Below are 72,089 nucleotides of genomic sequence, written 5' to 3' on the forward strand. Positions count from 1 at the left end.
CATTTCTATCTCCTTCTGATAAGTAGTATGTTACTAGGAATTCCACTTCTTCCTTCCACTTTACTAACTTCCTTATTATTATTCTTTTCTTTCCAAACCTGTTTATGGAGATTCATCACAAGTTTTTTAGGGTTACTAGGGCAAGCCTTGGCCCAGTGACCAGCTTTTTTACAAGAAAAGAACACAAAGGGGAGGGACTCAAACTCTATTATTTGTTCCTATAAACCAAGTTTGGAACTAATATCAATAGAACTAGGAAGATCCATCTTCTGCAAAATATTGACACAAATGCACGCATAAACCAGCCTCTTTCAAGTTGCAATCATTGGATCTATCGCAACAAGCTCCCCAAAGGAGTTTGTAATTCCTAAGAAAACATCCTCAACCTAGAATTCCAGCGGCAAGCCAGGCAGCCTTACCCAGATGGGAGTAGATTCAAAGAAAGAGTCATTTAGTTCCACATTACGAGACCATTTTCTCATAGATAGGGAAGATTTACCAAACATCCAAGGACCACCACTTAATGTTGCTTCCATATCTTCCCCACAAGAGAAGGAAAAAATGAAAAAACCTCTGGACAGGGTAGAAACATCAACCTGACCTTTCATCCTCCATTTTCTCTTAACAAAAGACCTAACATCCTCAATATTGGGTCGTGGTCCAACAAACTTCCCCACCAAAGAGAATGTCATTAAAGAAATGCTATGATTGATAACCAAATCTGGAACTGCAATAGCAAGTTTACCCCTTTTTCTATTAGAGATGTCTTCCACAAAGGGAAAAGATGATTTTCTAGTAGGTTTTCCAGTTGGTTTATTTGCAAAAAGACTACTCCAGGGTTTGAGGGCTTTCACCTCTGTGGTCTTTTCTGAGTCAACTTTCATAGCCTCGGGATGCAATTTTGGAGAATCTATCATCTTTTTGCAGTTGGGAGGAGGGTCCCATTGCCATGGGTCCCCATCTGGTCTCCCATCCTCATCATCCATCACTTGTCCTTGATCTGCAGAGGCAGCAAAACTAGGGGACCCAGCCTCATGGTTCCCTCCATTTCTAGGATTCAAATTTCCCCCCTCTACTTGCGTTGTTCCCTCCATTTTGAAAAATTTGAGGTAAATAATGGTTTAAAGGGGGAGATTGTTGGCATTTTCATGAAGATTGCATTAACGATATGTTATGTCATTGATGTCAATTAACTAGTAATGATATTGTTGTAATGATGTTTTGTAACTGGTAGGAAGAATTTGTGGAGTGATTTGGTATTGATATGTATTGTAGAGTTGAACTGGTAAGCACTAATCAATTAAGTCTGGTGGATTGGCTGTATTGGTTTATGATGTGATGATGAGTGGTAACGATTATGACATGTATGATTATTGTATGAAGAGAGTTTCAAAGCAATTTTGGCATGTTGATGAAACATTTTTTGTCTAGGGAATGAGCAAATATATTGCATGTAATGCAAAGCACATGATGAGTTACTGAGTTTCATGAAGTGGTGATCAAGGAGCGGTCGAGGTTTTCTTGATTGATGTGCAGAGATTGCTATGTAATCCAATGGTCATAATTAAACCGACATGTTTGTAATCTCTATGAGAGAATTAGGTTTTTGTTGTGTTACCGACCTAATTTATTTGTTTATAAGGTCAATGAGTTGTTTAGTTTCAGAGTTGGCAAAGTTTTAGTTGAGTGTGTGGTTGTCGAACTGGATGATGTATCTACAGTTTGAGTAAAGGCTGATAGAAGCATGAAAACGATCTGAACAAGAAAGTGTAGTGCTATTCAAACATATCAGCAAACTGTTGTTGTTTTCTAACAATTGTAGTAGATTGAAATCCTCTAACTGGATAAGCTCTAATAAGCTTGGTTCTATTCAAATCCTCTAACCAGGTGATCCATTAGCTTGGATTTCAAATCCTCTACCGAGGTTACTCCTTAAAATGTATTGCTTCTAACAAGGCATTATAGTCAATCCCTTAACCGGGTGGCCCCTAACAGGATTTGTTCTTAACAAGGGTTTTTTTAAAGCTTCAACAGGCTAGGCTCCTAACAGGGTAAATTTTAGAAGAGTTCAAATAGTTATCTTGTGAGTCTCATCTCACTGTGGTTTTTCCCATTTGGGTTTTCACATCAAAATTATTATGTCAAGTGGTGAATTTTTTTGTGGTTATGTTCTTATGGTTTATTTTCTTAACTACTTAATCCACTTTGATAAATCATGATAACCAGAAGCATTGTGAAATAAATTTTTACTTATGTCAGTAAAAGCATTTGGATGTTTATAAGTTTGAAGTTGTTTGTTGTTAGTTTGTTGTAACAGTCAACCGGTGTATCTTGAGGGTTTTTATCTTGACAGTGATATTGCATTGATAGTTCTAAGTTTAATTTAAGAGATTGATTTTGAGATTGGTGAAGTTTGTATCAGTTTTTCTATCTACTAATTCACCTCTCCCTCTCAGTAATTGATCAGATTCTTATTATTTCATCATACCATCATCTTTCACCGGCTAGAGATCTTGTTTTGGTTGGTCCACATAGTTCCGTATGCACCGGTTCAAGTGACCTTGAAGTATTATGTTCTTTATTATTGAAACTTACCTTAGTCTTCTTTCCTCTTTCACATTCATCACAAAATGTGCTTACTGGCTTGATGATGGGTGGTATATTTCTCATAGAGCCCATTTTGGTTACTATTACTAGATTATCAAAATTTATGTGGCCTAATCTCCTATGCCAAAGCAAACTCTCATCCACTTGTCCCATCATGCATTGGGACTCAAAGCTTTCCTTTAGATTGTACACATTTCCATATGTTCTTTTACCTTCTGCAACAATCTGAGTGGTACTCTCTTTCCTTATCTGGCAACTGGTAGAGTCAAAAGTGTTAAGTTTGGATCAGCAATGAAGTATAACTGATTTGTTGTAGGTATATACTTTGATTCTTATCTATCAACTATAGTCATCTATTATTAGAGTTATCCAATGTTGTGCGATCGATCTGTAATCAATACATATAATTTGCTGATGTTGAAATACGATCTGGTTGCCTCCATCTACTATATTTATATTTTCGATAAGTCATAGATTTGATATTGATCACTATATATTCTATTCATTCCTTATCAGTTGAATTCAGTCAGATGTGCTATTATCTTAATCTCTGATGCAGGTATAACAATTAGTATGCATCAATGGGTGACGTTGTCAAGAGTCATCGCTCTTTGGAGAGATATGACGGTCACAAGATATCGCACCCATTCACTAAGCATGGCGAACAAGACATTAGTAATAATTATTATTATCAAATCAATTTAACAATAATAATAATAATAAATAACATAATGATATATATTATTAAATGTTGAAGGCCTTAAGGCCAATTTAACATTTAATTTTATCCGACTGAAGCTATAAATCATCAGCACTCCCTCTTAGTTAGGGAGGATAAAAGATATTGGGAGCAATATTCATAAATCATATGATGCTTATCTTGGGACCATAGTTTCAAGATGTGAATTGCCTCTGTCGATGATTCTATTCACAAATTCTTGAGTGGATTGCCTCTATCGGTGATTCTATCCATAAGCTCTTGTGTGGATTGCCTCAGTCGAAGATTCTATCCATGAGCTCTTGTGTGGATTGCCTCTATCAAGGATTCTATCCACAAGCTCTTGTGTGGATTGCCTCAGTCGGTGATTCTATCCATGAGCTCTTGTGTTGATTGCCTCTGTCGGTGATTCTATCCACAAGCTCTTATGTGGATTGCCTTAGTCGATAATTCTATCCATGAGCTCTTGTGTGGATTGCCTCTATTGGCGATTCTATCCACAAGTTGCTGTGTGGATTGCCTCAATCGGCAATTCTATCCACAATCTTGAGTTATTGTAAGATTGCCACCTTCCAATAACCTCAGAAAATACAAGTGGAAATCATTTGGAAGTCGTCACTTCCTTATGATTTACATAGGGCCCATAAAAAAATTATTAGTATTAATAATAATAATCAATATTTACAATTTTACCTCAAAAGTGGTCAATCTTTATTAGTAAGCTCCCTCTCAATCACAAGGTATCTTGAGTTTCTTCTAGAGAACATATTTTTCTAAATATACGTCTGAATTTCTAACTTTAGCAAGGGACACTTGTAGTTTCCATGAATCATAGTTTGAGACACCTTCAAGTCTGTCTTCGAATCTGATTCCATTCATCATTTTAAAATACAAACTTTCAAGGAGATATCATTCTGATCTTAATCGGATCTTCCTTCAGGTGGTTAGGCTTTATAGAAGGAAACTTGGCTCTGATACCATGTTAAGTTTGGATCAGCAATGAATTATAACCGATCTATTGTAGGTATATACTTTGATTCTTATCTATCAACTATTGTCATCTATTATTAGAGTTATCTAATGTTGTGTGATCGATCTGTAATCAATACATATAATTTGTTGATGTTGAAATACGATCTGGTTGCCTCCATCTGTTGTATTTATATTTTTGATAAGTCATAGATCTAATATTGCTCACCGTATATTCTATTCATTCCTTATTAGTTGAATTCAGTCAGATGTGCTATTATCTTAATCTCCGATGCAGGTATAACAATTAGTATGCATCGATGGGTGACATTGTCAAGAGTCATCGCTCTTTGGAGAGATATGACAGTCACAAGATATCACACCCATTCACTAAGCATGGCAAACAAGACATTAGTAATAATTATTATTATCAAATCAATTTAACAATAATAATAATAAATAACATAATGATATATATTATTAAATGTTGAAGGCCTTAAGGCCAATTTAACATTTAATTTTATCCGGCTGAAGCTATCAATCATCAACAAAAAGTGAATTTGTAACCTTTATCACACATTTGACTCACACTTAGTAAATTGTTCTTTAAACCTTCCACATAATATACATCATGGGCCTTCAATTTTCCATCTATATTCGAAGTACCTTTTCCTTTTATCTTGATGGAGGAGTTGTCTCCAAATCTTACTGAGCCTCCATTCCAATCTTCAAGCTTAATGAATTTCTTTTTGCCACCATTCATGGGATTGGAACATCCACTATCTACAATCCATAGGTTCCTTCTCTCTGTATGCAGGGCAGTCTACACAATTAGACTTGATTCTTCCTTATTCTTGTCTTTTTCAACCCAAACCAGTTTTTCTTCCTTCTTCTTGTCTACTGCAATTTCATGTTCTGGTTTAACTACTGGTCGTGATCCGGTACTAACTTCTTTGGCTTGGTTGTCTCAAGTTTGCAATGTTTTTCAATGTGCCCAAACTTCTGACCATTATAACACTTTATATTGATATTAAATGATGAATCTTTAAAACTATTGTAGGACACTGGTTGACTTCTCCTACATTCAAAACTCCTATGACCAAATACTTTACATTGATAACAAACAACATCCATTACCCAAAGAGTAGAAAATGAGTTTCTACTTTCAAAATTAACAGGGGGCTTATTTTTCAGTCTACAATCAGTAATTCTATGTCCAAACTTATTACACAGGTAGCAATAGCCATGAAATTTGGGTACATACCAATCTTGTTGCTTTGGACCAATAAACCTTTGTCTCACTGGATGTATTCCTCTCATATTGTTGATTCTAGTGAATCCTTCACTATCCACCATGGGCTTGCCTTTATGATTTGCATACCAGTAAGGTGTGTGACGCTTCTAGTTCTGAGCATTCTGGTTCACAGGCTGATTTTTTGTAGCCTCAGCATAGGTCTTCTTACCAATATCTTTTCTTCTCTTTACTTTCACTTGAGGAAGAAAATTGTATCTCCTTACCAGATGTGTCTTGGCTATTTGAACATTGTCCTTCTTCAAATTCTAAACCACTAGTGTCTTTTGAATGCTTCTGTTTTCTCAACATCTTGTTTAGAGCTTCAGTGTTGCCCTCATACTTGCTCCTCATCTTCAATTCATCCTTGCTCTTTTCTCACTCCTTTCTTGGCCTTACAATTTCTTCTTCCACATTCTTCTACTCCTTTTCCTTCTTTATCAATTCAAAGGATGTAACTTCACATATCCTCTTAGCTTCCTACAACTAGAGTTGTAGATCAAAAATTATCTTCTTGGATTCCTCTGGAGATTCCTCCAGCTATTCTTATTCCTCTACAACAACATGCTTAACCTTCTTGAGTTATGTTCTAGTTTTCTTTAAATCCTCAAGTGCACTTATGATCTTACCTTCTAAATCCACTTCAGCTTCAATATCTTCATCTTCATCTTCTTCATCAACTAGTTCATCTAGTGCCATAAAGAGATTAACTTCTCTTTCATCCTCATGAAAGTCATCTTCTAATGCAGTTTCTTCATCTATGACATCATCTTCTAAGGTATATAGACTATTCTACTTCTGGTAGCCTCTTCCTTCTTGATGGTAGATCTTCTTCTCTTTATCTTTATTGGAAGACCTGCTAGATCTTCTTTGCTCATCTCCATCAGTTTCACCACAGGGACATTTTGTAGCAAAGTGTCCTATTTTATGACTATTAAAGCATTTCAGAGGCAGTTTTCCTTTATACTTACTGAATCCTCTTTTAAGCTTTCTTACAAAGTTTGCAACTTCAGTATCAAAGTCTCCACTAGATTCTCTATGAGCACTTACTTCCTTATCCTTTTTGGTGGAGTTGAAAGCAACTTCTTTCTTGGAAATTCCTTCACTGGTTGTCCTCAACTCATAAGCAGTTAGAGAGCCAAATAACTCATCCATTGAAAAGATTTTCAGATCCTTGGCTTCCTCTATAGCAAAGACCTTAGTATCATACTTAGATGTGAGTGATCTAAGCACCTTTTTGACAATAAATTCATTAGCAATTTCCTCTCCAATTCCTCTGATGGTGTTCACGATCTCATCTACTCTCTGAAGATAATCTCCAATCTTTTCTTCATCTTTCATCTTCAAGCCTTCAAGCTGACCTCTTAGTGTTTGTAGTTTGGCTTCGTTGACCTTGACATCTCCTTCAAATAATATTTGTAGTTTATCCCAAGTCTCCTTGGCGGATATGCAGTGCATTACCTTAACAAACTCAATATTAGACAGCCCACTAAGAATAGCATGTTTAGCTTTTGCATTGTTTTCATACTCCTTCTTAGCATCCAGATCTATAGGAGTAACACTAGGGATAGTATATCGATTCTTAACTAACATCCAAACATTAAAACCTAGGGAGGACATATAGGTTTCCATTCTTCTTCTCTAGAAGGCATAATTGGTTCCATCAAACATGGGGGCTTTAGAGGAGGAGGACTCATTTTTTTCCATTGTGTTCTTAGACCAAAATCTACCCAAGGTAGAGAAATCTTTGACAAATCGGGAACCTAAGGCTCTGATACCAATTGTAGAACACAATATGTCACTGAGAGGGGGGGTGAATCAGTGATTTCAAACTATTTTCAACTAAATGTGTGCAACCAGTAAAGTAATGAAAACACTAGTAATCAAACACACACAAGGGATGCATCACACAACACTGGATATATGAGGAAAAACCAATGTGGGAAAAACCATGGTGAGAAATGTTGTTGGAGTCTACTGCTCCAATCCAGCCAAACAATAAAACACAATATTACAAAGATTTAGGGCACCAACCCTAGGAGAACCACCCCCTAATTTTATGGGCACCAACCCAAAGGAGCACCAACCCCTACACCGAGCACCAACTCAATGATATACAATGAAATACAAACTTATTACAATGAAAACACCTTGTTACAAATGAGTTTTGTAACACCTATTCAACTTCTCTCTACCAATTACAACTTTTCTCTATTTCACCAGTTCTTTCACTACTAGTCATCAATTTACTCTCTATGATCCCTTACCGGTCAATCTTTTCCTTTGTTGACTTCCTCTGATACTAAACCTTCACTCTATCACTCTCGGATGCCTTCCTGTCGGTTTACCTCAGCTCTGTTATCTACTGGTTCAACCTCTGCTAAAACCCCCTTACCAGTTACACCTTTGCTACTAGTTCTCCTTCAGATACTTGGTTGCAATACTCTTCTTAGTCTGATCTGCACTCTGTTCGCTCAAGCACATTCCTGTCTAGCAATTGGAATCATATTTTTACCTTCAATCTGCATATTTATATATTTGCTTTCCCACCAAAACATAGATTCAAAGATGGCACACTTAGGGTTTTTTCCACCGACCCAATCCCTATCAGGTCATATCAAATCTCATCTCAAAGATTGATAGCCTACAACAATGACACACCACATGCCAAATCCTTCCTTAAAATGCATATTTTCTATACTTGGAAAACACGATTCAGCTTTCTATCCATCATAATAAATGTAAACAGTAGTTTCCTTATGTAGATCAATTGGTCGATCAAATATCTTGCATCGATCATGAAGATAAAGGATCAAATCTCTGATCCTCGGTTTGCATCAATTTGCATTTCTCTATACTCCTCCCATGATTTCAGAAGTCGACATTAATGTTGACCAATCACCAACTACCTCACTAACTCATACTTCACTGACCACGACACATTTGACACCTGGAGTCCATGTGTCTTCTTTGTCGGCATCCACCTTAGCTCACCATGTCCATTAAGGATTAGTCACTAACCACAAACATCCTACCGGTATTGGTCTTATACTATCGATCTTCTACTTGTTCATACATACTCACCGGTGGACCTGTTTACCAGTTGGCACTCCACCTTTCTACATATTGGTTGACATAACCAGTCTTATCTTTAGTTATCTCGTTGCTTTCTTATGTTTGCTTATCGATGAACATCCATATTGGTAACATTTCCTTCTTGCATCTTGCATACACCTTGCATACTGGTAACCATCCATACCAGTGACATGCTATACTTACTAGTTGACATCAATGACAACACAATGCCAACAACATGTTTATGAGGGATGGCTCTAACAATTTTATTAGATAATGGACTTGCTACATCAAATATGGGCACATTATACCTGGATTGATTCATAAAAGCTTTTTGTTTTTCATTGTTGCTGCTAGGATATGTTGTTTTCATTAATGTCAACATATTCCTCTGAGTTATTCTGGTGTGTTTGAGAAGAGTTTTTTATCTGGTTTGTAGTTTGGTTTGGTTGATCACTGTTTTGCGAAATCCGGTATTTCCTCTGGTATATTCTGGTGTGATCAAATCTTGTCCTGAGACTTTGTATTATTGTTTGGGATGATCTTGTGTATCTTTATTTCATATGATTTGGTTCTCTATGTGTTATCTTTCCTCATGACAGTTGTTGATTGGTTGTGTTCTTGAGCTTTGAGATGTTGACCAATGAAGATTTGAAAAGAGGTGTTGGTGCAACTATTCTGGATGATTCTAACATTCTTTTTGGTGTTTCCTAGTCATGTTCTATTTGTTTTGGTGATCCACATTGATTTTTGCATTATTTTTTTGTTCTTTCTATCAATTGGTAATGATTTGCATGTTATGCGGTATTTTTGGTGGTGTAGCGCATTGCGGTTGACCTTGGCAGGATTTCCAGTTAATGTAATCATTTGGGAATTTGAATTAGGTCCATGCTATGTAATTTAAATCATAATATTGGTTTGGTGGTCGATCTTTGTATCATGCAATGTAATTTTTGTAATTGTAAGTTGAGGGTTGAGGGTTTAGCCAACCTTGTTGTCAAGGTTGATGATTTGTAATTTTTGTAATTTAGATCTCAGTATTGTGTTTGCATTGTGAATGTGTGAATAAGGATATATCATTCAGCAAAGTGTTGAGGTGTGTTTGATGTTACAGAGCAAACAATTGTGCTTAACCAGAACTGTCAGTAGGCATTTGTAGATGCTATCATTGCATTTCATTCCTTTCAGACTGTAGTTCGAATAATATTGTAAGACTATGAGACTTCCCTGAGGGTTGTAGCCTTCTGAGCATATATCTTTTGAGCAGTGAGCTCTAGGTAGTGTTCTTGAATGCATGTGCATTCCTCATTGTAATATTTTCACATACTAGTGTAGAGTATCATCTTACTATGGGTAGATTACCACCGTGATTTTTCCCTTAACCGGGTTTTCCATGTTAAAATCTTAGTGTTGTGTATTGTGCTACTAATTTGCTTATCCATTTGTTGCTATAGTTTATCAGTTTATATTTTGGAGTTTGATTTGTTTTTAATTTAGTGAAGACTAATTCACCCCCTTCCCCCTCTCAGTCTTCCTTCTTGATTGCTACTAACAATTGGTATCAAAGCTAGATCCTCTGATAGAAGCTTAATCACTTGAGGAGATCTGGGTTGGAAGCTCAAGGTGTTCTTTTCAAGAAGGACAATCTAAGGTTTCATGGAAGTAACTATACTATGTGGAAGAGATGGATGGAGGTACATTTGAAATGTCTTGGAGAAGATTATTGGAAGATTACTAAGAATGCCTATGTTGTTCCTCAGAATGGACCATCCACTCTTGATGAGGTTAAGGAAGTTGAATATAACATCAAAGAGAAGGAAGCATTTCTCAGTGCCATGACTAATTTTGAAATCACAAATGTTATGGAACTTTAGACCACACATGAGATCTGGGTGAATCTTGAAATCCTCTATGAAGGTGATAGTCAAGTGAAAGTTGCTAAGTTGCAGAGTTTAAAAGGAAATTATGAGACATTGAAGATGGGAGATGATGAGAACATACATTCATACATGGCTAAGGTGAATGAGCTTGTCCTTGGTATCCGATCTACTAGTGGAAAGATTGAAGAAGATGAGATTGTTGCTAAGGTGCTGAGATCTTTGCCTCCTGCTAATAAACATAAGGTTGACATTATTAATAAAATTCAGAGTGTAACTATAGTAACAAGAGATGTGTTGGTTGGAAAACTTGCTACATTTGAGCTGAGAGAATTTGGAGAGTCACAAGGAAAGTCTGAGACAACATTCAAAGCATAAAAATCTATGTTCGATAAGCAGAAATATGATCTCGATGAGTGCAAGATATCTAGATATGAAAGAGAAAGAAGAGAGATAGCAGAGAAAGAAAGAGAGCTTGATGAAATTGAAGTACTGATTGCCTAGAGATTGCCTAAATGTGCCAGTAAGTATGATGGAAAGTTTCCCTTGAAATGTTTTTCTTGTAATAAGATAGGACATTTTGCTTCTAGATTCCTAGAGAGAATGGCTAAGTATAATAGACATGATAAGTTTGATAAGCATGAAAAGTATGATAAGCCTTATAAGTTTAATTAGAATTTTAGGAACCAAAAGAATTGTTATTATGTTGTAGATGAAGGTGTTACAAATGATGATTAAGAAGAAAATGAAGTTGTATTTATTGCCATTAAAGAGGATAGACTTGTGCATATTGATTCCACTAGTTGTTCATTTGAGGAGAAAGCTTTGGCTGCTAAGGTAGAAGAAAAGAGTAAATGGGTGATTGACAGTGGTTGTTCACATCATATGACCAGTGATAGAAGCAAAAATTTTAAGCATGGAAAGGTATGATGGTGGAATAGTTAGATTAGGAGATGACAAGGCCTATGTAATTCATGGGAGAGGTTCTATTTCTTTTGATGTAAAGCATAACACTGATGATGTTTTGTATGTTGAAGGTGTTGGACAATTCAAATAACCAAAAGACAAGTAAAAGGGAGGGGGGTGAATCAGTTGTCACAGATTACAAGAACCATTAGCAAATTAAACTTTAATACCAAAACCCAAAACATTAATACTAGAATAGAAGATAAACCAATTAAGCATATACAATAATCATAGAATAAAAGCCATCCACATAACACCAATATTTGTAAGTGGAAAACTCGGTAAAGGGAAAAACCATGGTGGGAAGCCTACTCACAATCAGATAATACTTCTACAGTAAGTATGTGAATTACAATTGAGGGGCTTGCAATTGCAGGAAGGCCAACAGCCTAGAGCGCACTTCTCATGACAAAAGGAGCCTCACTGACTACATAGTAATCAATACTACAATCCAGAGAAGTGTTAAGCAAAAGATAGCATCTCCTATGCCTGAATACAGTTTTGGTTAAGCTCAATACTGGATGACTAAATCCTCTTACATAAACCCAATTCGATCTCCAATGATTGACCAACTCCTCTACCTAAACAATATTACATTGTTCGCACATTACATTCCTTGACCATGACCTCTAATATTAACCATGATAATCGACAATGTGATCTTACATCTATATAGACAAACCCTCGACCATAAAGAATCAGGTCGGCCACCAGACAATAAACCAAATACATAATTACAAACCATGTCGGCCTTAGACTAAACAACACATAAGAAATCTTGGAAATACATTAATAGGTCCAATCCACACGTTACTTTAAAGTTGGTCCATAACCTAGATCAACCAGGACCAATTATAGGTCCATACGCTTCAGCAATGATCTCCATCATCCAAGTCTCAAACATGATCACCAATAGCATCCTGAAACTCCATCAAATGTTGCACCAACACCACTTATGCAATTCATCAAAGATCTCCTTCAAAAGCTCTGCCGGTGAAACCCTCTTCGAAACCAAAAACCAATCTCCTAAGCAAGCAAGAAATTAACCGATCTCCAGACCAAAACCAACTGACCAAATATGAGTATAAGTATCATGAACAAGTTGATTCCATCACCAGACTATATCGGATCATGTTGAATCTAAGTTAACCAGAAACCACTTAACCTACTGGGACTAGAAGGGTGCCGATAAAGAATCCAAACATCTAGTGTGTGCATCAATGACAAAACATCAATGCAACACATAATTAATTCCACCAAATGGCCAACAATCTCTCCCTTTGGCATTGATGGCAGCACTAGATGTGAAAAACATCTAAGTACCAAGAAATTCCAAACAAGTCTCCCCCTATGGAAGACAACCAACAACCTCCCACATATAGCTCTTTGAATTTTTTCTTTATCAATATCTCTCCCCCTTTCTTTTTCTTTTTCTTTTTCACATAAATATCACTCCCCTTTGACATCAATTCTGACAGAAATATCAAAGCAAAAACATAAGCCTCTAAATCACAAAGCTAACTACTCCCCCGAAGTAGTAGCATCCCACATTAGTGCCATAATGAATAGTATCTCTGATAATGCATGTCAGACTAATTCCAAACCACATCAATCAAGTCTCTACCGAAGGGTAGAAACTCCCAATTTGTCTCTCAGGTACTCAAATGATTCCTTAGACAAAGGTTTAGTGAAGATATCTGTAATTTGTTCTTTAGTGCTCACATAAACCAGTCTAACTTCATTTGCTTCCACCTTCTCCTTCAAAAAGTTATACTGCATAGATATGTGCTTTGTTTTAGAATGAAATATTGAATTCTTTGATATATCAATAGCAGTAGAGTTATCATAGTGAATAACTACCAGTGCATCACAATCCACCTTTATATCCTTCAAAATTTATTTCATCCATAAACTTGTGTATAGTTAGTAGCAGCAACAACATACTCAGCTTCAGTAGTAGATAAAGAAGTACATGACTGCTTCTTGCTGATCCATAAAACCAGCTTCTTTCCAAGAAATAAAGCTCCATCAGAAGTACTTTTTCAGTCATCAACATCTCTAGCCCAATCAACATCTGTATATGCATATAGAGTAAAGTTATCATCCTTAGGGTACCACAAACCATATTCTAATGTACCTTTCAAGTATCTAGAAATAATTTTCACCACCATCTCATGATTTTCTCTAGGATCACTCTGAAATCTTGAAATAATACAAACAACATTCATAATGTCAGGCCTAGTATGAGTCAAATAAAGCAGACCTCCAATCATAGATTTGTATCTTGTCAGATTTACTGGTGCAGAAACATCTTTTCTTGTCAATTTCTCACTTGTAAACATAGAAGTACTTATCGGTTTAGAATCTCCCATACCAAATTTCTTCAATAATTCCTTAGCATATTTAGTTTCACAGATGAAAATACCTTTGTCAGTTTGTATAATCTGCAAACCTAAGAAAAATTTCATCTCACCAATCATAGACATCTCAAATTCTTTCTCCATATTCTTAGAAAATTGTATGCATAATTTATCTTCACCTCCAAAAATAATATCATCAACAACTACTTCAATAGTCAGTATATCATCATCAGTGATTTTATTATATAAATTACTATCAGCACTGCCCTTAGTAAAACCAAGCTTCAAAAGATATTTATCCAACCTTGCATACTAGGCTCTAGGTGCTTGTTTCAATCAATATAAAGCTTTCCTTAACCTGCAAACCATATCTGTATCATCTGATAGTGAAAAAGAATCAATTTTCTCAATATAAACTTCCTCATCAAGATCCCCATTCAAAAATGCACATTTAACATCCATCTAATAAACTTTGTAGTTTTAATAAGCAGCATAGGCAAGAAATAATCTTACAGCTTCAATCCTAGCTATAGGTGCAAAATTTTCTCCATAATCAATTCCGTCCTTCTGAGAATATCCTTTACAAACCAATCTAGCCTTATTCCTTATAACTTGACCATCCTCATTCAATTTATTCCTAAAAACCCATTGAGTTCCAATAAAAAAATTATTTTTTAGGTCACGGAACCAAGGTCCATGTGTTATTTTTCTCAATCTATCTAATTCTTCTTCCATAGCTTTCAACCAATGTTCATCTTTACATGCCTCAATTACTGATATCGGTTCAACTTGTGAAATTAAGCATACCTCATTAGTTGCCACTCTTCTTCTTGTCATCACTCCATTTCTCTTATCCCCAATGATTTGATCTTCAATATGATTCAATCTCACATACCTAGGAGTATCTTGACTTTCTTCTCCTCTTCCCTATTCTTTAGTTACTGTAGAATTCTCTAATGTTGCCGAAGTAACTGGTTCAACTCTCTATTCTGATAAAGGTACTACCGATTCAAATATAATCATTTCCACTGCCGGTTCCTTCTCATAAACTCTGATTTGACTTTTGTTCATCTCATCTACTTTGACATTAGCACTCTCCACAATTCTCCACAATCTCTTGTTATAACATCTGTAGACACCTAAAAATGGTCAACGCTTGCGGAGTCATACTTTAACATTTGCGCATTGCCTCATTTTAGGTTTTTTGCGTCGCATTAACATTTCTCCTATGATTCGCACTTGGTCTTTATCATTTGTGAGCATCGAGTCATTCTTCTACATTCTTCATTCGTCTCGCTCTCAAATTTGGTCTTGTCGACAACAATCTTCAATCATGATTTTGGTCGATCTTTGTCCTTGTCAATCTTGTCATATTGCGATCGATTCGTCATCGATCCTTGTCCTTTTCAATCATGTCAATTTGGTCAATTTGTCATTGATTTTTGTCAACCAATCTCAATCAAATCATTTATCAACACTGATCATTTATCAATTCAAAATCATGATCGAATCGACATCAAACCAATTTTACATCAAGACCTAATTGTCATCCTTGCATTTCTAATTTATCTTCTATGGTTTTATGATTTATTCATTTAACCTTGTTTGTCATTTTCTCTCCATTTTCTTCCTCTAGGTTAAATAATTTATTTATTTATCCTAGGTCTTCGTGTCACAATTAAATGTTTAATTTAATTGGTTAACTAATTATTCCTCTTTTTGTGAATTAATTAATAAATGACAAATTATTAATTAATTTACCTAATTTCCTAAAATTCCCTCTTTGTGAATTATTAATAAATGAGAAATTATTCATTAATTCAATAAATTCCTAATTTCATCATTTCTAATTCTTAATTTCCTAATTTATAATTTTCTAAATTTCCTAATTCCTAATTTCCAGCTATTTTCTAATTTCCTAATTTTAATTTCCACCTAATTAACTTGTCTTTAGTGCTCCCTATTTTTGTGCTTCATGCGTCATACAACAACAATCTTCAATCATGATTTTGGTCGATCTTTGTCCTTGTCAATCTTGTCATATTGCGATCTATTCGTCATCGATCCTTGTCCTTTTCAATCATGTCAATTTGGTCAATTTGTCATTGATTTTTGTCAACCAATCTCAATCAAATCATTTATCAACACTGATCATTTATCAATTCAAAATCATGATCGAATCGACATCAAGCCAATTTTACATCAAGACCTAATTGTCATCCTTGCATTTCTAATTTATCTTTTATGGTTTTATGATTTATTCATTTAACCTTGTTTGTCATTTTCTCTCCATTTTCTTCCTCTAGGTTAAATAATTTATTTATTTATCCTAGGTCTTCGTGTCACAATTAAATGTTTAATTTAATTGGTTAACTAATTATTCCTCTTTTTGTGAATTAATTAATAAATGACAAATTATTAATTAATTTACCTAATTTCCTAAAATTCCCTCTTTGTGAATTATTAATAAATGAGAAATTATTAATTAATTCAATAAATTCCTAATTTCATCATTTCTAATTCTTAATTTCCTAATTTATAATTTTCTAAATTTCCTAATTCCTAATTTCCACCTATTTTCTAATTTCCTAATTTTAATTTCCACCTAATTAACTTGTCTTTAGTGCTCCCTATTTTTGTGCTTCATGCGTCATACAACAACAATCTTCAATCATGATTTTGGTCGATCTTTGTCCTTGTCAATCTTGTCATATTGCGATCGATTCGTCATCGATCCTTGTCCTTTTCAATCATGTCAATTTGGTCAATTTGTCATTGATTTTTGTCAACCAATGTCAATCAAATCATTTATCAACACTGATCATTTATCAATTCAAAATCATGATCGAATCGACATCAAGCCAATTTTACATCAAGACCTAATTGTCATCCTTGCATTTCTAATTTATCTTCTATGGTTTTATGATTTATTCATTTAACCTTGTTTGTCATTTTCTCTCCATTTTCTTCCTCTAGGTTAAATAATTTATTTATTTATCCTAGGTCTTCGTGTCACAATTAAATGTTTAATTTAATTGGTTAACTAATTATTCCTCTTTTTGTGAATTAATTAATAAATGACAAATTATTAATTAATTTACCTAATTTCCTAAAATTCCCTCTTTGTGAATTATTAATAAATGAGAAATTATTAATTAATTCAATAAATTCCTAATTTCATCATTTCTAATTCTTAATTTCCTAATTTCTAATTTTCTAAATTTCCTAATTCCTAATTTCCACCTATTTTCTAATTTCCTAATTTTAATTTCCACCTAATTAACTTGTCTTTAGTGCTCCCTATTTTTGTGCTTCATGCGTCATACAACAACAAACTTCAATCATGATTTTGGTCGATCTTTGTCCTTGTCAATCTTGTCATATTGCGATCGATTCATCATCGATCCTTGTCCTTTTCAATCATGTCAATTTGGTCAATTTGTCATTGATTTTTGTCAACCAGTCTCAATCAAATCATTTATCAACACTGATCATTTATCAATTCAAAATCATGATCGAATCGACATCAAGCCAATTTTACATCAAGACCTAATTGTCATCCTTGCATTTCTAATTTATCTTCTATGGTTTTATGATTTATTCATTTAACCTTGTTTGTCATTTTCTCTCCATTTTCTTCCTCTAGGTTAAATAATTTATTTATTTATCCTAGGTCTTCGTGTCACAATTAAATGTTTAATTTAATTGGTTAACTAATTATTCCTCTTTTTGTGAATTAATTAATAAATGACAAATTATTAATTAATTTACCTAATTTCCTAAAATTCCCTCTTTGTGAATTATTAATAAATGAGAAATTATTAATTAATTCAATAAATTCCTAATTTCATCATTTCTAATTCTTAATTTCCTAATTTATAATTTTCTAAATTTCCTAATTCCTAATTTCCACCTATTTTCTAATTTCCTAATTTTAATTTCCACCTAATTAACTTGTCTTTAGTGCTCCCTATTTTTGTGCTTCATGCATCATACAACAACAATCTTCAATCATGATTTTGGTCGATCTTTGTCCTTGTCAATCTTGTCATATTGCGATCGATTCGTCATCGATCCTTGTCCTTTTCAATCATGTCAATTTGGTCAATTTGTCATTGATTTTTGTCAACCAGTCTCAATCAAATCATTTATCAACACTGATCATTTATCAATTCAAAATCATGATCGAATCGACATCAAGCCAATTTTACATCAAGACCTAATTGTCATCCTTGCATTTCTAATTTATCTTTTATGGTTTTATGATTTATTCATTTAACCTTGTTTGTCATTTTCTCTCCATTTTCTTCCTCTAGGTTAAATAATTTATTTATTTATCCTAGGTCTTCGTGTCACAATTAAATGTTTAATTTAATTGGTTAACTAATTATTCCTCTTTTTGTGAATTAATTAATAAATGACAAATTATTAATTAATTTACCTAATTTCCTAAAATTCCCTCTTTGTGAATTATTAATAAATGAGAAATTATTAATTAATTCAATAAATTCCTAATTTCATCATTTCTAATTCTTAATTTCCTAATTTATAATTTTCTAAATTTCCTAATTCCTAATTTCCACCTATTTTCTAATTTCCTAATTTTAATTTCCACCTAATTAACTTGTCTTTAGTGCTCCCTATTTTTGTGGTTCATGCGTCATACAACAACAATCTTCAATCATGATTTTGGTTGATCTTTGTCCTTGTCAATCTTGTCATATTGCGATCGATTCGTCATCGATCCTTGTCCTTTTCAATCATGTCAATTTGGTCAATTTGTCATTGATTTTTGTCAACCAATCTCAATCAAATCATTTATCAACACTGATCATTTATCAATTCAAAATCATGATCGAATCGACATCAAGCCAATTTTACATCAAGACCTAATTGTCATCCTTGCATTTCTAATTTATCTTTTATTGTTTTATGATTTATTCATTTAACCTTGTTTGTCATTTTCTCTCCATTTTCTTCCTCTAGGTTAAATAATTTATTTATTTATCCTAGGTCTTCGTGTCACAATTAAATGTTTAATTTAATTGGTTAACTAATTATTCCTCTTTTTGTGAATTAATTAATAAATGACAAATTATTAATTAATTTACCTTATTTCCTAAAATTCCCTCTTTGTGAATTATTAATAAATGAGAAATTATTAATTAATTCAATAAATTCCTAATTTCATCATTTCTAATTCTTAATTTCCTAATTTCTAATTTTCTAAATTTCCTAATTCCTAATTTCCACCTATTTTCTAATTTCCTAATTTTAATTTCCACCTAATTAACTTGTCTTTAGTGCTCCCTATTTTTGTGCTTCATGCGTCATACAACAACAATCTTCAATCATGATTTTGGTCGATCTTTGTCCTTGTCAATCTTGTCATATTGCGATCGATTCATCATCGATCCTTGTCCTTTTCAATCATGTCAATTTGGTCAATTTGTCATTGATTTTTGTCAACCAGTCTCAATCAAATCATTTATCAACACTGATCATTTATCAATTCAAAATCATGATCGAATCGACATCAAGCCAATTTTACATCAAGACCTAATTGTCATCCTTGCATTTCTAATTTATCTTCTATGGTTTTATGATTTATTCATTTAACCTTGTTTGTCATTTTCTCTCCATTTTCTTCCTCTAGGTTAAATAATTTATTTATTTATCCTAGGTCTTCGTGTCACAATTAAATGTTTAATTTAATTGGTTAACTAATTATTCCTCTTTTTGTGAATTAATTAATAAATGACAAATTATTAATTAATTTACCTAATTTCCTAAAATTCCCTCTTTGTGAATTATTAATAAATGAGAAATTATTAATTAATTCAATAAATTCCTAATTTCATCATTTCTAATTCTTAATTTCCTAATTTCTAATTTTCTAAATTTCCTAATTCCTAATTTCCACCTATTTTCTAATTTCCTAATTTTAATTTCCACCTAATTAACTTGTCTTTAGTGCTCCCTATTTTTGTGCTTCATGCGTCATACAACAACAATCTTCAATCATGATTTTGGTCGATCTTTGTCCTTGTCAATCTTGTCATATTGCGATCGATTCATCATCGATCCTTGTCCTTTTGAATCATGTCAATTTGGTCAATTTGTCATTGATTTTTGTCAACCAGTCTCAATCAAATCATTTATCAACACTGATCATTTATCAATTCAAAATCATGATCGAATCGACATCAAGCCAATTTTACATCAAGACCTAATTGTCATCCTTGCATTTCTAATTTATCTTCTATGGTTTTATGATTTATTCATTTAACCTTGTTTGTCATTTTCTCTCCATTTTCTTCCTCTAGGTTAAATAATTTATTTATTTATCCTAGGTCTTCGTGTCACAATTAAATGTTTAATTTAATTGGTTAACTAATTATTCCTCTTTTTGTGAATTAATTAATAAATGACAAATTATTAATTAATTTACCTAATTTCCTAAAATTCCCTCTTTGTGAATTATTAATAAATGAGAAATTATTAATTAATTCAATAAATTCCTAATTTCATCATTTCTAATTCTTAATTTCCTAATTTATAATTTTCTAAATTTCCTTATTCCTAATTTCCACCTATTTTCTAATTTCCTAATTTTAATTTCCACCGAATTAACTTGGCTTTAGTGCTCCCTATTTTTGTGCTTCATGCGTCATACAACAACAATCTTCAATCATGATTTTGGTCGATCTTTGTCCTTGTCAATCTTGTCATATTGCGATCAATTCGTCATCGATCCTTGTCCTTTTCAATCATGTCAATTTGGTCAATTTGTCATTGATTTTTGTCAACCAGTCTCAATCAAATCATTTATCAACACTTATCATTTATCAATTCAAAATCATGATCGAATCGACATCAAGCCAATTTTACATCAAGACCTAATTGTCATCCTTGCATTTCTAATTTATCTTCTATGGTTTTATGATTTATTCATTTAACCTTGTTTGTCATTTTCTCTCCATTTTCTTCCTCTAGGTTAAATAATTTATTTATTTATCCTAGGTCTTCGTGTCACAATTAAATGTTTAATTTAATTGGTTAACTAATTATTCCTCTTTTTGTGAATTAATTAATAAATGACAAATTATTAATTAATTTACCTAATTTCCTAAAATTCCCTCTTTGTGAATTATTAATAAATGAGAAATTATTAATTAATTCAATAAATTCCTAATTTCATCATTTCTAATTCTTAATTTCCTAATTTATAATTTTCTAAATTTCCTAATTCCTAATTTCCACCTATTTTCTAATTTCCTAATTTTAATTTCCACCTAATTAACTTGTCTTTAGTGCTCCCTATTTTTGTGCTTCATGCGTCATACTCTTGGCATAGCAAGATGTCATAAGGTTCTAGTCCTCTAAGCTTTGCATTGGCAATATGTCATAATTCATGACATAGAAGGTGTCATAACCTTCTTGTTTTCACTCATTTTTCCCATTTTGAAATCAATTTCTTCTAATATCCATTTCATGCTAAATTTGATCCTATCTCCAATTTATCTATAAATTGGATGAATTTCTTCAATCAAATCCCAATTGATCGCATTTTGAATCCCTAATCAGATTATCGAATTTCTAATCAATCACATTTCGAGTACTCTTGATCAATAATCTTGTCTACTTGCTTTCAATTATGTGTGTGCACTTGTAGGTGAGATCCACAACCAAACTATTTGAAGAGGAAAGAAGAACAATGGAGCCGCATGAAGGAAGCATTCAGATCTGCATATGGTTTGCACAGTATTTACTTTTGAATGTTTTATCTTTATGTCTTTATTGGATGTAATTAGGATAGATCATTGCATTTGAGTTTTTGTCATTGGGCTAGATTAGTATGTTTATCTTTCTTGTGATGATTTCCTATTTCCTATGCTACAACATCTATATGCTTTTCTTTCATTAGAATAACCAAGAAATATGCCTTCCTCACATCTAGGATCAAATTTCCCAATAATATCATCTCTCCTGATATAACATTTACTACTAAAAAATTCTAAAATACTTAAATGTAGGTGTATTGCTAAACCATAATTCATAAGATGTCTTACTAGTTTCTCCTTTGATATGTACTCTGTTGAATGTATAAACCGCTATGCTCATTGCTTCTCTCTAGTAGATATGAGGTAGACTAGCTTCCATCATCATTATTCTAGCAACATCCAAGATAGTTTTGTTCTTCCTTTCCACAACTCCATTCTGCTAAGGTGTCCAGGGACCAAAAAATTGACTTCTTATACCATGCTTGTCACAAAAGTTATTAATTAAACTCACTAGATGTGAATTCTCCACCATGATCTAATCTCAAACATTTAATCTTCAATCCTATCTTAGTTTCTACTTTAGCCTTAAATATTTTAAACTTTTCAAATGCTTCAGATTTTTCTCTCAAAAAAGTAACCCACGTCATTATAGAATAATCATCAATGATTAGCATGGAATATCTATCACCTTGAAAACTTTTAATTCTAGCAGGGCCACACAAATTAGTACATATGAATAAGATCAAGAACATCATTTGATTTATCTTGTATACTTTTATAAGAGAATCTAACCTATTTACCCATTTGACATTCTTTACATACCAGATTATAGGGCTTCATAATCTTATATGTATCCCTTACTGCCCTTGTTGAACTGATCTTCACAATGCAATCAAAATTCACATGGCATAGCCTTTTATGCCATAGCCAACTCTCATCAATCTATGTAATCAAACATGTCTTCTCACTGGAGTTCAAATGAAATATATTACCTTTTTTCTGTGTACCTGTTGCAATCTCCAAACCAGATCTATTAATGATTTCACATTTTCCATCAATTGAAATCCCTTGTCTACAAATTGTCCTACACTCAAAACATTGTGCCTCAAACCTTCAACATAATAAACATTGTTAGTATTGTTCTTACCATCCAATGATATAGTTCCTTTTCCTTTGATCATACATGCTTTGTCATCTCCAAATCTAACTAGACCACCATCAAATTCTTGTAAAGACATAAACTTCTCTTTATCTCCTCTTAGATGATATGAACAACCACTGTCAATTACCCATTCATCCTTGTCTTTAATTTTAGCAGCAAGTTCCTTCTCTTCGGGTACATTCTCTTCTAGTGCTGGATCATCTTCCTTGATAGCTAGGAGTACCCATTACTTCCCATTGTTGGATCCACTAGTAAAGTCTTCTTCTGGTTCATCATCAGAATCAGTAATACCTTCCTCATATACTATGTAGCATGATTTGTCTCTATTTTTCTTGTACTTATACTTGTTCTAATATCTAGGGTTAGGCTTAAATGATCTTCTAACTCTTTCTTAAAATCTTAAATTTCTTTCAGGGCATCTAGATGCAAAATACCAATCTTATTACTTACAAAACATTTAAAAGGTGCTTTTCCTTCATACTTACTTCCTACCGGTCCTTTCAGTACTCTTCTACCAAATAGTGCTTCAAGTTACTCAAACTCATCATCTTCTCTTTTCATATCTTTCAACTCCTTTGCATATAAAGTTTTCCAGTCTTTCTTACTGATTATAGATGTAGATGCATGAAAAGAAGGTTCAAATTCTTCAAGCTCAAAAGAAGATAGTTTCCTAACCAAAGTATCTTTGTTGACAGATGTATTAGCCATTGTTCTCAACTCATTGATAGTAGTAGCCTTCATTTTGTAAGCCGGTGGTAGGCCTCTCAGGATTTTAGAAATAATTTCATCTTCACTCAGAGTTCCACCACAACATTGAATTCCCATAACAATCTCATTTACCCTTTCAATGAATGCAGTAATCCTTTCATCTTCTTCCATCTCTAGGTTTTCATATCTCACCCAGTAACCATCAAGTTTATCAATCTTCACTGTAGGTTCACCTTCATTAAGAGTCACCAACTTATCCCATATAGACTTTCCAGATGATTTGTCGGTTAATCCCATTATTTGCTAATCAGAAAGTGCACACAAGAGGGCTTCTCTTTCTCTAAAGACATTCCCAAGCTCCTTGTCTAGGTTTTTCGGAGGAGGATTTCCAGATCCTGGATTATAGGGTGTGACACCATTCAGTGTGATCTCCCAAATCTCCTTGCCAAGACATCTCAGATGAGTCTCCATCTGAATCTTCCATACTATGTAATTTGTTCCATCAAGCCTCGTTATATCCCTTCAAAAGATAGCTCCAAAAGAACTGGATGAACCTGAACTGTTAGTCACCATGGGATCTTCCTCAAGCGGTTAAGATTTTTGTAGAGAGGACCAAAGCTCTGATACCAATTGTTAGACAGTTCAATAACTGGAAAACAACTGAGAGGGGGGGATGAATCAGTTGTCATAGATTACAAGAACCATTAGCAATTTAAACTTTAATACTGGAACCCAAAACATTGATACTAGAATAGTAGATAAACCAATTAAGCATAAATAATAATCACAAAATAAAATCCATCCACATAACACCAAGGTTTGTACGTGGAAAACCTAGTAAAGGGAAAAACCATGGTAGGAAGCCTACCCACAATCAAATAGTACTTTTATAGTAAGTGTGTGGATTAAAATTGAGGAGCCTACACTTGTAGGAAGGCCAATAGCCTAGAGTGCACTTCTCATCACAAAAGGAGCCTCACTGACTACATAGAAATCTACACTACAATCCAGAGAAGTGTTGAACTACAAAAGATAGCATCTCTTATGCTTGAGTACAGTTCTGGTTAAGCTCAATACCCGAGGACTAAATCCTCTTACATAAACCCTATTCAATCTCCAATGATTGACCAACTCCTCTTCTTGAATGATATTACATTATTTGCACATTACATTCCTTGACCATGACCTCTAACATTAACCATGATAATCTACAATGAGATCTTACATCTATATATATAGACCCTCAACCATAAATAATCAGGTTGGACACCAGACAATAAACCAATTACATAATTACAAACCATGTCGGCCTTAGACCAAACAACACATAAGACATCCTGAAAATACATTAATAGGTCCTATCCACATGTTACATTAAATTTGCTCCATAACCTAGATCAACCTGGACCAAGTATAGGTCCATACGCTTCAGCAATGATCTCCATCCGCCAAGTATCAAACATGATCACCAACAACATCTTGAAACTCCATCAGAAGTTTCACCAATGCCACTCATGCAATTCATCAAGGATCTCCATCAAAAGCTCTGTCGATGAAACCCTCACTGGAACCAGAAACCAATCTCCTAAGAACGCAGGATATCAACCGATCTCCAGACCAAAACCAACTAACCAAATATGAATATAAGTATCATGAACAAGCTGATTCCATCACCAGACTATACCAGATCATATTGGATCTAAGTTAACCAGAAACCACTTAACCTACTGGGACCAGAAGGGTGTCGGTAAAGCATCCAAACATCTAGTGTTGGCATCAATGACAAAACATCAATGCAAAACATAATCAATTCCACCAAATGGCCAACAGAAGGTTTGAAACATAATCTTTTAAATGTTGGATAGATGGTTGATAAGGGTTATGATCTATAATTCAAAGATGGTAAATGTTGTTAGGACCCAGAGGCAACTAAGAGGGGGGTGAATCAGTTGTCTATTAATTTCAACCCAACTATAACTTAATCAAACTTAATGCATAATATCGGTAAACCAAACTTAATGTCGATTCATAGTTTAACAGTTAATAATAGTACTAGTAAAGTTTAATGCATGAAACAGAAAGACAAATAAAATCCACAACACATAACACAGATATTTGTACGTGGAAACCCTATAAGTAGGAAAAATCATGGTGGAAAACCTTACCCACAATTAGATGATACTACTATAGATAGTATGTGTGTACAAATGGGATCTGCACATACAGAAAGGCTAACTGCCTAGATCTCACTGCTCGATCACAAAATGAGAGTCACACTGACTACAATTGGATGGTTAAATCCAATGATAATGTACTGCTCAAAATAGCATCTTCATATGCTAGATTCAATATCGATTAAGCTCTGATTGTCTTCTTCATAACCTTCCTTTAATCTTCAAATGATCTCTGCATGAGTAGCTTTTCTTATATTCACATACACCTTATTATATTCCTCTTCCACTTCTACATAATCTCACAAATGAGATCTTACATATATACCAAAACCTAAGACCAAATGTGTAGGTCGGCTCACTAAGAATATTACAATTAAATCAATTACAAATGAATCAATATGTGATGCATCATGTTGTCTTAATGCATTTACAATAATAACCAATCAATAAATCATCTCCAAAACATGTCGTGCTGATCTAGAATAGATAACGCTTGCCGATCTATAGCCTAGACCAATTTGTCAGTAACAACAAATATGCAAATCCGATTAGATCAATAATCAAATCACCAAAACCAAGTGTCCAAACCATGTCTTAGACATAACCAAGTAATCTCCAGATGATAACAAGTCATCCTCTGTGTCGGTGAACAATATAACCTGTCAGTGAACCAAATACTGGTGACTATGCATAAGGCACTGAACATGTCGGTAAATATAACCAAAGATCTTCAGTCTGATAAGTGTTGACAAGTGTTGACATTAATGACAAAACCAATGCAACATATCCATAATACCAATAATCTTCCCCTTTGACATTGATGGGAACACAAGATGGAAAAACCATCTAAGTGCCAAAGCAAAAATGCCAATAAACCAAAAACCAACAATCTCCCAAAGAGATCAATTACTAGAAATCAAAATACATAATATCTGTCCCCCAATGAATAATCTCTCCCAAAAAGATAATATGTTTTTCCATAGATATCTCTCCCCCTTTGACATCAAATGCCAAAGCAATACAAAAGCCAGATACAACCAGTTCATAGAACTAATTACAAATACCAATTGTTATAACCAAATACTCCCCCTCAGAATTAGCTCTCCTTCATCAAAGCTGGAAAAAGATTTCTCTGTTAATTCTTGTCGGTCTGATGCCATCCTCCAACTATTTAAGTGTCTACCAGTGAGGGTATAACACCAAGCTGCTCTATGAGATATTCAAAAGTTTCCTTAGGCAAAGGCTTAATGAAGATATCTGCAATCTGCTCTTTAGTATTCACATAAACCAATTTCACTTCTTTTGCTTCAACATTCTCTTTCAAAAAATTGAATTTGATAGAAACATGTTTAGTTTTAGAGTGAAATACCGGATTCTTGGATATATCTATTGCTGCCATATTATCACAGTAAATGATTATAGGTTCTTTGCATTTTACCTTTATGTCCTTTAACATTTGCTTAATCCATAATACCCAAGTACAATTAGTTGTTGTTGCAACATATTCTGATTCTGCTATTGATAATGATGTACAACTCTATTTCTTGCTCAACCATGAAATCAATCTGCTACCAAGAAAGAATGCTCCGCCGGTGGTGCTCTTTATATCATCTACATCTCCTGCCCAATTTGCATCTGTGTATGCACATAAATTAAAATTTTCATCTTTAGGATACCATAAACCAAGATTTGTTGTGCCTTGTAGATACCAAAAAATCCTTTTCACTATTGATTCATGATTTTCTTTAGGATTACTCTGAAATCTTGAAACAATACATACTACATTCATAATATCAAGTCTTGTTTGTGTCAATTATAGTAAACCTCGAATCATAGATTTATATCTTGTCGGATTAACAAGTGTTGATTCATCCTTCAATGATAGTTTATCAGTTGTAGTCATAGGAGTACTTATCGATTTAGAGTTTTCCATACCAAATTTCTTTAGTAGCTCCTTCAAGTACTTAGATTGACATATGAATATACCTTTATTAGTCTATGAAATCTGCAATCCTAAAATGAATTTTATCTCCTCAATCATAGGCATTTCAAATTCTTCCCGCATCTTATTAGAAAAGTCTTTACACAATCCATCTTCTCCTCCAAAAATGATATCATCAACAAAAAATTCAATAACCAAGATGTCATCATTAGTCACTTTGAAATATAAGTTGTTGTCAGCATTACCTTTAGTGTAACCAAGCTTCAAAAGATATTTTTCCAATCTAGCATACCAAGCTCTAGGAGCTTGCTTCAATCCATATAAAGCTTTCCTTAACCTGCAAACAATATCTTTGTCATTTGTCAAAGAAAATCCATCAAGTTGTTCAATGTAAACTTCCTCTTTTAGATCACCATTTACAAATGCACATTTAACATCCATTTGATATATTTTATAGTTCTTGTGTGTTGTAAATGCTAGAAATAGTCTGACTGCCTCAATTCTAGCTACCGATGCAAAGGTTTCATTGTAATCGATTCCCTCTTTCTGTGAATATCCCTTACACACTAATCTTGCTTTGTTTCTAATTACCTTACCATCTTTATTAAGTTTATTTCTGAATACCCATTTAGTTCCAATTACATTTTTGTTTTTAGGCCGGGGAACCAATGTCCATGTGTTATTCTTTTCAATTTGTTTCAATTCATCTTCCATAGGTTTAATCCAATGTTTATCTTCACAGGCCTCATTAACTGATGCTGGTTCAATTTGAGAAATTAGACATACCTCTTCATTTACCAGTCTTCCTCTAGTCATTACACCTTGATACTTATTCCCAATTATCTGACTTTCAAAGTGATTCAATCTTACATACCTAGGTGTATTCACCTATTGTTGTTCTTCATTCACTGTGGAATTCTCAGATGATGTCGGTGTGACTGGATCAACATTCTATACTGGTGTATTTGGTGTAGGTTCATTCGTGATTATCTCAACTGCTAGTTCAGAGTCCATAGACCTTGAATTACCTCTAAACTATTCATCAATCTTCACATTTGCACTCTCAATGATTTTTTGCAATCTCTTATTAAAACATCTATATGCCTTGCTCTTAGATGAATAACTAAGAAATATTCCTTCATCACTTCTAGGATCAAATTTACCAATATTATCATCTCTCCTAATATAACATTTGTTTCCAAATATTTTGAAATATTTAAGAGTAGGAGTATTACCAAACCATAGTTCATGAGGGGTCTTACCGGTCTCACCTTTGATGTGAACTCTATTGAATGTGTAAACCATTGTATTCACTACTTCTCTCCAATACACATGAGGTAGGTTTGCTTCTGATATCATGCTTCTAGCTGCATCCAAAATAGTTATGTTCTTCCTTTCCACAACTCCATTTTGTTGGGTTGTCCGAGGAGCTGATAATTGTCTTTTGATTCCATTCACTTCATAAAATGTATTAAAATCCATAGATGTGAATTCACCTCCTTGATCTGATCTTAAACATTTGATTTTCTTACTGGTTTCATTCTCTACCATTACCTTGAATAGTTTGAATTTCCCAAAAGCTTATGATTTCTCCCTAAGAAAAGTAACCCAACACATTCTAGAATAATCATCAATGATTAGCATAAAATATCTATCTCCTTGTAAACTTCTAGTTCTTGTCGGACCACATAAATCAGTATGAATTAAATCAAGAACATTATTGGATTTCTCTAGAATACTCTTAAAAGTTCCTCTAACTCACTTTCTAAAGTGACATTCCTTACATACCGGATTGTGAGGTTTTACAATCTTAGGTAAGTCCCTTACCGCCTTAGTTGTATTGATCTTCACAATGCAATCAAAATTTACATGACAAAGACTTTTATGCCATAACCAAATTTCATCAATATGTGCAATCAAGCATGTCTTCTCATTATTAGTCAAGTGAAAGATATTACCTCTAGTCTGATTACCGGTTGCAATTTCCAAAATAGTTCTATTCATGATTTTGCATTTACCATTCTTGAATTGTAACTGAAATCCTTTTTCAACTAATTGACCAACACTCAAAAGATTATGCTTAAAAACTTCAACATAATAAAACTTGTCAGTATTGTTCTTACCATCAAAAGATATAGTGTCTTTTCCTCTAATCAAACAAGATTTATCATCCCAAAATCTTACTAGACCTCCATTGTATTCCTGAAAGGTTAAGAATTTACTTTTATCACTAGTCATATGATGTGAACATCTAGAATCAATCATCCATTCATCCTTTTCTTCAATTTTAGCTACCAAGGCCTGCTCTATCAGTTGTATAGTAGGTGTCGGTTGATCTTCTGTTATTGCAACAAAAGCCCATCCATTGTCTGTTGGTTCCTCATCAGAATCATCAATAACTCCTTCATCAGCATAGTAACATGATTTGTCTCTATTCTTCTTAAATCTATATCTTTGATATTCAGGGTTAGGCTTATATGTTCTTTTAGCTTCTTCTTTCAATCTTGCATGTCTATCACGATACCTAGATGCCATATGACCAATTTTATTGCAGTTAAAACATTTAAATGGTTCTTTACCTTCATACTTACTTCCAACTGGACCTTCAGGCATTTTCCTTGCAAATAGTGCTTCAAGCTCTTCCAATTCTTCATTTTCTCTTCTGATGTCTTCAAGTTCTATTGCATGAAGTGCTTTCCAATCAAATTTCAATGATGATGATGATGATGATGCTTTGAAGGCTAAATCTATCTTAATTGTAGCAGCAAGACCAAACTCCTCAAATTCAAAAGCTAAAAGTTTTCCAATGAAGGTATCTCTAGAAACTGATGTATTAGGCATTGTTCTCAATTCATTAATAGCAATTACTTTCATTTTGTTAGGTCCTAGAGGCAACTGAGAGGGGGGGTGAATCGGTTGTCTATTAATTTCAAACCAAAACTAACAACCAAAGTTTAATGTCGGTAGACAGTTTAGCAGTTAATAATAGTACTGGTAAAGTTTAATGCATGAAAGAGAAATACAAATAGCATACACAACACATAACACAATTATTTGTACGTGGGAACCCTATAAGGGGAAAAACCACGGTGGGAAACCTTACCCACAATTAGATGATACTACTACAAATAGTATGTGTGTACAATATGGAGTCTGCACATGCAGAAAGGCCAACTGCCTAGAGCTCACTACTCAATCACAAAATGGGAGTCACACTGACTACAATTGGATGGTTAAGTCCAATGATAATGTACTACTCAAAATTGCATCTTCAGATGTTGGATTCAGTACTGGTTAAGCTTTGATTTGCCTTCTTCAAACCTTCCTTCAATCTTGAATGATTTCTATGTGTATAGCTCTTCTTATATTCACATATACCTTATTATATTCTTCTTCCACTATCCTTATTTCAATCTCACGAATGAGATCTTACATATATACCAAGACCTAAGACCAAATGTGTAGGTTGGCTTACTAAGATATTACAATTAAATCAATTAAAAATGAATCAATATGCGATGCATGATGTCAGCTCAATGCATTTACAATAATAATGAATCATCTTCATGATGTGTCATGCTAATCTAGAATAGATATGCTTGTCGGTCCATAACCTAGACCTATTTGCCGATAATAGCAAATATGCAAACCCGATTAGACCAATGAACAAATCACCAAAACCAAGTGTCCAAACAATGTCTTTGACATAACCAAGTAATCTCCAAGTCATTCCAAGTGTCATTGAACAATATAACCTGTCGCTGAACCAGATATCGGTGACTGTGCATAAGTCACTGATCATGTCGGTGAACATAACCAAAGATCTCCAAGTGCTGATAAAATTTGACAAGTGTTGACATCAATGACAAAACCATATCAACATATCCAAAATACCAACAATCTCCCCCTTTGGCATTGATGGGAACACAAGATGGAAAAACCATCAAAGTGCCAAAAACCAAAAACCAACAATCTCCAAATGAGATCATTAACCAAAAATCAAAATACAGATAGAGAGAGTAACAATCTCTTCAACAGTTTCTCCCCAAATAATCTCTCCCAAAAGATAATGTGTTTTTCCATAGATATCTCTCCCCCTTTGACATCAAATGCCAAAGCAATACAAAAACCAGATTCAAAGAACTTATCACAAAATACTAACTTATCAATTTATCCAACTACTCCCCCTGAGAAGTATCTCTCCTCATCAAAGCCGAAAAAAGATTTCTCTGTTAATTCTGCCAGTTGATGACAATCATCAATTGTCTAAGTCTCTACCAGTGGGGGTATAACCCCAAGCTACTCTCTGAGATACTCAAAAGATTCTTTAGGCAAAGGCTTAGTGAAAATATCTACAATCTACTCTTTAGTATTCACATAAACCAATTTCACTTCTTTTGCTTCAACATTCTCTTTTAGAAAATTGAATTTGATAGAAACATGTTTAGTTTTTGAGTGAAATACCGGATTCTTTGATATATAAATTGCTTCCATATTATCCCAGTAAATTGTTATAGGTTCCTTGCATTTTACCTTTATGTCCTTCAACATTTGCTTGATCCATAATACCTATGTATAGTTAGTTGCTGCTGCAACATATTCTGATTCTGTTGTTGATAAAGATGTGCAACTTTGTTTCTTGCTCAACCAAGAGATTAATCTGCTACCAAGAAAGAATGCTCCACCGATGGTACTTTTTCTATCATCTACATCTCCTGCCCAATTTGCATCGGCATATGCACATAAATCAAAGTTTTCATCTCTAGGATACCATAAACCAACATTTGTAGTTCCTTGTAGATACCGAAAGATCCTTTTCACTGTTGATTCATGATTTTCTTTAGGATTACTCTGAAATCTTGAAATAATACATACTGCATTCATAATATCAGGTCTAGTTTGTGTCAAATATAGTAAACCTCCTATCATAGACTTGTACCTAGTCAGATTAACACGTGTTAATTCATTCTTTAATGATAGTTTATCAGTTTTAGTCATAGGTGTAGTTACCAGTTTAGAGTTTTCCATGCCAAATTTATTTAGTAATTCCTTCAAGTACTTTGATTGATTTATGAATATACCTTTATCAGTCTGTGAAATCTACAATCCTAAAAAGAATTTTATCTCCCCAATCATAGACATTTCAAATTCTTCCTGCATCTTTTTAAAAAAGTCTTTACATAATCCATCTTCTCCTCCAAAGATTATATCATCAACAAAAACTTCTATAACCAAGATGTCATCATTAGTCACTTTGTAATATAGATTGTTGTCAACATTACCTTTAGTGAAACCAACCTTCAAAAGATATTTGTCCAATCTAGCATACCAAGCTCTAGGAGCTTTCTTTAGTCCATATAAAGCTTTCCTTAACCTGCAAGCCATATCTTTGTCATTTGTCAATGAAAATCCATCAGGTTGTTAAATGTAAATTTCTTCTTCAAGATCACCATTCAGAAATGTACATTTAACATCTATTTGATATACTTTATAGTTCTTGTATGCTACAAAAGCTAAGAGTAATCTGACTGCCTCAATTCTAGCTATCGGTGCAAAGGTTTCATTATAATCAATTCTTTCTTTCTATGAATATCCCTTACACACTAATATTGCTTTATTTCTGATTACCTTACCATCTTCATTGAGTTTATTTCTGAATGCCTATTTAGTTCCAATTACATTTTTATCTTTAGGCTGGGGAACTAATGTCCATGTGTTATTCTTTTCAATTTGTTCCAATTCATCTTTCATAGCTTTAATCCAGTGTTTATCTTCGCATGCCTCATTAACTGATGCTGGTTCAATTTGAGAAATAAGACATACCACTTCATTTGCCAGTCTTCCTCTAGTCATAACACCTTGATACTTGTTCCCAATTATTTGATTTTCAGAGTGATTCAATCTTACATACCGGGGTGTTTTTACTTGTGTTTTTACTTGTTGTTGTTCCTGATTCAATTTGAGAAAAGATAGGAATTTACTCATATCACTAGTCATATGATGCGAATATCCAAAATCAATGATCCATTCATTGTTATCTTCAATTTTAGCTATCAGGGCCCGCTCTACTGGTTGAACAGTAGGTGTTAGTTGATCATCTATTATAGCAACAAAAACCCATCCATTGTCTATTGGTTCCTCATCAGAATCATTAGTAACTCCATCAGCATAGTAACAAGATTTGTCTCTATTCTTCTTAAATCTGTATCTCTGATATCAGGGTTAGGCTTATATGTTCTTTTAGCTTCTTCTTGCAATCTTGCATGTCTATCAGGACACCTAGATTCCATATGACCAATCTTATTGCAGTTAAAACATTTAAATGGTGCTTTACCTTCATACTTACTTCCAACTAGACCTTTAGGCATTTTCCTTGCAAATAGTGCTTCAAGTTCTTCCAGTTCTTCATTCTCCTTTCTAATTTCTTCAAGTTCTCTTTCATAAAAGGCTTTCCAATCAGATTTTGCTGCAGATGATGATGATGATGTTGCAGATGATGATGATGCCTTGAAAGCTAAATATTTCTTAATAGTAGCAACAGGACCAAATTCCTCAAGTTCAAAAGCTGAAAGTTTTCCAACCAAAGTGTCTCTAGATACTGATGCATTAGGCATTGTTCTCAATTCATTAATAGATGTCGGTGGCAAAGCTCTTAAAACTTTAGAAACAATTCCATCTTCACTTAAGGATCCTCCACAACATTGTATGCCCAAAACAATTTCATTTACTCTTTCCATGAAAGCAGAAATCCTTTCATCTTCTTCCATTTTCAGATTTTCATACCTGACCCGGAAGCATTCCAGTTTTGCAATTTTGACTGTGGTATCACCTTCATTCAATGTTTCCAATTTATCCCAAATATCTTTAGCAGTAGCTCTATCTGATAACCCCATAATTTGTTGATCTGATAATGCACTCAAAAGTGCTTCTCTTGCTTTGCAATCATTTTGTTCATCTTTAGCCAAGGTTGGTGGATTAGGTTGACCTTGAGTAGGAACAACATAGCCATTCTTTGTAACATCCCATATGTCCTTCCTAATGCAATTTAAATGTGTTTCCATCCTGATCTTCCATATGCCATAGTTAGTTCCATCAAGTTTTGGACTGTCCTTCTTGAAATAGTTAGAAGACATTAGATCTTCTCAAGTTGTTAAACTTCTGCAAAAAGAGGACTAGGCTCTGATACCAATTGTTAGGTTCTGGAGGCAACTGAGAGGGGGGGTTGAATCATTTGTCTATTAATTTCAAACCAAAACTAACTTAACCAAAATTAGTGCATAATACAGTAAACCAAAATTTAATGTCGGTAGACAGTTTAGCAGTTAATAACAATATCGATAAAGTTTAATGCATGAAACAGAAAGACAAATAACATACACAACACATAACATAGTTATTTGTACGTGGAAATCCTGTAAGGGGAAAAACCATGGTGGGAAACCTTACCCACAATCAGATGATACTATTGTAGATAGTATGTGTGTACAATATGGAGTCTGCACATGCAGAAAGGCCAACTGCCTAGAGCTCATTGCTCAATCACAAAATGGGAGTCACACTGACTACAATTGGATGGTTAAATCCAATGATAATGTACTGCTCAAAATAGCATCTTCATATGCTAGATTCAGTACCGGTTAAGCTCTGATTTGCCTTCTTCAAACCTTCCTTCAATCTTGAATGATGTCTGTGTGTATAGCTTTTCTTATATTCACATATACCTTATTATATTCCCGTTCCACTATCCTTATTTCAATCTCACAAATAAGATCTTATATATATACCAAGACCTAAGAGAAAATGTGTAGGTAGGATTACTAAGATATTAAAATTAAATCAATTACAAATGAATTAATATGTAATGCATGGTGTTAGCTCAATGCATTTACAATAATAATGAATCATCTTCATGACGTGTCGTGCTGATCTAGAATAGATATGCTTGCTAGTCCATAACCTAGACCTATTTGCCGGTAACAACAAATATGCAAACCCTATTAGACCAATGAAAAAATCACCAAAAACAAGTGTCCAAACAATGTCTTTGACATAACCAAGTAATCTCCAAGTCATTTCAAGTGCTGATGAACAATATAACCTACTGGTGAACTAGATATCGGTGACTGTGCATAATTCATTGATCATGCCGGTGAACATAACCAAAGATCTCTAAGTGCTGATAAGTATTGGCAAGTGTTGACATCAATGACAAAACCATATCAACATATCCAAAATACCAACACATTTTGTATGACAGTGGCAATGCTCTTAAAACTTTCGAAACAATTTCATCTTCACTTAAGGATCCTCCACAACATTGTATACCCAAAACAATTTCATTAACTCTTTCCATAAAAGCAGAAATCCTTTCATCTTCTTCCATTTTTAGATTTTCATAACTGACTCAGAAGCATTCCAGTTTTGCAATTTTGACAGTGGTATCACCTTCATTCAATGTCTCTAATTTGTCCCAAATAGCTTTAGCAGTAGATCGGTCTAATAATCCCATGATTTTCTGATCTGACAATGCGGTCAAAAGTGCTTCTCTTGCTTTGCAATCATTTTCCTAATCTTTAGCCAAGTTTGGTGGATTAGGTTGACTCTGTGTAGGACCAACATAGCCAATCTTTGTAACATCCCATATGTCTCTTCCAATTCAATTTAGATGTGTCTCCATTCTGATCTTCCATATACCATAGCTAGTTCCATCAAGCTTCGGACTGTCCTTCCTGAAATAGTTAGTTGCCATAGAATCTCCTCAAGCTGTTAAACTTTTGCAAAAAGAGGACTTGGCTCTAATACCAATTGTTAGGACCCGGAGGCAACTGAGAGGGGGGGTGAATCATTTGTCTATTAATTTTAACCAAACTATAACTTAATCAAACTTAATGCATAATACTGATAAACCAAACTTAATGTCCGTTGACAGTTTGACAGTTAATAACAGTACCGATAAAGTGTAATGCATGAAACAGAAAGACAAATAACATCCACAACACATAACACATATATTTGTACATGGAAACCTTGTAAGGGGAAAAACCATGGTGGAAACCTTACCCACAATCAGATGATACTCCTGCATATAGTATGTGTGTACAAATGGGATGTACAAATGGGGTATCTACATGCAGAAAGGCCAACTACCTAGAGCTCACTGCTCGATCACAAAATGAGAGTCACACTAACTACAATTGGATGGTTAAATCCAATGATAATGCACTGCTCAAAATAGCATCTTCATATGCTGGATTCAATACCGGTTAAGCTCTAATTGTCTTCTTCATAACCTTCCTTTAATCTTCAAATGATGTCTATGTGAGTAGCTTTGCATATATTCACATATACATTTTTATATTCCTCTTCCACTTCTACATAATCTCACAAATGAGATCTTACATATATACCAAAACCTAAAACCAAATGTGTAGGTCAGCTCACTAGGAATATTACAATTAAATCAATTGCAAATGAATCAATATGTGATGCATCATGTTGGCTTAATGCATTTACAATAATAACCAATCAATAAATCATCTCCATAACGTGTCGTGCTAATTTGGAATAGATAACGCTTGCCAGTCCATAACCTAGACCAATTTGCCGGTAACAACAAATATGTAAACTCAATTAGATAAATAACCAAATCACCAAAACCAAGTGTCCAAACCATATCTTCGACATAACCAAGTAATCTCCAGATGATAACAAGTCATCTTTTGTGTCAGTGAACAATATAACCTATCGGTGAACCAAATACCGGTGACTATGCCTAAGTCACTGAAAATGCTAGTAACATAAACAAAGATCTCTAGTACTGATAAGTGTTGACAAGTGTTGACATCAATGACAACCAATGCAATACATCCATAATCCCAACAAATGCAAGATCTTGAATGCCTCTGGTGTAGAGATTGCATCTGGAACTAAGACTAAAGGTGAAAAAAATTATTTGAATGCTGGTGAGAAAAGTTGTTTGATTGCTATGATAGATGAGAGTTGGTTGTGTCATAGATTAATGTGCCTTGTAAACTTTGATTCATTGATCAAGATCAGTTCTACACAAGATGTTAGGGATCTACCTAAGATTATTAAACCTGTTAATCTGGTATGAAAGGAATGTCAGTTGGGTAAGCAAACAAGGATTTCTTTCAAGAGAAAATGGTATACATTTGATGGATTGTTAGATCTTGTGCACACTGATCTATGTGGACCTACAAATGTTAGAAGTGTGTAGGGTGATAGATACTTTATGCTGCTAATTGATAATTATTCCAGAATGATGTGGGTTGTCTTTTTAAGGAAAAATCAGAAGCATTTGAGAAATTCAAGATATTCAAAGCTAAAGTTGAAACTAAGTCTGGATTGAAGCTGAAGTGTCTGAGATCTGATAGAGGTGGAGAATTTTGTTTCAATGAGTTCAATTCTTTCTATGAGAAGCATAGAATCAGAAGATAGCTATATGCTCCTAGGACCCCACAATAGAATGGGATTGTTGAAAGGAAGAACCGTACTATTTTGGATGCTGCAAAAACCATGTTGATTAAAGGATATATTCCAAAGGTCTATTGGAGAAAAGCTATTAGCACTATAGTCTATATATTCAATAGAGTTCATGTCAAAAGTGATACCGATAAGACCCCTTATGAGATTTGGTTTGGTCATGTTCCTGCTATGAAATATTTCAAAGTTATTGGTAGCAAATTCTATATCAAGAGAGATGAAGATATTGGAAAGTTTGATGCTAGAAGTGATGAAGGTATCTTTTTGGGATATTCTACAAATAGCAAAGCCTACTAGTGCTATGACAAGAGACTGAGAAAGAGGGTTGAGAGTGAAAATGTGAAGGTGGATGAAAACCTTGGGAAGAAGATCAAAGCTTATGATGAAGGTCAACATGTTGTTTTAGCCCCTATTCAGCTTGAAGAGACTAAGAATTATGATCAAGTAGAAACTTTAAATTTGGATTTTGTTGTTGTTGGTGATCATGTGCAGGAGCCTAAGGATCAGAAAAATTAGAAGACTCTGAGGTATGTAAGATTGAATCATTCTAAGAATCAGATTATTGGTGATAAGAATAAAGGTGTGATGACTAGAAGAAGGTCAGCTGTAGAAGAAGAATGTTTGATTTTAAAAGTTGAACCTAAAGATGTTGTTGAAGCCTATAAAGATGATAACTAGATAAGAGCCATGTAAAAAGAGTCAGATAAGATTGATAAGAACAACACTTGGGAACTTGTGCCTAGACCTAAAGATAAAAATCTTATTGGTACTAAATGGATTTTTAGGAACAAATTGAATGAAGCCAGTGAAGTAGTTAGAAATAAAGCCAGACTGGTCTACAAAGGATATTCATAGCAAGAAGGGATTGATTATGAAGAAAATTTTGCTCCAGTTGCTAGAATTGAAGCTATTAGATTGTTGCTTGCTTATGTTGCTTATAAAAATTTCAAGGTATATCAGATGGATGTCAAATCTACATTTTTTAATGGTGGTCTAGAAGAAGAAGTTTACATTAAACAACCTGATGGATTTTCATTATTGGATGATGAAGACATGGTATGTAAGTTGAAGAAAGAACTTTAAGGATTGGAATAAGCTCCTAGAGCCTGGTATGCTAGGTTAGACAAATACTTGTTAAAATTGGGATTTATCAAAGGTGCTACTGATAGTAATTTGTACTTTAAGATTCAAAATGATAACATTTTTATTGTTGAAGTCTTTGTTGATGACATTATCTTTGGTGGTGATGATGATATGAGTATGAATTTTGTCGGTGATATCTAAAAAGAATTTGAGATGTCTATGATTGGTGAGATGAAATTTTTGTTAGGTTTGCAAATTGCACAGACAAGAAAAGGTATCTTTATATCTCAAACAAAGTATGTAAAGGAACTGTTGAAGAAGTTTGCACTAAATGATTCCAAACCAGTTGGAACTCCTATGGTGACTGGTTGTAATTGTCTAAAAATGATGAATCTCCTAAAGTTAATCAGAGTTTGTATAGATCTATGGTTGGTGGATTATTATATCTCACTCAAACTAGACCTGACATTATGCATGTTGTGTGTATGGTTGATAGATATCAAGATGATCCGAAGGAGGGTCATATCACTGTTGTTAAAAGAATATTCAATTATCTAAAGGGAACTGAGGATTATGGTTTATGGTATCCAAAGAATGATGATTTCATGTTATGTTCTTACACTGATGCAGATTGGGTTAGTGATGTTGATGACTAGAAGAGTACTATCAGTGGGGAATTCTTTTCAGGTAAGAAGTTGGTTTCATGGGATAGCAAGAAACAAGATTCAATATCTTTATCTATTGTTGAAGCTGAGTACATTGTTTCTGCTAGTAATTGGACTCGGATATTTTGGATGAAGCAAATGTTGAAAGATATTAGAGTTATTTATGATGAGCCTAATGTTATATACTGTGATAACTAAAGTGCTATAAACATGTTTAAGAATCTAGTGCAACATTCAAAGACTAAGAATATATCAATAAAATATAATTACTTGAGAGAGAAAGTCAGTGAATAGAAGGTGAAGCTGGAATATGTATCTACAAAGGAACAAATTATTGATATTTTCACTAAGCATATGCCTGTAGATACATTTATCTATTTGAGAGACAAGCTAGGGGTATTCACCCCTCCTGGTGAGAATTAGATGCATTGAGTTGCATCAATCCGTTGGAATTCATAGCCTTATTCTTTTATCTGGATTCATGAGTTGGTGTTGCTCCTCTGTTGGAGTAGTTTGTTGATTTGGTTGTGTATCCCAAGGAGAGAGATTCATGATTCTGTATTGAGAGTTTGATTTTCTATTTTGGAGATCTTTGGCATTGCTATCAAAGGGGGAGAGAGATCATGTGAAAAATGCTTCATCTATCTTGATCTTAGGGGGAGTTTGTTGGTGATATCTTCTTTCTTTGCATTGACTATTTTTCACATTCATATGTTGTCATCAATGCCAGAGGGAGAGATTGTTGGATTTGGTTGTTCATTTTTGCTGCTAGGATATGTTTTTGTCATTGATGTCAACATATTCCTATGAGTTATTCTGGTGAGTTTGGGAAGATTTTTTTATCTAGTTTTGTAGTTTGGTTTTGTTGATCGCTATTTTGCAGAATCCGGTATTTCCTTCGGTATATTTTAGTGTGATCAGATCTTGTGCTGAGACTTTGGATTATTGTTTGGGGTGATCTTGTGTATCTTCCTTTCATATGGTTCATGATTTGGTTCTCTACAAGTTATCTTTCCTCGTGACAATTATTTATTGGTTGTGTTCTTGAGCTTTGAGAAATTGACCGATGAAGATTTGAAAAGAGGTGTTGGTGCAACTATTCTAGATGATTCTAACGTGCTTGCTGGTGTTTCCTAGTCATGTCCTATTTGTTTTGGTGATCTGCATTGATCATTGTGTGAGGTTTTGGTGGTTACTATCAACCGGTTGTGATTTACATGTTATGCAGTAATTTTGGTGGTGTAACATGTTGTGGTTGATCTTGGCGGCATTTCCAGTGGATGTAATCATTTGGAAATTCGAATTAGGTCAATGCTATGTAATATAAATCATAATATTGGTCTGATGGTTGATCTTTGTATCATGCAATGTAATTTATGTAATTGTAAGTTGAGGGTTGAGTGTTTAGTTGACCTTGTTGTCAAGGTTGATGATTTGTATATATAAGTGAGATGCTTATGTAATTTAGATGTTGGTATTGTGTTTACATTATTAGAGAGAGAATAATGTTTGAACAAGGATTTATCATTCAGCAAAGTGTTGAGGTGTGTTTGATGTTGCAGAGCAGACAATTGTGCTTAACCAGAACTGTCATCAGGCATTTGTAGATGCTATCATTGCAGTTCATTCCTTTTGGATTGTAGTTCGAATCATATTGTAAGTCAGTGAGACTTCCCTAAGGGTTGTAGCCTTTCGGGCATATATCTTTTGAGCAGTGAGCTCTAGGAAGTGTGCCTGACTGCATGTGCATTCCCCATTATAATATTTTCACATACTATTGCAGAGTATCATATTATTGTGGGTAGGTTTCCACTATAGTTTTTCCCTTAACTGGGTTTTCCACATACAAATCTTGGTGTTGTGTGTTATGCTATTATTTTTCTTATCTATTTGTTGCTACAGTTTATCAGTTTATGTTTTGGAGTTTAACTTGTTGTTAATTCAATGAAGACTGTTTCACCCCTCCCCCCCTCCCCTTCTCTCTTAGTCTTCCTTCTTGATTGTTGCTAACAGTTGTTGTAAGGAAGACATTGCTTGGGCTAGACTATTGATTGTAGCTTTGGTAGAAGGATTTGAATTAGACATGTTGGATTGAGAGAGTGGAGTAATATTACTGAATTAAGGAAAAGATTGAGAATAAGTAGTGGAACACTATGATAAGTAGGTAATGGAGAAGGTTGGGTAATGCATGGAAGACTCATAGGAGGAATGAAAGAATTGTGATTGAAGAAGTTTCCCCCTCGACTAAGATTCATAGGTGGTGAGTGTGATTGGGTAATAAGGGGGAAACTCGTGGTAGGAGAAATGAAAGAAGAGGTATTGCCCCCATGACTAACATTGTAGGTATAACATTTTGTGTAGAGTTAGCCATGATATTTGATGTGAAGGTAGGAACACAAGTCATAGGAGTTGTTAAAGAAACAGAATGATTAACTTGACTAGGAGGTTGTGTATAACCTAGGTTTTCAGCACAACTCTTTATAGGCATGATATTAGAATCAACAATATGAGAAATACAACACAAGATATCAACACCATGTTTATCACTTTTGAATCATTTTTTTTAATCCTTCAATCAATGGGAGAGCTTCACTTTCTGGGTATTTTTGACTCATCCATTGTTGAAGATTACCAAATTGATTGTCCATCTTTGCCAATTGATCAATGGATACCCTAGTTAGTGATTACTCATTGAACAAGCTAGCTAAATTAGGCTCCATTTCTTCGGTAACTAAACCTTGGGCAGCCTTAATTCTATAGCTTCTAACGGGGATACTATAGGTAGGACTAATAGTAGTAAAACTCATGCACTAGGGAAAAGAAATTGGAAAGAGTAATTCAATCTCCTAAGAATTTGAACTTTAAAATTAGGGTTTTGTTAAAATAACCTCTTAAATTAAATTTGAAATTATCCCCTAGAAGATAGAAATTTGAATTTAAAATTAGGATTGAAAATGACATCTTAATTTTAAAAGTTTGAAAGGAGGTAAAATCACAATTAAAATTAGGGTTGTCTAAATCTAACCTCTTAATTAAAATTTTGAAATGTTGAAATACTGAAGAAACCAATTTATTTCTAAAAATTAGGTTATATGTAGTTAAACACTTAATTTTAAAATTTAAATTGAAAATGCAAATGTTGAAATTTAGATTTGTTTTCGACCTTAGGGTGACCTAAAATCAATAAAATTTCACAAATATCTGGAATTGTGTAGTAAAATAGAGTCAAAATAGGCTCCCAAAATTTGAGTAGAAAACGTCGGGACCAAGTTGGTAGCAACTTGATCCGAACACACGGTCCGATCAACTTTTTACCAAATTTTTGGGGAAGCAAGATTGTGATTTTAATGTGAATTCCAGAAGGATATGGGAATTGGAGATGTCAAAATATGCGGAAATAAGCCTTGAAAATTGAAATAAGACACACTTTGGATGTTCTAGAAGATGATTAATTGAAAGAACAACAAAAAGGGCACACTTAAGGGCCAACTTTTATGATGTTTAGAAGTAAGACAAGAGGCTTTAGATTTAATTGCTAAAAGAAAATTTGAAATTGCACAAGATTAATTAAATTTTAAAAATTAGGGTTTTTTGCATAAATCGCTTAATTTTAAAAACTTAAATTTAAAAATTTGAATGTTGCAAGGAGGGAAAATGAATATTTGAGATTGAATCAAAGACCAAATTCAAGATCTACAAAATCCACAAGGTCAATTTTCAAATTAAAAATTAGGGTTTTGCGATTTAACCACTTAATTTTAAAATTTTTGAAAATTGAATATGCAAATGAAAACTTGAATTGTAAAAATGAAGAGTTCTCAGATCTGAAACAATTAGTCCAATTTAGACAAATGACAAGCTCAATTTTGAATCTAAATATTAGGATTTTTGTGAATTCAACCTCTAAATTTTTTAAAATTTCAAGGAAATTAAACTTGTAAAGTGGAAAATTGGGAGCTTTAGCCAATTATCCACGTTGGAAGGTAAAATTCACTAAGCTCAATTTTCACTTGAGGGAGACTTTACATTCAAAAGAGGGGTTGAATCTACTAGATAATGATGAAAGGACTGAATACTAAGTAGGTTGGTTGTGATTGAAATGCAATTGACCTTCTTTTGTAAGTTGACTAGTTGAATTAATTTTAAGTGCTGGAAATGAAGACAAAGTTTAAGAAAACAATGAGCTACAAATTTGGGCTTTAGTCATGCACTTGGATCTAAGAAGTTTGAGATGATTTGGAGTTGCTCCACAAAATCGGGCAAAAGTTGTAGGGACCATGTGTCCGGACATGGTCGCCCTCCTATCGGTCCTTTGAACTTTCCGCACATCAAAAAGGGTTTTTTCATCTCTACGAATAAAGCTTAATTCTTGAATTACAATTGTGCACCTGTTTCCTACACACAAAAAGAAAGGGAAATGTGTTGGGAATAGGGGTTTGCCTTCAGGTCAAAGTGCGGTTCTAGAATTAACCAAGTGGTTGAAATAATGTAAATGAAATGACTAAAAATAGAAATCCCCTTCTTTGAGGGGATGTTGAATTGACTGAAAATGAAATGCTTATACCTCCTTGTGAAGTTGTGCTTTCTTCCACATGGAATTACGGTTTCATGAACTAGAATGTTGATCTCCTCTTCAATGCTTGAAATATTGACTCTATTGTTGCTCCAAAGCTTGAAGGACGACTGAAAAATGCTCAATTGCTCTTGAATGCTTAAATGCTTGATCTCTTGAATGCTTGATGACCTCTTATGTGTATCTGTTGGATTGTGGATCCTCAAATGAGAGGAGAAATCCATCTTATATACTTTTCAATAGGATTAATTGACTGATTTTTTGACTTAAGATGACATAGGGGTGATTTTCCCACTTCAATTTGAGATAGGTCGAGGGGAAGCGGTCCAAGATAGGTCCCCATTAACGGGGACCAGGGTGCCACACCCCAGTCCCACCCTATTTTGGGGTAGGATCAAGGTGGCTTTTGAGTGAATTGTTAAGTTGCAAGGTGTTTTTGATGTGCATGAGCATATTTGGGCCCTTGATCAGGCCGATGGGTGCAAACACTAAGGCAAAGACCCAAATGCAGTCAAAAATTGTGAGGGGTGCAATTTTAGGATGTTACAGATAGTCCTGGTGTTTTGAAATGGATTAAAACCATCTAGACACATAGAAAACCTTTGTGGATTTCTTTTCATGAAACACATTTGAATCACCATAAAAAGACACCATGGCAGTCATCAAATAAAAAAAAATTATTTCATAGTATTAACCATGTTTAGGATTTCTAGCAATCTCAAAAGCCTAATCCCAATCAATGATTGCAAATATGGAAAAGAGATCTAAGAGGAGAAGAGAGTCAATAAGGATTCAAAGGAACATTTAGTGGCAACCATTAGATGCTTAAGTGACACATCCAGATCAAAGATGAGAAGTTAAATATTAACAAGAAGCATAAGAACACTATCAAAATAACCATTGAGAAGCTAGTGCTTGATAGGGATAGTCACCCCAAAAGAGGACAATAATTTTTAGTATGACACTCCAAAATTATTTTTTCACTCACTAAATGTGCTATCACAACCTACAAGGGATAACACATACAAGGAGAGGAAAAGAGGAGAATTTTGATCTCTTAGGTATCATTTTGACATGGGGAAGTATGCTTGGTGGTTGGGTACACATGTAAGGCACAATTTGAGGCAATTATTATTTAGTTTGAGGCAGTTTGAGAGAACTTTATGACTCAAAATCTATTTTATCTTAACCCCAAGACTTTCTCAACTTTTAAAACAAGAAGGAAGGAGCACATGTCCTATGGTTTTTGGAGATCAATTTGGAGACATTAAGCATGCATATAGGAAGCATGGAGCTGATATAGGGTAGGTAGAGGGTATCTAGAGAGAATTGTGTGCATTATCTAGCAAGATGAAATCTTTTTCTAGCCACTTCCAGGTTTATAGGGACAAAATTGAATGCCTAACTTAGATGAAAGTCAAAGGAGTCTTTTCTTCATTTATTATGCAGTTTTAGGCAATTTGGAGAGTTTTTATGACCCATTTTCAATTATAACTGACCTAGGAAGAGAAAGAGGACTTCTTCAACCATCAAGGTAAGGACACGTGTCACATTTTCTCAATTGCACATGTTGCAACTTGTACAAGCATTGTAATTTATAAATACCAAACTACTAGGCCTTGAATTTTTTAGTTCTTGCTTTCATTTTTGTAAAGTGTTGTAGCTTTTAGATCTCTTTCAGGCATAAATCACAATGTTGTAACTCAAAATCAATTATTGTGTGACTGAAACAATTGTTGTATCTTTGTTTTCAAGTAATTTTAAAAAAAAACAGACTCCACGATTGTAATAGCATCTTTTTATTTATAAAAATTTAGTTTATTACCTTCAAGAGTTATCTTTCTTTGTGTGCAAACTCATGTTAGATATGTACTTTGTGATTTCATTGAATCCTCAAGTGAATATCTTACTTGTAGCACCTTAGGATAGGAAAATTTATTCATTCATGCAAGTTACTTTTTGTGTAGGGAGTGTAGTCAACTTTAGTGGTGAAAACACTAGATTTTCCTTCTCAAGTTCATGTAAAATTTTGATGTATGAATCTATGCAAAACTCGAGTTGTGCAATAGTATTCTAAATAGTTAAGAAATTTTATGCCAAAAATTTAGTGGATGTGTAATACTTTGTTAGGATTTCCACAGATACTGAGAGGGGGGGGTGAATCAGTATCTAACCGGTTAGAGCAATTTCTTAACTTAAAACAAGCAGAACATATTAATACTCTATACCAGTATATAGAAAGTAATGCAATAAATAGAGATAACAACAACCACATGAAAAGCACACCATAACACAATATTTTAACGAGGAAACCCGGTGTGGGAAAAACCTCGGTGGGATTTGTGACCCACAATATTCACTTATTGGCCAATAAGAGAATATTACTGCTACAATAGGGGCCTGCACATGCAGGAAGGCCAAGTGCCTAGAGCTCACTGCTCAAATACAAAATGGATTATATAAATCCAGTTTCTTGTACTGCTTCAAAATAGCATCTATAATGCCAGATCCAGTACCGGTTTCTGCTCTGCTTCTTACATTAACCCTTAACCTATAATTCGCATAATAGGTCTGCCTTATTTCACCTATATATTTTCTTTCATATATATCAAAATATTCTACAATGATCTCTCTTATATAAGAGTCATTTTACAACTTGCCAAGTCAGCTTACAATGATTTTACAATAATAAATAAAATATATTACAACAAAAATCATGTCAGCCTCTGTGCCTGTATGCTTTCTTTCACTGCTGGTGTCAATGGTCTGAGTGCTGGTGTAGAGTGTGATCTTGCTAGTGCCGGTGGAATGCCTTGCTAGTGTCATGGGATTGTAAGGTTGCCATCAATGACAAAACCTTCAATCACCTACAATGGATCATTGGAGTGTGCATTTGCCAATAATCTCCCCCTTTGGCATTGATGACAACACTCATGAGAAAATTGAAAATGTGTAGTACAAAAATATGTTACCAAAAATGTGTGAAGTCCCCCTGAGCAGATGAGTCTTTAGCTGATTATTTTCTCATACCACTACTCCCCCTTTGGCATCAATGACAAAGGTTGTCAAAGTGTCAATAGAGTATGGTTTCTTGTCTCAACCTTGTAACTGGGTGGTTACAATTTCAAAAATATCTGCCAAAACCAAATTTAGGCTTTCAAGAAACTTTTTACTATCTTTTATTGCTGTGTCTGTTCTTTGAACTGTACCAGTGAGGTGTTGCATTTGCTCTGCTAGTGTTTTTTGTCCTTGAACTAATGCATCAGATATTTCTTTCCTTAAACATGTGAAGTAGTCTAAATTTGGACTTAATCTCCATTTCAGATCCTTAGCCTTACTTTTTATTTTCTCCTTTTCTCTTTCTAGCTTTAGTAACTCTTCCTCAAAACCTGTTATCTTTTGCTAAAAAATTGATAATGAATCAGATAAATTAATAAAATTTTCAGCTAGCTTATTAATTTCCTCCTGTATCTTGCTCATTTTCTTGTCTATGTCAACTGTCAAAAAGTTTTTCTTACAAGTGTCTCTGTAGAAAGTTTTGAACTCCTTAAGTGTGCTGCATAGTTCCGGTAGAAGTGTGTCAAACTACCTTGTACACTTCTTTATTTGTTCCTCAAAGAATTTTTCTTTTTCTTTTTCTAACCTCTCTTTGAATGCTTCTTCCTTTATTTGCTCAATTGTCACTATGTTATTAGTAATATACTTAGACAAAGTGTCGAGTTGACTCAAATAATCCTTATTATCTACATTGAATTTTGGAGCTATCATCTTCAAAATTGGAATTGTGTCATCTATAGCTTTATATGCCTATGAAGTACAATCTGTTATTTTCATTATAGAATCTAAAAGAACTTCAGTTACATTTATTGATTTAAATCTTGCAGTTGAAGGGTCAACACTCTTGATTCTGCTGGTGGGAGCAATATCCTTGCTTGTAGTGACCTCTAGTAGGTCAGTCTATGTTTCCATTTCCTTAAGAAAAGGTTTTTGTTGTTCTCCTATTGCCGGTGGCACTGTTTCCACATGATCTTGTTGTTGAGAGGGAGCCTATTGCTCTATGTTACCATCTATCAGTTTTCCTTGTGCGTTATCTATTTCATTAGTTACCAGTTGTGTCCTTGTCTATCATAATGTTGACTTTCTGAGTATCAACATCAACTGTGTATAATACCTCAGAATTAGGATTTGTATCCCCTTGTGATACATCCATACTCTCTTCAGTTGGTTGATCTTTACTTGTTGTTATCGGTGGAGTAACCAAAGGTGGTGGGGATAAATTATCTCTTATTTTGATGCTTGGAGGTCCACCAACCTTTCCTTTTCCCTTATCCTTGTCTTTCTAATATACCTTGATTGGTTTAGGGTTTCTATACTCTTCCTGTTTTTCCTTCTTAACAAGGAATATTTCCCATGCATTTTTCAGTTTCTTCTATAACCTCATTTACTCTTCCAACCATTAGCGCAATATGTCGGTGTACAGTAGAGAATACTGACTGGTTAGCCTCTGCAATTAGATCATCTATTTCTTTCAGAGAGTTAACTGGGTAGACAACAAGTAATTTTTCAACTTTTATTTTCTTGTCAAGCTCTACAACAGCCTATCTTCTTGCTTCCAGTCTCTTGAATAGTTCATCTGGTAGTTCATCTATGACTTGCATCAAGAACTTCTTGTACATATCCAAGTGTAAAATAACATTGTTTTCAACCTTTTCTTTATCATCAACTGATAGTGAGTCATATAGTTTGTTGATGTTTTTAAGTTTTCCTTCTTCTGTGATTTCATCCAACAGTCTGTCAATCGGAGTAATATTTTGTTGAGTCCTTTTCTTTGGTGTCAACTTCTTTTTCTTAGGAGTAGACTTCTTGACCGAGGGCCTCACTGCCTATTGTTTTTGCTTGGTTCTTCTAGGTGAAGGTGTGGATACCGGTGAAGGTTCCCTTTTCCTTACAACTCTTTTAAATGCTACAGGCATATCACTTTCTGAAGAAGTAGCTACCGGTGAAAGGTGAGTTTCAGGCTACAATGCTTCTAACTCATCTTCAGTGATGTCGGTTTTCTTGAGTACATCTTCCTTTATAGCCTTTGTCTGCCGAGATCTCCTTCTTACTGTTGCCTCAACCTTCTTTACATTTTTCTTTGACTGGATCTGTTTTTCAATGGTTTTAGCACTACCAAATACCTCTTCTTTAGGTTCCTTGGGTGCTTCCAGAAGGGCTTTTGCATATGTTTCAATGATGTGGTCATCGGTCTCATAACCCATTTCAGTAACCCAAATTGTTCTTGGGATAACTGCTTCCATCCAAATCTCATCCTTCTTGATCTTTCCCAGATTGTCAATAAGTTCATCCTTTAACCATTCACATACATCAATTTTCACATTATCTTTAACCATATCATGAGCACTTTTTATGCATAAGCTGGAAACTGAGTTTAGTTTGTTTGCATGAGTTGTTTTGTAACCTAGAATCATGCTAATGAATCTCACATTTATGTCAGTTACATCATTCACCCTTAAAGACCTTTTGTCAGATGTTGCACCTGTTAGGTTCATTACTAGGTCATTTGAGACCTTCTTTGTCTTGTCTGGTCTGTTATCGGTGGAAGGTAACCCTGTTACAGCTTTCACAGCTTCCTTGGTAATTTTATAAACCGAATCTAGCCAAAAGAATGCACCATGTACCCTGCTCAATAATATCCTAATAACTTCCTTAGGGAAATCCGGAATGCTGAGGATTTCAGTGAATCTTAGGGTTTCAATAATTTTGTGTTCAGGTTTCACATTACCGGAATCATCACATATGACAGTCTTGTACATGTTCTTGATTTCCTCATCACCTAATTCTTCTATATGGCAATGGATGTACACTCTAGGGTCTTCTGCAAAAATAACTCCTTTGGGGATTTGGGAAAATGCACCAACATTATCATCCTTTTTAGCTATCTTGGGAACTAGCTGAAATATGGGCCTAGGGCATTTGATTACCTCGACTACAGTAGGGTTTTCTATGAATTCAGGTACAGAAGAGGATGCCATGATTATAAATACCTTTTTCTACCTTTGGAAAGATTGATTCCTGAAATGCTTTGCCTCTTTGCTTGAAATGTCTTAGCTCTGGAAATTTCGCGCTCTTCGAATGTTTGAATGCTTGGTGAAGTAAAATGGAGCCAAAATCACTAATTTATAATGTTAATTCGCCAACTACCACATTTAATGCATGTTGGTTAAGTAGTTACTTAACTTTATTTGCCGGTATAGAAGTAATTTCTACTTCTCACCATCAACCGAGGGAATGATAGCATGATTTTTATTTGATTACTAAACCCTCAAAAGAATTTTCTTCAATTAGATGAAGAGACTCCTGCCAGTGGATTGTTGCTCAGTTCTGCCGATGGAGTGTTGGTTGGTTCTACCGGTGGAGGAGTATTCCAAACACCATTTAGGTCTGACTTTCTAATCCATTGTTTTGAGAATTCTTGATTAACTTCTTCAACTTTTTCTTTTCCTTTCAAACTAGAACCCTTGTTGTCTATCAGTGGTACCTTACTTCTGTAGAATTTTGCAATATGTCCAATCTTGTTATAAGCATAACAAGTCACATTATTTTTTTGAATAGCCTTCCCATAACCTATGCTAGTTTGTGTTCTACATTGATTAGATAAGTGTCCAAATCTTCCACAAACATAACATCTTACATTCATTCTACAATTTTCAGAGTTATGACCAATTTTGTTGCATTTTGAACATTGACCAGTGGGTGCATTGGTATTCTGATTACTTCTAGATCTACATTGATTTTCTCTATGACCATACTTGTTACAGTTAAAGTATTTGCCATTGAATTTATAAGTAGTAGGTTGTTTTACTGGTTTGCTATGATCCTGTGTGTTTGCAGTACCAGAGCTTTCTCCTTCTTCAAAGCCAATTCCACAAGTGTCACCTTTAGGTTTTTGATTCTTCAACAAGTTGCCAAGTTATTATGAGCTTTTCTTGAATTTCTCTTTATGTTGATTTGTAGTATATAGTTCTCTTTCTAAGACTTCTTTATGCCGCATCAGTTCATTTGAGTCATTCCGTGTGTGCATCAAATCTATCTTCAGCAAATCATTTTCATAGCTAACTCTTGTGTTTTCATTTGCAGCATCACTTAGTCTTCTAGTCAAATCTTCTTCATTGTTCTTTCTATCTTCAATTTCCTTACAAAATCTCATAGTCATATCCTGTATCTCATTCTTTTTTGTCATGTTCTCTTGCTTCAGCTTGTTTATCATATCATTAAGAGTTTCCTTTTCATCATTCTCAAATTGCATCTTTTCACAAAGTTCTCTTCTCTTGTTTCTTGCAATAGTAAGATTTTCTTGAAGTGCTTGAATAATATCCTGAGCTGCTTTTAGATCATCTTCAAGTTTGATATTTTTCAACTTTTCTCCATCATAGTCTAAGAGAGCTGCTTCAAGTTGCTTCATCAGGCTTTCCATCTCTACCGGTGTCAAGATCTTCCTCAAGTTGTTAGGCTTCTGAAAATAGAGGACCAAGATCTGATACCAATTGTTAGGATTTCCATAGATACTGAGAGGGGGGGGGTGAATTAGTATCTAACCAATTAGAGCAATTTCTTAACTTAAAACATGCAGAACATATTAATACTGTATACCGGTATATAGAAAGTAATGCAATAAACAGAGATAACAGCAACCACATGAAAAGCACACCATAACACAATATTTTAACGAGGAAACCCGGTGTGGGAAAAACCTCGGTGGGATTTGTGACCCACAATATTAACTTACTGGCCAATAAGAGAATATTACTGCTACAATAGGGGCCTACACATGCAAGAAGGCCAAGTGCCTAGAGCTCACTGCTCAAATACAAAATGGGAAGTCTCAATGACTTACAAAATGGATTATATAAATCCAGTGTCTTGTACTGCTTCAAAATAGCATCTATAATGCCAGATCCAGTACTGGTTTCTTCTCTGCTTCTTACATAAACCCTTAATCTATAATTCGCATAATAGGTCTGCCTTATTTCACCTATATATTTTCTTTCATATATATCAAAATGTTCTACAATGATCTCTCTTATATAAGAGTCATTTTACAACTTGCCAATTTGGCTTACAATGATTTTACAATAATAAACAAAATATATTACAACAAAAATCCTGTCAGTCTCTGTGTTAGTAGGCTTCCTTTCACTATCGGTGTCAGTGGTCTGAGTGCTGATGTAGAGTCTGATCTTGCTAGTGCCGGTGGAATGCCTTGTCAATGTCATGGGATTGTAAGGTTACCATCAATGACAAAACCTTCAATCACCTACAATGTCTCATTGGAGTGTGCATTTGTCAACATACTTAAACTGGTTGCATCACCTAGGTAGCTGTAATTTTTATTTCCAAAGTAGTTTAGAAGCATTTTCAATCTTTTCTTCCCCTTTTCCTCTAAAAAATATAGTTTAGTGTAGTTTTAGCTGAGGAATCATAGGGAACCAGCCTTCTTTGGAGTTTTACCTTTGCCTATAGGTTACCCACAACCTTAGAGGTCATCCCATGTCTCACTAGATGGTTGAACTAGGTTCAACAAGGGTGCACATTTTAGTGACAATAATTTTTGGCACACCAAGTGCGATTGAGAAATGATTTTCAGTCTATTTTTTAGAATTTGTCTATTGTTGTTTGGTGTGTAGCAATAGTTTCAACCTTTAGGAGGAAACCAAGGTACATACTGCTAGATGAATGGGGAGATTGTTGGAAGAATGCTGCCAATATGTGCTTGAGAGATAGTTTAGAGATGTGTTGTCATTGATGTCGACATATTTCTGTGTTTGAGACAATGATGCAAAATAGTTCAATGAGTTAGTTTATTCAACATGTTGAAGATTAGAGTTTGTAGATTAAAGGGTTTTTAGAGGGATGTCTATAGTGGATTCAGTTCAAGTTTCAAAGGCTCACATGAAGATTTGATTGACTTATGAGTATCTATATTGTGGCTGGATTTTTAGTTGTTCAGAGGTGACAAAGTGATAGTATTTGATTTGCATTGCTCTACATTGTAATATCTTGATTTGTGGGTTTGAAGAAATGTTTGGGACATTGGTGTGTGTCCTCAATCCAAGTGGTTCATGGTTTGGAGGTCCGCAAGTGATTTTTCAAGGTTGACAGTTGTTGTAGTTAGTGTTCTTGAGGTTCAATATGAACATGTTGGTGATTCTAACAATTTGTGTTGTTACGGATGTTGCTATGGTGATTCATGATACTTGTGGATGTTTTTGGATCATGTGCCTTTTGTGTTGGTGGTTTGCATTGATCATTGAGCTCATGATTGATGATTTTATTCACTTCGATGGTGTAATTAATGTTCTTGGCCGACTAGATGCTTGTAGAGTGTTGTGAATGTTTGAGGCGTAATTTTTAGAGGTGTAACATGTTTGAGGTGATAGATTTGGGTTCGTGATATGTCTTGGCCAACATTTCTTGGTCTGCATATTTGGAATCAATGAAAATATCCATGAAAAAGATTAGTGATTTAGATTGGTCTTTAGATACTGATGTTTCATATATGGACATTTATGAATCAGCTACTACTATGGTGAATGACTTGGGATGTGGGTGCTCAGTTGTTGATGATAATAATATGGAAATAAAGACATATCAAATTGTGAAATCTGAGTTTGATGTGTTGTGAAATCTAAGTTTGATGTGTTTATGTGCAATGTTAGTGCTGATGACATATATATTTTATGCTTGGAACACATTAAAATTTCCAATGAAGATGATGAGATCAAAGGATCATCTATGAGTTTTTGCAACTATGATATGTTGCCTATACAATCTAGGCTAGATTATGAGAACTTTTCCTTTGATGCTTATGATAGTTTTTTACCAAGTTTGCAAGAAGGTTCGAATGATGAGTGTATGATAAAGATGCAAACAAATGAAAAAATCAGAATTCATGATACCAGTTGCATAACAAAATATGAAGTTTTCCACTTATCTCTCTAGTTTGATGGGGTTATCATGAGACATAATATGGAGCTGAATTTTGGAGAATGTTGTTTTCAGAATTTTCCTATTTTAGAAAGTGAATGTGGAAATTGTTTATCATATGAATTCAATTTGTTTGAAATGATGTCTCATGACAAAGTTCAGATTCATAAAGAATGGGTTGAGATAAATGGTCTTGATGGCATGATGGAGGGTGTCAATTTTGATGAGTATGATCAGATGTACGACAGTGATACTTTCAAAATAGTCATAATGCAAGAAAATCATATATTTGATAAGTGTAAATACTAGTATTTTATTTTTGTGGCCCAGGGCTACCAATTAAAAGGTTTGGTCTGATTTTCACTTAATGAAGGAGGAGCCCAATGGATATGGTATGTGGTCTACTTCCCTAGAGTTCTGGAATCTTGCTACGCCTACAAGAGGCATACATCCCCAATTAGAGCCATTGTTGTCACTCTCAAATCTTCTTCAAAAATTTGAGGTTGCCATGTTGAAATTTATAGTTAGGAATATTGTGGTAGCTGTATATGCAGAATATAAAAGCATCAACAATGGATATGGATATGGTTGCAACTTTGTGATTGAATACACCTACAAATTTTAAAGGAAAACAGAATTTGGGAGCCATGGAACAGGCATCGATATTAGCCGAAGTATAAGGGATTCTTGTCAGATATAGTAAATTTTGTGCTTGGAAAGTATGTATGCAAAAGGTATGAGCATGGATGTTGCACATGAGCCATGCATGTGTCTCAATGAAATCGTAATTTCATTGTTTGACAAGTTCGTAGAAATGAAAAGCATGTATTATTTAAAAGGGTTTAGAATCTCAAGATAGTATAATGGAAGCTCCATTTTCAAATTCCATGGTCTTCTTCAATCGCAGTTGTTTGTAAATTGTGGATACTCACATTGGGGGGTCAAATGGAGTGCATTTCAAGATAATTTTGTTGCAGGCCTATGCATGGGCATTTATCCCACATTGACCTCATAGCGTACCTTCATGTGGTTTAAAAGCCACAACGCTCACTTGGTAAGTGAGCGAAAGGCATGCAACTTTTTCTCCTTGCAATGCGTGTAGACCCAAGGTGCAACTTGACATGGATGAGTTGTAGGAGAGCACGTGGCAATGAGGTGGCAGCTAAGGTCCAAGGCGTTGGGTAGCATGGAGGTAGTTGGCCTAGAGCTTGAGGGTGACAGGGTGACACGTGGCATCATATCATGATCCTGCGATTGTGAGATGCAAGGAGGATATCAATTGCGACACCACGCAGAGCTCCCATGTGTCCAGGTCGGCAGGAGCAGGTTGCAAGGGTTGGTAGTCATGTGGTGATGAGGTGGACAGTTGGCAGACATGAGGACAAATAAGAAGATGACACATGGCACCAACAATTTGGAGGTGTTCAAAGAGTTAGCCTACCATTCACCAGACCAAAAAGGGGGCAAAATTAAATAAAAAATGAAGTATTGATCTGCCCAGCAAAAATTACCTATATGTAAAAATTGACGCAGAGTGGTTGTTTTTATGAGTTGTAAAAAGGGTAAAACTTGAAAATTAAACAAGAAAACTACAGCAAAGAAAATATTCTCAAATGAAAGTGTTTTCTCGAGAAAGACATATGGGGGGAAATTTAATGTTAAAGCAGTAGTGCAAAGTGCAGATCGGTGATGGAGAAGGGACATGTGGCTGCATCAGAGAAAATTCAAAATTTCTTCTCCTCTATTAATTCTCCCTTCTTCTTTGTTGTACAAGTTTTGAACTTTTGGAGGAGTGGTCTCAAAATAGAGTCAATGTGAAGTCTGAAGGTCATAGATAGGGCTAGTAGATTGTAAATTTGTGATTCTATGAATGAATGTTAACTAGTTCATGTGTTTAGAGTTTAATGTTGCAGGATTATCTCCAGGGTTATGTACTCATTTGCGTTTGAATATGAAGCATCAAGGGTGTTTTGAGTTCATCTTTTCAGATTTCCTAAAATGTGTTTGTTGTTTACTGCTTTCTTCCAAGGGAAGAATTAAATTGTTTTAAACAACTTGTAGTGTTTTGAGTAGATAGTTTGGATCTATAAGAAGAATTTTGCAATAGAATGAGTAGATCTATTAATGTAAGGCATTAATATGGAAAAGATCTAATGGTTATGTTATATTCACTAATGGAGTTATGTTTGCTTTCTCTTGTTTGACTCCATGCCTTAGGATAAGCACTAGTCTATGCAGATCTCTTTTCATTTTCAGAATACATCAAACACCCATATATTATTTTATTTTCTTTGTTATTTGGAAGTGGTTCTGTGTATTTTCTTTCATCTCATGCTCCAAATTGGTTGAGGATCACTGAGAATTAGCCATTCTTTAGCATTCCCCCTCTTTGTTGAGCCAATTTTATGAGATTATTTTCTTTATTTTAATGTTGTTCTTCATTGCCATTTGAAAAATTTGTTACATATGTTGTAAGTACATTAAGGGATCACCCTCCCCGGTTTCGTAAAGCCTAAAGTGCATAAGGGTTTAAAATATCCTTGTTAGTTGGTCCAAGACCACTGATAATTGGAGTTGGCTTCTCCATAGGTAATGGAATGATCAACCTAGTTACTAGTTATTAGTGTAAACCCTTTTTCAGGAACCAACATGCCCAACATATTTTGAGTCAATTGGTGGATCCCAAGGAAGGGATATTTAGAACATTCAAGGAGAAATACCTTGAATTTCACAATCAATTCACTGCACCTACCAGAAAAAGGAAAGTTACAAAGATGGATGAGGAGGTGTCAGCCTAGATGGGATTCACCCAGGAGGAGGTGAAGAAAGAAAGAGAAAGGTATGCATATAAGGAGGCCAGAGAGGAAACCAAGAAACCTAAGGTTGATCTGGTTCCCTCCAAGGTCAAACCTAAGGAGACCAAGTCTTCTCTTACTCCAGTGGCACAATCTGCAGGACCTAGCCCATCCGGGAAAGGTGTGTTGAAGTAGACGGAGAAGCCTAAAATGACCAATGTTGTAGTATCTCTTATAGCTTCTGAAATAAAGTCTGAGCCAGAAGCAGGAAAGGCAAAGAAGAAAGGTGAGTTTGTGAGAGGTGAGGAAGCCATAGTCCAAGTGGAGCCTAGCAGAGAAAGAAGGCAAAATCTGATCCTACTTCTATCGGAAGATCCAAAAAAGGTAGACGGGCCAGAAGTCAACTTGATAAAGAACTTGAGTCTGGTGACTTACAAGGTGAGTACACAATTTTTCCTCAACTATCAATAGATCAACTAATAGATGAAATAATAGTTGATAGAAACTTGAAGAATATTGGAGCTTGTTATGACAATTTAGATGAGGTTGATAAAAAAAAGGTAGAGGAAGCAGTTGTATTATATTTACACAATTTTAGTAAGACATTAATTGAATTGGAGAAGACCATTCCTAAGGACTTGTACAACTAAGACTTAACATTAATTCCCCTTTGAAAACAATGTTAAAGGGCCAAAAAATATAGAAATAGTGCATAACAAGAACTAAAACTCCCCCTAAGGGAGACAATTGTTGTCATCCAAAGAACTGCTTAAGATTTTGAATGTGCATGGTTTAGGAGTCCTTGTGCTTATCCTAGTGAGAGATGGCCTCTGATAGGAACTCAATGTGTACCTGCATAGATGTGTGCATTTGATATGCCTCTTGAAAGGACCTGGGTACAAAATATGTGAATTGAGTGGCTCAAGAGAGGGCTCGGTTCATGTTGGAATTGCTTTGATTGTTCAAATTTCGCAACTTACCTAAGAGAAGAATAATGTTATCTCTCTACTGCTATAACTCAAAATATTTTTCATGAAGTCCTTCAATTTTGTGTCATGCCCCCATTTTAACACATGAGAACATGACACAAAACTTCTTTTTTTTTTCACTTTTTACTCAACATTGAAGTATTCACTTAAAGATATGATTAAAAAACCCATGACAAAATATGAAATAAATAAATTGACACTAAATTTCCCTTCATTAACATATACAAATTGAGTTTACCATTAAATAACTAGAGCTATATTGTACTTAAAATAATACAAGTGAACATAGTCCCACTAAACTAATAATCGTACACATAAATTAAATTAGTCATTCAAGCTCTATTGGTTCTTTTAATAGATAATCACTTACATATATAAATAATAGCCATCGTGTTTTCTTAAAATCCTATATAATATTTTAATACAAATTGTGACTAACACAAATGATACATCTTCAAGAAGTTAAAATAAGTTTTAGATCAATATTATGATTAGAAATCTTATCTATAAAATACCAATAATTAAAGATTTGATTATGGAGCTATTTCATTAGCACCACTCTTTTTTTTTTGATTGGTAATTAGGTTTGTAATCACTTTTGACTGGAGCTTTGAAATAGTGGAGTCACAATGGGGGACTCCATCCCTATGGTTTTTTTACGCTAAGGCATTAAAACCTCCTAGATTTGACTCGTGATGATTTTACTAGAGTTGTTCATACTACTTATCACTCCATATTCCACCTCATTTGTGGCACACCTTATCTCTCTGCTTTCTATCTACTTATCTCTCATCACCTCTTATATCCTTATCCCTCTGTTTACTCTTTTTACTTTTGTGGTTGTGCACGGAAATCATGTGTGTTTGGTGTGTAGTGTATTAGGGTCTTAACACCCCCCTCATGCATGTTGACCTCGTCAGCTCCTTGGTCAACGCCACCTCATGACTTCCTTCTTCCTGCACACTGTCTCTCCTTTAACCTGCAATCCCCTATTCCACCGGGACTAAGGGGATTCAAACAAAAAACCACCATATTAACATGGTGTTGCAACAACCGTTCCATTGTGAGGTGAACCCCTCCATTGGAACCACTCATTAATTTAGTTTAATAAATGAAATTTAATAATTGTTTTCATATCAATTAATAGTAAAATATAAAAACCAATAAACTTATAGGTATTGACAAAACACTTTAATGATTACTTTTACTTATTATTTAATTTCTTATTATAAATTTTGGACATTATTGCTACTAGGATATGTTGTTGTCATTGATGTCAACATATTCCTATCTTTTGGAGTTGCAGAGAATTGTTTTGATGATTTAGTGATTGCTGACAATTTATTTAATTGAGTTGTGGATTTAGGTCTGGAGACTGATTTTTAGTGTTCAGTGTTGTAGTGTTCTGGTGATCGATCCGTTGTGCTTCGGTATGATCATATCTTGTGTTGCAGATTTGGGAGTGTTTGGGATATTCATGTGTATCTTCATTTCAGATGGTTCATGATTTGGTGCTCTGGAAGCTATCTTTCTTATCCAAGTTGCTACTATTAAGTGTTATTGAGTGATACTGTGTTGATCAATGACGATTTGCATGTGGTGTTGGTATAGCTATTGCGAATGGTTCTAACATTCTTGTCAGTGTTTCTTAATCATGTCCAACTTTTTTTGGTGGTCCGCATTGATCCTTGTGTGATTATTGAAGATCTTCTGGGTCTAGTGATATTCTTTGTGTTATGCGGTATTTTTGGTGGTATAACATGTTGCGGTTGATCTTGGTGGGACTTCCAGTGGTGATGCATGTTTGGAGATTCGATTTAGGTCCATGCTATGTCATCTATAAAATTGTATTGGTCCAGTGGTTGATTTATGTATCGTGTGATGCAATTTTGTAATTAGGTGTTAAGGGTTTGGCCAACCTTATAGTCAAGGTTGATGATTTGTATAAATGGGTGTAATATTCATGTAATTGGGTGATGGTTGTTGAGTCCGCATTATCAGAGAGTGGCGTATGTGTGATCAAGTGAATTCATCTTTTGGTGTGGTGTGTTGAGCAGAGATTGGTGAACTATAGACATTTGAGCTTAACCTTCCACAAACACTTCAACAATCTAATAGCCTGGTATGCTAGATAAGATAAGTATTTGATGAAGTTGGGATTTTCTAAAGGTGCTCCTAATAGTAACTTATACTTTAAGGTTGAGAATGATAACATTTTAATTGTTGAAGTGTTTATGGATGATATTATTTTTGGTGGTGATGATGATTTGAGTATGAAGTTTGTTGATGATATGAAAAAGGAATTTGAGATGTCTATGATAGATGAGATGAGATTCTTCTTAGGATTATATATTACTCAGACCCATAAAGGTATTTTCATTTCTCAATCTAAGTATGTGAAAGAAATGTTGAATAAATTTGGGTTAGCAGATTCTAAACCTATTGGAACTCCTATGGTGACTGGATGCAAGTTGTCTAAGCAAGATGAATCTCAGAAAGTTAATCAGACTTTGTATAGATCTATGGTTAGTGGACTGATGTACCTGACTCAGACTAAACCAAATATTATGCATGATGTATCTGATCCTAAAGAGACTCATGTTGCTGTTGTGAAGAGGATTTTTAGATATTTGAAGGGAACTATTGACTATCGATTGTGGTATCCAAAGAATGATGATTTCATGCTATGTTCTTATACTGACATTGATTGGGTAGGTGATGTAGATGACCGGAAGAGCACTAGCAGTGGAGATTTCTTTTGGGGGAATAAGTTAGTTTCATGGGCAAGTAAGAAACAAGATGCTATATCTCTATCTACTGCTGAAGCTGAATACATTGTTGTTGCTAGCAACTGTACTTAGGTAGTTTGGATGAAGCAGATGTTGAAAAATATTAGAGTTGTGTATGATGACCCTACTATTATCTATTGTGAGAATTCAAATGCTATTAATACTAACTGCACTCTAAAACAAAGCATATATCAATTAAGTATCATTTCTTGAGGGAGAAAGTTAGTGATGAGGAATTTAATCTAGAGTATGTATCTTTAAAGGATCAGATTGCAGATATGTTCACTAAGCCTTTGCATGTAGACACATTTATGTATTTGAGAGACAAGTTAGGGGTTTTTTCCTTCTGATGAGAACTAGGTGCATGGAGATGCATCAATCGAGTGGACTTTAAAGTCTCATCTTCTTATCTAGGTTGATGAGTTGGTGTTGCTACTCTACCAGAGTAATGCTACTCTACCAAAGCAGTTATTAGTGTGTTGTTCAAAGTTGTGAGTTTATCATAAGGGGGAGAGATTATCTAGTTTGGGGAGAGAAGCATGATCTATTCATGTCTTTGGCATTGTTGTCAAAGGGGAAGAGAAGCATGTGAAAAACTACCTGACCTTTGGAGCTTTGTGTGCATGATCTTAGAGGGAGTTTTTTGGAACTTGTTGGTGTTGATTTATTCCTTTGCATTGATTGTTTTTCACATTCATATGTTGCCATCAATGCCAAAGGGAGAGATTGTTGGACATTGTTGCTACTAGGATATGTTGTTGTCATTGATGTCAATATATTCATGTGTTTTGGAGTTGTAGAGAATTTTTTTGATGATCCAGTGATTGTTGAGAATCAATTAATTCAAGTTGTGGATTCTAGTATGGAGACTAGTTTTCAGTGTTCAGTGTTGCAGTATTCTGGTGATCGATCTATTGTGCTCCGGTATGATCATATCTTGTTTTGCGGATTTGGGAGAGTGTTTGGGATATTTGTGTGTATCTTCATTTCAGATGGTTCATGATTTAGTGCTCTAGAAGCTATCTTTCTTATCCGAGTTGTTGTTAAGTGTTCTTGAGTGTTAGCATGTTGATCGATGAAGATTTGCATAAGTGGTGTTGGTGCAGCTATTGCGGATGGTTCTAATGTTCTTGTCGATGTTTCCTAATCATGTCCTATTTGTTTTAGTAGTCCACATTGATCCTTGTGTGATTTATTGAAGATCTTCTAGGTCCAGTGATATTCTTCGTGTTATGCAGTATTTTTGGTAGTATAACATGTTGCAGTTGATCTTGGCAGGATTTTCGGTGGTGATGCATGTTTGGAGATTTGGTTTAGATTCATGCTATATCGTATATGATATTATATTGGTCTAGTGGTTCATTTATGTATTGTGAGATATAATTTTGTAATTAGGTGTTAAGGGTTTGGCCGACCTTGTAGTCAAGGTTGATGATTTGTATAAATGGGTGTAATATTCATGTAGTTTGGTGATGGTTGTTGAGTTTGCATTATCATAGAGTGGTGTATGTACAATCAAGTGAATTCATCTTTTCATGTGGTGATTTGAGTAGATATTGGTGAAGGACAGACATTTGAGCTTAACCGAAACTGTCATCAAGCATTAGCATATGCTATTTTTGTAGTTCATCATTTTCGGATTGTAGTCTGAATTTATTTGTATGGTAGTGACCTTCCCTGAGGGTTGTAGCCTTCTATATCACTATAATTTCAGGAGTGAGCTCTAGGTAGTGTACCTAAATGCATGTGCATTCCCCATTGTAATATTTACACATACTACTACAGAGTATCATCTTATTGTGGGTAGGTTCCCACTGTGGTTTTTCCCTTAACCAGGTTTTCCACCTCAAAAATATTAGTGTTATGTCTATTGTTGTTATTGATGTTATCTTTCCTTTTGTTGATGTTGATCATATATGAGATTGTGCTTAATTTGTTTAATTTGGTGAAAACTGATTCACCCCTCTCCCCCCCCCCTCTCTTAGTTTTCCTTCTTTGTTGTTGCCAACAATAAATCACCTTTAATACATTAATCCTAATTACTTTTCTAATAATTTTAACTCCAAGAATAAAGGCTATATGGTGTTTATTTAATCTAAATATAGACACACTTAAGTAAATAATGTGAGCATAATAAAGATAAGATGGAATCTAAACCCCAACAATAATCCAAATAAAAGGAATTGATTTCTCTAAATAAAATTAAACCTTAAACCTAAATCAAATTTACCTCTACAACACTAAAATAAAATAAACCTTAACCAAAAACTAAATTGAACTCTTTGAATAAATAAATAAATAAGTAAAAAGAATAAAGATGTTTCTATACTTTTAATTATACGCTATTTCTAAAATTTAAGTACTTAATAAATTAAGATTATGTCAAAAGTATTTTTTTAAGATTTATAAATATCAATATAGTAACAAAATTATTATTTTTCATATATCTATTACTTGCCTTTTCATTCAATTCTCAATTCCATGATGTTTCTATAATTTAATTACTAAAAATAAATTAAGATTATATTAGAATTATTTTTCCATATCTATAAATATGAATATAGTAAGGAAATTATTATTTTGTAAAAATATATAAAGATTTCTTTCTTCTTATAATATATAATCTTTTATAAGTTCGCTAATGCAAACCAATATGATTAGCAAAGAAAGTGGGAAAACATATCTATATCTTTCCATGGACAGTAAAAATAATTCAATACTAAGTCTTGGCATGCGATGAAGGCGGGTAAAAATTCTTTACTTTTCATATACATAATATAGTCTATCATTTTAAAAAATGGATCTTGAAAAGTCTAGAAATATTGATTCATAAATTATCATGTAATTATTATAAAATATTTTCAAATTTAGTTAGGTGATGATTTTTTGAATTAATGTTTTGAATCACACCATCATCTATAAAAAAGAAAGAAAAATAGATCAAGAGGTCCCTTGAAATAATACCTAGCCAAATTGAACCCAAATCCTAAATTAAATCAATACTTAACTCTAATACTAAACCAAATCAAACCCTAACCCTAAAATAAATTTAATTGTAACCCTAACCCTCAATTGACCTCTAACCATAAACTTAATAAAATATCAAACCTAAATAAACTTTAACCCTAACACTAAACTAAATTGAACCCTAATCCTAAAACTAACTAAACAATAAATCAAATTTAACCCCAACTCTAATCCTAATCCTAATCAAATCAAATTGAACCCTACGACAAAACCACTTTTAACCTTAATCCTATACCAAATTGAACTCTTACCCTAACACTGAACCAAATTGAACCATAGCACTAAACCAAATGGAACCCTAAGCTAAATTATATTTGAAATCAAATTCAAACTTAACCTATACCAAATTGAGCCTAAACACTAGATCAAATTAAACCCAAATATTTAGGTCATGGAGAATCATGTTGAAGATATAGAAATAATCACCTTGTAGACCAAATTTTAAAAAATTAAACCCTAACCTTAACCATAAACCAAATTGCACATTAAACCAATTTGAACCCCAACCTTAACACTCAACCAAATTGAACCTTAACCCCAAACCTTGAATTGAGTCATATACTAACCCTATTTAATGATTTTATAATTAAGTGACAACCTTAATTATGGTCTTATCAAGTGATCTTATTTCTAACTAATATGTCCTCATTAAATATTTTTAAAATAATATAATTTATTCCTTTAGGTGTCTCTACCCAACCAGGAGACAATCTATAGAACATCCTTGATCTACTTATTAGGATCTATGATAGTTGCACGTGAAATGTTAACTTATTGAAACGAGTAACTAAAGGTCTTAAAAACTCAAATTAAAATTGGAATGCTTAAATAAACATCACAGTAATTGAACAATGAATTAACAACAAAGAAAGAAGAGAAGACAAGAAAACACAATTTGATAATGGCGTTCACCAAACGACTATGTCTCCAAGTCCCTCTCCAACAGAGAGACCAATCCTTGATTATGCTCCAGAAAAATGTTATAAGGTCCTCAACTTGGTACAAAGTTTCCCCACATCTCCTCGGACGATAATGAATTATAAAAGTCCTTCTGTCTCAAGTACAATAAGATCGACTTAGCTACCAATGCACAGAGACGAACAATTCACTATCACAAGCTAACTTCTCAAAGTTATGTAGCTCTCCAATATTTTTCTCCTTAAACTCTCACAATTCCCCCCTTATATACACTTTTACATTCTATAGGGTTAACAAAATATTTCCCCAATCTCTTAAATTAAGCCCCTACAATATTTAAAAAATTGGGCTTATAGGTTTTTATGGTTCCACTTAATTCGAGCCCCTTATATCATTATCATATTACAATTTTGAGTTTGCATGAATAAAGGGTTTAATGCTATTTGAGGGGCTCAAACCCTTTGTTATCGGGCCACCATTCACTAGGATGAATAAAAATAATCATTACCCCTTATGTTTTCGAAGAGACTACTAATGTAGCAGTTAGGAGTGCTATAAGGGGAGGGGGAGGTCAGTGGTTCTAACAAACAACCTTCCCATTTAACTCGCTCAATCTTTGAATAGGGGGTAAATAGAAATTAGCCCATATACATTTCCGAAAATATTTTTTGATTGGCCCATATCAGCGCCAACTCACTGCTTCTGCCAAGTCATCATACCAACTGTACATGCCACATCATTAACACCTCTACCTACCACATTAACATCTATACTTGGTCGACCCTTCCTTTTGGAAACTTTGATTGGCCATATCTTGCTCATACATACTCCAATTGACGTGATTCAAATGGTATCAAAATTATCTCGACTATCCCTTCGATTTGAGGTCACTCTCTCCTTATTCCAAGATGATCAAATTTATGGCTAAAGTTCCTACCTGAGTTCCTTGTTTGACCAAACTTTGACTGGCCATAATTTTTACGTGCGAACTCCATTTGAGCCCGCTCAAGTTGCTTTGGGTTCATTTCACCAAGCACTTTGACATGGTGCATGTTTTTTTAGAGAATTTAGAACATTGGAATTTTTGGTGAAAATATACACCTGGATCAATCCTCCATAACTAAGAGAGATTCAACACATAAGATTGTATTGAAATGAGGTGAGCACAAATGTACAAGGAGCCTTGCTTAAATAGGCAAGAGTAGGTGATGAGAGTACACAATATTTGGACAAGTGTCTCCATCTGGAAGAGTTAGAGTCCAAATATAACTCTATAATTATCTGTCTAGCTGATAAATGTTGTTACTTAAGTCAAACTTAAGTAAAGTTAAATAGTAAAAACTATTTACTCCAACATCCCCCTTAAGTACAACTTAGGGAGTAAGGCATTTGATATGAGATGCCTTATGGGTCTGGAAACAAATCCATGTTAGGTACCCATGTACAACTACAATACAAATCATTCTCTCACAAACAAAGAAAAAGAGAAAAACCTTGAGGGAGAAAACTCCTCTCCAAAAAGAGAACTTTTAAGGATTAAGAAGCCTCCAAAATGATGTCCTAAAAGAATGATGAACATCACTAAAGATCAAAGTTGTAGACAATTGTGAAAGACTGATATGGTGTTGTAACTGAAGATCCTCCTCTGAAAAAGATGATGATCAAGATCATGAAGACAACAATTTGCATGAGTGCCCCAAACGATACTACTCGAATAATGATTAGATGACAACAATGGAAATAACATATGTCAATAAAAAATATAAATGACAAATAAATTTGCATAAGTGACCTTCAAATCACTATGCAACCAATGAAAAGGAGGCAATGTGGCAGGCCCGAGAAGCATTTTTGGGGAAAGAAATATTTTCCTTTGCAATTAAAAGGAGGTAATGTGGCAGGCCCGGGAAGCATTGTTATTTCCTTCCCTTCCGCACGACTTTTTAATCCAGGCAAGAGATCTGCACGGGGAAGCTCAGGTGAGGGGATCCCAATGAAGTTTTATGCAGATTTTTAAGGCTACTATTGAGTTCCAAACGAAGTTTTATGCCTTCTAAATAGTGCCCAAACCTTTTCTCATGTATGGGAAAGGGTTTTACTGTTGTTTTGTGCATTTTTGTGTCACCAATGAACTCAAAAACATCATTACAAATTGAAAAACGACCCAGAAATGTTGAAAGGACTTCTTCTCAACTATTGACTATTTCCAAAGGGTTTTTATAAAGGTAAAATTGAGGTATATATGTTCAATAAATAAAAGAAATATTTTCATTGAAGGGGCAAACTCTACAAAAGGTGAAGGGGTAAGTTTAAACTTGTCATCATGGTAAATTCTTACGAGAAAAGGGTTATTTTCACTTAAAGAAAAATATGACATTGTGATTAAGTGAATATTATTTGTACATATGAGAAGTCATGCAAGAATTGAAAAGGTGAAAACTTGTTTATAAGTAAAAAGCATACATGAATATTTTGTAAGAAATTACAGTACAAATGAAATCATTTTATAAAGTTCCACAATGAAGTGTTTCTTGTAGAACTTTGAATGGAAGAGAAAGAGTTACATTTTACCACGAAGTTCACTTCACATGAGTAAGGCAAGATAAATAGAATGATTTTCATTTTATTTTATAATTTATAGGAAGTGCATTTACATGTGCAATGAAGAAGGTGAAGTGTAAATGATAATTTTTAGTTACAATGAGAGAAGGGGCAAATGTAAAATGCTACAACAAAGAAGATCAATAATTTCACCAATGAAGGTAAAGTTTTTTATTATAAGCATATGTTGGGTGGAAAATCATGTTTATTGCAAAATAGGAATTTTCTACTAGCAACATGGTAAAAGTATGATGACATAGCTGACTATATTTTCACATTGGATGAAATCCATTTTATATGGACTAAGGGTGAAGTTTGCACTCATCAGGAAATTAAAGATGACATTATTCTTTTTTATCTCACATGTTGAGCTACAGCAAAGGGGACATTTTCTTTTGGTAAATCAAAAGAGGAAATTATTTTCATGAGAGGTGAAATGTTTCTCTAAAGCCAATATTTTCATGTATGCCAAAAGAGGGTAAAAGCAACAAATAAATGTGTTTTAGTCAAAGATGAAATAGGGCAAGACAACAAACTATAAATAGAAAGTTTTGAACAATGGCAAAGTTTGATTTTGACAAGCTACTGGAAGGTGATTTTTTCAAATTTTCAGGGCATTCAACAAGCTCAAGGTGAAGACCAAGGAGAACCAATGGAAAAAGTGTAGATTTTTTAAATTTGTCAAAACCAAGGATATGAGGTGCAGATCTCGATGAACTTTAAATTCCTCAAAATGTGTGGACCAATGAGATGCATTCTAGGGTTTCCCTAGTGTTTTGTTTTGCATCTTATTGTTCTTTCTTTTCTCATTCTAGGAGTTAGTTCTAGGTTCCAAGTTCCAAATTTCTGCTCCAATAGAGAGCTATGTATAATGCAGGTCTAAATGACAATTAGAGAGATATTTTTCAGTTTGAAATGCATTATACTTTTAAGTAGTTGTAATCACCAGTGCAAGTAAAGAGTATTAGTTTTTCTTGTTATTGTCTCCAACTTGTAACAACATTATTTATGAAATGAATGATCAAGGATTGTTTGTTTTGTCCTAGCAAGTTCCGGTGTTCATTCTATTTTTGCTTCTCTTCAAGGAAGAGATTAAAATGCTTGAGTATGATGATGAGTAATGTCTTTTACATGCAGGATCATTAAGTATGATTACATGAAGAACTAAGTTAATGGGTGCTGATTTAGTGCATTAATGTTGAGTTTTTATTGATTATAGTTCAAACTATTTGGGTATAAGGTTGCCTACTGAAAGTAGACTTTGTTGCCCAGTAGATGAAGGCACTAGCTATATGTTTATTGCTAGTTTCTAGAATCATTCCATATTCAATATATCCTTCTTCTTTTTCCAGTTCACAGGAATATGTGTAGTGTAGAAAATGCATCCCAATTGTTGAGTGATAGTTGACAAGCCAGAATAGTAGCCAAGTCTAAGTTTTATACACTTTCCTTGGCATAAATTGTTGGAAACCAATAACATTGAGAGGGGGGGGGGGGTGTGAATCAGTGTTATACCAGTATAGTAGATTTTAGCCTTAACAAAATATTCATGTACCAATCGGTATACCGGTATAAATAGAATTGAAAGAAGTAAAGCAACCAATAAGCCAAACACATAAACGAGAACCATAACACAAAGATTTATATGTGGAAAAACTCAATGAGGAAAAACCACAGTGGGATTTGTGACCCACAATATCAATCCATTGGCCATATAAAGAGATATTACAATATATGAGGGGCCTGTACTTGCAGGAAGGTTTACAGCCTAGAGCACACTGCTCAATCACAATAGGAGCCTCACTGACTACCTAAAATTTCAGACAACAATCCAGAGAAGTGTGAACTGCTAAGATAGCATCTTCTATGCCAGAATACAGTTCTGATTTAAGCTCTGTTTGTTCCGGTTGAAACCCTAAACCCCTTTACTGGAATAACCCTTACAATAAATTCCTCATAGACATAGTCTCTCTGATATATTTCACATCATATTATATTTTCATATGCATTACCATGTCTCTATCCTTATTAAAAAATGATCTAATTAATCTACCCAATATACCCTATACAAATTTATGCCTTATGTCGACTTACAAAGATATATACAATATCAAATTACATGTCGGTCGGATAACATAAATGTATAAACATTAAAGCAAGTTGTCGATGCCGGATCCAAGATAAGTTGACCTCCAATACTAATAACCTTTATTATACCATGTTGACTTGCATTGTCGGTGACCAAAGAAATCTTTTTGACCTGTCAGTGTCGGTGTCGGTATCGGTGCTGATGTAGAATCTGTGAAGTGCCTGTCGGTATACCATATGAAGTCGGAACCCAAAAACATGTTGCCATCAATGACAACATAGTGAAACCAACCAATAGAGTGTCAATTGCCAACAATCTCCCCCTTTGGCATTGATGGCAACACTCATGTGAACAAGTGGTCAAGGTTTCATCTGTCAGTTTCATCCTGCACTACTCCCCCTGAGCTGAATATGCAAAATACTCCATATCTCCAAAATTCCAAAACCTTTGTAACTCCCCCTAATGTATACAACCCTTTGTCCTTTTTCACATCTATACTACTCCCCCTTTGACATCAATGCCCAAAAAAAATGTCAAAGAATAAGTACTGTACACTTAATATCTCCAAAAATGTCTTACCAGAGCTTGACCAGTTTCAAGATTTTCGAATAAGATTTCTCCAGTAACTCCACATAAGTATCCCAACTGGTTATGAATGTGTCAGAGATAGATACAAGTCCACTCAATAAATATGCAAAATATTCTTTCTCATTGTCCTCTGTCAGTGCGGGCATTCCCAGCATATCCATGCATTCCTTCTTATGTACACAAAGTGAATCCAATCTTGGACTCACCAAACCTCTTAGACTTTTGGCTCTCTGAATTATTTTATCTCTTTCTTTTTCAAGAGCAGAAATTTGGATCTCCAAAGTCAAAATTTCTCCATCAATTGATGTTTTCAGTGAAATTAGTCCATCAAAAGAGTTAGAAATACTAGCAATTTTCACTTGTATCTCTTTTATCTTTTTATCTATATTTGTTGTAAGTATCTTAGTATTACAACATACCTTGTATATGTTTGTGCATTGTTTCAAAGAATTTTCTATCAAAATTAGCTTCTCCTCAATCTTTTTCTTCTCTCTCTCAATGATCTGATCAAAAGCGACTCTTTTGGCCCGAGTGAATCTTTCAAGTGCTTGTCGGTTAGAGATCTGCTATAAAGATTGAAAGTCTTTTGATATGTGCTCAGTGATTACCTTAAGCTTGTTGAAAGGGATCACTTTATTTTCAGTCTTACACTCTGGGACCAATCTGTGCAAAATAGTTATTGACTGATCTATAATGCCCTTGTTTGTGGTCCCCTCCTTCATCAGTTTCTGAGCAACCATCATCATTAGTTCTTTGGGACTCATCTCTATGATGGTTTTCTTTTCCACTAGAGAAGTGTCAATTTTCAATAATGATGTGCCAACAACTGGTTCCCTACCAGATTCCCATATTTTCTCCTCTGATGTTTTATCCTTTATTACCTCCTCACTTGCACCGGTGGCTTTGCCACTTAGTGCAGTCTGTGTAACTGGCGGTTCCTCTCTAGGAACAATATTCTCAACCTCTACATTAGTATCTGGAGGACAATTTTCCTCAATGTTAGTATCCTGTACAATGTTCTCAGTATTAACCAGTGTTTTATTTGTTTGTACATTTGTGTTTATCAGTGGCTCAATTTCCACTATCTTGATATTCTTCAAAACTGAGGGTGGAGTACCCATGATCCCTTTTCCTTTCCCTTCAACCAGTGTATCTACAGTATCTATCTTTATCTCTAGTGAAGTAAAGAATCCTCTGTGTTCTCCCAAAAATTTAATCCAAGCTTTCTTAGTTTCCTTTATCACTTCATTCATTCTCCCTAGCATCAGGCTAGTTATCCTGTGTTTGCTATTGAATACCTTTCTATCTACAACCTCAATTGTCCTATCCATTTTATCTGGAGCTATTCTAACACAGATAGCTAAAAGTTCTTGCATTTTAATGTGTTTATCTTCTTGCATAGCAGATAACCTTCTAGCATCTAACATGTTATATAACTCAACCAGTATTTGATTTTCTATCTCTTTGAATGCTTTCTTATAGATATCCAAATATAATAGAATTGTTTCCTCTACCTCTCTCTATTCATCAACCTCTAATTTGTCATAATAAAACTTAACATTCTTCATCATGCCATCTTTAGTTATTTCAACAATTTCTACACAAGTTTTAGGTGTAACCTTACCAGAATCAGTGCCATCCTTCTTCTTCCTCTTGATAGTATCGGATGCACCTATAGGTGTAGCCTTAGGTGCTTGCTTCTAAGCCGGTAACTTGATTGTGATCTTTCTAATTGGTTGCTTCTTTACTTCTACCTTAGGTTCTTCTGGTTTCTTCCTAACAACCCTCTTGAAGGCTAAAGGTGTATCATCCTCTGATTCAGAATCTATAGTTATAGGTTCAATGTGAA

Source organism: Cryptomeria japonica, chromosome 6, assembly GCF_030272615.1.
Source record: "Cryptomeria japonica chromosome 6, Sugi_1.0, whole genome shotgun sequence".
NCBI classification, from domain to species: Eukaryota; Viridiplantae; Streptophyta; class Pinopsida; order Cupressales; family Cupressaceae; genus Cryptomeria; species Cryptomeria japonica.